A 72,089-nucleotide genomic window follows, 5' to 3' on the forward strand; every position below is an offset into this window, starting at 1 on the left:
CTCTTTTGGTGTTGGCTTGGAGTGGTAAGGATAGAAGCCAGGACATATGCTTAATGCACACTCACCCCTGAGCCACACTCCCAACAAAATGTAAACTCTTGTTTTAACAATGTTAAAGGAACCTGAAGATGAACTGCTGTGTGTAATCAGCATTTAAAAGCCATATTCAAATGTTGTAAAGTTGCATCATACCCCTACCACTAGATCTTGGCCAGAGAAGCATCCTTTCGCCACAGGTAGTAGCTAATGCAGACTGCTCAAAGTGCTAAAAATGATAGGCTGTCAGTGCTCGGCCCTAAATGAAAGGTCTTCACCAGCCTCCCATCCTGCTCTGAAGCCCAGGAAACATAAGAAGAGATGGAGAGAAAGAGGGAGAGGGAGGAGCAATGTGACAGTCTTCTGGACATAACATGGGGATCCATCTCATGAACTCAGAATAGCCATGGTTTTCTGTGCAAGCCCTGCCGAAGAGCGAGGCAGCTGAAATTCTGGGTTAGATGGAAGGGGTGCTCTCCAAGCCACAGCCTTCACTGAAGAGTTATTGGCAGTAGATAGTTGTCCGGGAGCGACAGCCATTCATTTTGATGGTGTAGATACTGGTAGGATCCCCATGCTCCAGATGTCCCTTATCTAGACACATATAGGGAGTACTAACTGGTCTTAGTAGGATCTCAAAACAAGACATGAAGTTGGTGGGCAGGGCATGTTGGTGAGACAGGAGTTGGAGTGGGAAAACACAGGTAGATATAATTATATTTCATTTCATATATGAAATTTTGATAATTTCATCCAGGACTCCTGCATGCTACGCAGTGAATCTTAGTCTCCATGCTGAGGCAGGAAGATTGCTAATGGTTTGAGGCCAGTCTGGTCTACAAGTGAACTAGGCTGTCCTGAGATACATAGCAAGACTGCAACAAAATCAAAACAATCCAAACCAAACAATATAAATAAAAGAACCAGCTACAATGCACTTGCATTATGATTTTACCATGTCAAGCCTAGAAGGGCAAAAATTATTAAGAAATACAGTTAGTGGTTGGGGCGAGAGGAGGAAACTGATGGCTGTAGGCAATGAACTTGGGAGGCTCAAAAAATATTCAATGCAATTATGCTAGTAAGTTTATCAGACTTGTCAAAGCACCCTGAACTGTCTGGTAACGGTAGCACATACCTAGAATCCTAGCACTTGGGAGGCTGAGGCAGGAGGAACAAGGTCATTCTCTGCTCTAAAGTGAGTTCAAAGCTAGCTTGGGCTACATGAGCCCATCTTAAAAAACATATCAAAATCAAAATTCATTCAACACTGACAGATCTTGCTTTAAAATACATTTAACAAGACTTGTACAGAAGCAAACTGTATTTGTGTATGCTAATGAAAAAATAAAATCTTAAATGTCATTCATAACGATATCAATAACCAACAAAGGACTAGGGAGATCTGCTAATCATTGTCCATAGCTTTGTGTGGAAAACTAAGACACATCACTCTGAGTAAAGATCTAAATGAAGGAAAATGAAGTGACTAAAATGTATAAGCAATTCAGTTAATGAAAGCCCATTCATGGAATCAGTATCTGAAACAAAAACCAGAATTTTTAACATTACATTTGTGTGTGTGTGTGTGTGTGTGTGCGTGTATAAAACAATTCACACATATGGCAGTCAAGATCATTGTGGGAGGTGCGAGCTTTTCCTCCTTCCTCCATGTGAGATCTAGAGTTGACCTCAGGCTTGACAGTAAGTAGCTTTATTCTTTGAACCAGCTTGCCAGCCCTACAAACAGGAATTTTGACAGTCAATGCTTAAGCCTCTCTAAGGTTCTTATGGAAACACACTACACCAATAGAAATTAAGCTTCAAGAAGAGGATGCAAGGACTCTCAATATCCTATAAAAACTTATGAACTATGAATGGTGGTAACTCCCATCAAAGGATGCTGGTTAAATGTTGGGAGCCGCAGTCAGCATTCACCATTCCAAGATGGCGCAGGCATCCCGTGTCTCCACTAGTAAACAATTAACTGCGCAGCTGCAAGGGCAGAAAGCCCGCCAAAGTCACTGGCCAATCCCGAGGCGTAATATTGGGTGATGAGTGAACAGCCGATCAGAAGTGAACACGTCACTCTAGGGTGTATTTAAGCTGTGCCTCTTCCTGTCTTTGGCCCTTCCAAGTCTTTTCACATCTGTGATACAGAGTAAAGCCTCGCTGTGGTGATACCCGAATTCCATCTCTCGTGTCTCTCTTCCACGGGCGAGGGGGGACACGGGAGGTGCGCACAACAGTTAAAAGCTGCAGATTAAAACACAGTGAGGAAAATGGTCACTCTGGTCAATAATGCTAGTTATATCGCTGATTCAGTGCATCCAAAATATTAAAGAAAACAGGACATCAGCATCAGACCCTTCAGATGGGAAAAAAACAAATGAGTCTCTTCTTGTTAACATATGCTACTTAGAGCAAGAGAACAGAGTCTGAGAAGATACGTGTATACATTTGCATATATCACCCAAAGGACATATTGAAAAGAGCCTTTGGGGGACTATGGGTAAGTTTTCTCCAAGTTAGAATATCCTAATAATTTTATGTAATGTTTAATATCACCAGTTACCTGACAGAAAGAGACTCAAATATCAATGCACAATAATACACAACCAAACAAAGGAGGCAGGCGTGGGGGTGGGGTAAAGACATCAAACAGATTCCTGTACAGAGTTGGTGGGGACAGAAATGGATAAAACCACTTCAGAAGACTGGCACTCATTAGTAAAAATGTTAGTGGACATATGGCCTAAGACCTAGTATGTCCATCTTAGGAAAAAGAAATACATCCACCCACAACACATGCTGCATCTTTAGAGGCTCCAAACAGAAATGAGTAGCCAATCAAAAGTGGATTTTAAAGTGTTGTTCATCCAATGAACAGTGGACTACTAGTATAACATCTACAAAAAGACAAACAGGGCTGACGACATGGCTCAGTAGATAAAGCACCTGCTGCTGAAGTGTGAGGGCCAGTTCAAATCCCCAGAAGCCACATGAATGCTGTGCGGACATTGCTTCCTGCATTGAACCTGTAGTTCTAGCAGTCGGAAGGCAGATAGGATCCCCTGGGGCAAGCTTGCTAGCATTGGTGAGCTCTGGGATCAGTTCAGGAGACCTAGCCTAAAGAATAAAGTGAAGAGCAATGAAGACTCCTGACACTAACCATGAGCCTCCACAGACATACAAGATCACACATGCAAACACAACTGCATAGACAGAGGCAAATATGTACAAATCCCCACACATAAAAAAATTGAAAAAAAATTGGAAATCTAAACACAGTCCAAATTTCAAATTACCTTTTTACATTTTTATTTTTACTTTTTATTCTTCTCTCATATATAGGTCCCGACTGCAGCCTCTCCTCCCTCCACTCCTCCCAGTCCTCCACTCCCTCCTCCCCTCTTTCTCAGATCCATTCTTCTTCAGTTTCCTTTCAGAAAAGAGCAGGCCTCCCAGGGATATCAACTGAAATTGGCATAAGATGCAGTAAGATTAGGCACGATCCTTCACAGCAAGGCTGAACGAGGCAACCCAGTAGGAGGAAAAGGGTTCCAAGAGCAGACAAAGGAGTCAAAGACATCTCACTCCCACTGTGAGGAGTCCCACAGAAACCCCAACTAACTAACATGTATGCACAGGACCTAGTGTGGATCCAGGCAGGCTGTGATTGCTGCTTCAGTCTCTGTGTGCCCTATGAACCCTACTTAGTTGATGTTTGTGGGTCGAATGTGTTCTGGTGTACTCAACCCCTTTGGCTCCTACAGTCCTTCATCTTCCTCTTCTGTGGGGTACCCTGAGCTTCCCCTAATGTTTGGCTGTGGGTCTCTGTGTCTGCTCCCCTTCCCCAAATTATCTCATTTTAATATTGGCTTTTATTTATATTGTAATGGAGTGACTGGCAGTCAAATGTATCTTCATAGTAACTTTAGTGCACACACTACATGACAATAAAATTTGTAAGTATCTCACTAGAAACTGGCATCTATCAAACTGCTGACCAAGCCTCTGAAGTCGTTGCCTCTTTTGCACAGCAGTTGAACTCTACTTGGCTAAGTGTTTTTGAAATCCTTTAAGTATCACTTCTCTCTGCTCAAACACTTCTTACATTAAAATTGCTTAGAATAAGTTTGTTTTTAATTAACCCATCAAGAATATAAAAATATGAGTAAGTGAATGACTGCAGGAAATTATGAGCTCTAGGGAATTGCATTAAATTATAAAGTCATGAAGGAAAAATAACTGCTGGTCTTCTTAGAAACTTCCCCTGGGAGGAACAGAATATACAGATATATATAGGATGAATGGTATATATGTACACATGCATGGGCTTGACATTCTGGTCAATGCTGGGTTCTTCTGAGGAAAACAAATATCCAGAGAAGGGACTCAGGCTTACCAAAGGAGCCCACTTTTATTTAGAAAACAATTCATTTTTCCAGAAAATTAAAAAATACTCAGGGTAAGACTGTGTGTAGTAAAACCAAGAGGCATGTGTGTACACAGGTCACAGGGTCACAGTAAAAAGCTGACAGTGAGATACAATAAGAATTCTGTCAGAGGAGAGGGAGGGATAACAGAAAAGCAACTATTTATCAAAGCTTCGCAAAGATAAAGGCTAAGTCTTGGCCTCTTAGCTTCCTTTGGACAGTGTCGTATCTCATTCCCTTCTCCTACAGTGTTCTTTAAAATTATAAACTTAAAAGAAAATCTTACTGTAAGCATATCATGCACATGCTACTAAAGGATGAAATTAAACCACGGCATCTTCTGTAAAGCAAATAGATTTATTATGCACTTCATGTACAACGGGATGTTTTTGCATAATATAATACAAGGAATAAAATAAAACTTTACACTGTGAAATTCAATGTACATTTTAGGTTATTTACACACCCCACACAGAGCGAACAACAGAAAAAAAAGCATTTGTCTGAAACTACATTTGCAGAAAGCGTTGACAGAGGGCATTAAGCAAACCAAACAGCTGCATAGCCAAACAGCGGGAGGACTTGTTCCAGTCTCTGAAGTACTGGACTGGTTTTGGTTGAGGGTATGGTAGAGGTGGGAAAGGATGGAACAAAAGGTATTCGCTGTATACCACAGGGCGCTGGTTTCCGGTCCTCTTCCTCCTCCCCCCCTCCCCCCAACTTTCCTGGAGCCCTTTAGATGCTTACTTCTCTGATGTTTCACCACTTACCATACCATACTGACTTTTGGGAAGGAGCTTAAAGGGACACTACAAGAAAACGTTATAAACACACTGATGCTCTAAACAGTTGATTTACAAAATTTAAATACTGGAATTTCAAAAAGAGCCATTTGTTATTTTTTTTATTTGTGGGACCATTTCTTATCTTTGTAATAGAGCAGAAGTCATTGTTTTTCCCAGTTGTGGTCCTATCCTCTCCCCTACTCCAAAACGAACAAGTACAGCAAGCAGGCTGGCTGCAGCACCCTGGTCAACCTGGTCCCCATCAGAAGCCATTTTTGTTATACTTTGAGTCATAATTAATAATAAAAACAAAAACAAAAAAAGAAAGAAAAAAACACCCCAAGGAATACTTATGAGAACCCTCTTTTTCCAACAGGTTCTTCCCTACCGTCTGTCCCACACACATACAGATGGACACGAGACACTTGGAAAACACAAATCCATAATGCGTTGTCTTTGCCCTTTGGTCACAAGGTGCAACTTTGTAAAAGTAATAAAATTAAATAAATATGATCGTAATAATTCAAGGTGAATAGAAAACCTGGCAGCTTTTGGGTTATCTTTCGTTAAAAAAAAAAAATACACCTAATAAGAAATCAGAGGCTCCTCTTCTATGGTAAATGTGTGTAAATGTGTGAGGAGTCACACTGGTTCCAGTAATGGGGTGTGATCACACTTATCAACAGATTCAGAAACACTTTTAAGGCTGCCTTCCAAGAGTCCTGTTAAGTGTCACTAATCAATGTCCCATAGGGACAAGAATTCAATCCTTGAAACATTCACATTTGACTTGTCAGTATTAACCGTCTCGTCACCTTAAATCTGAATGAGTTCATCAGCTGTCCCTCATCCTGGTTATGACTGACAGATGACACACAGGAAATGAGTTTGGCTGACACTGAAAAACACAAGGCAAGGGAAAACTTCCACAAAGACTCAAGCGAGAAACACTCATGGCAAGCAATTACACATCTGAGCGTCCACAAGCAACACTCCTTGTGCCCCTCCACACGCTATGACCATCACTGGCCTCTCACTAAAACATTCCAAGGTTCTCAGTAGTAGCAATGGTTTTGTGCTCAATTTCCAAATTCTCTTTCCCCATTTCCCCTTAGAAACTGCACATGGAGAGCACAGAGTCCCCAAGGCTGGGGAGATGAACAGGACTCGCCGAGGATCAAATAGTCCTTGGCTTCCGAACCATCCTGCCAAATGCTTGCACGATCCCTCTAAGCTGCTCCATCCTATGTGCAATTGTGCAAAGAAGAAAACAGGAAAGAGTATGTGGCTAGAAAAGTGCAGGCCCATCACTTCCATCAAATAATAAAACATGTGCTGTGACTGATGGTTGGTGGTATCACTTGTGATAGACAGCACATCCGTACATTCAAGAACATCCATCCCACCGAGCCATTCACATGTACCCAACTGGTTCTGACTGGGGCTAATTTGATCATGCAGTAACTGGCAAGTGGAAACAGCTCAGAGCAGTGGGTATTCAATTACAATGAGAGATTACATTTCATTTAGCTGGAGGAGTTGAAGGCAGCCGGTGAATGATTCAGGGAACAGGGTGCCATCCTTAGCTGGACCTGGAGCCTCTGTCTGACATGCCCCCAGGCACTGACTGCTCTGTCCCTGAGAATGTCCAAGCTTCAGGAACGATGGTCCATCTACTTGCAGGTGAGATGACAGGCAGGTGGAAGATGGCTCAGAGCCACTGTGAATGCGCAGAGTGGCTGCAGTTGGAGTGGCTGGCGTGTGCCTGCACTGTCACATTCAGCCTGACACAGACGGTCCTTGATTGGGAAAAGGGAGAGTGTAAACTACCCGAGTGACTCTCTACACTACCAGAAGTGATCCCTGTGGAAAATTCATCTCAAAGTCATTTTTCACCTCCATGTGGCATCAACCCAGATGCTCGACTTTATCCAATGCTGAAGGTTAGCGGACAGAAAACAGTTGCAAGAATTGCTTTATTGAGGAACATCTCTTAAATACACAAGAACCAGGCACACCAGACAATGCGATCGATGGGACTAAGTACACACCACGATGCAGAAAACAATAAATACGGAACACTGCCTTTGCGGACACCTGACTGTGGCACATGCACGTTTACCGAATGGGAAAATACTCAAAACCGGGTTTGGTTGTATGGAGGAGCTGCAGGTTACATCTGCATTTACCCACTGTGGGGGAGACTGCTTCAGCATGGGGGCTGTGCTGAGAAGGGCAGCCTTGCTGGGTAGGCACATGACAGTAAGTCAGGACACAGTACTGCAGGAGTCACAGTCTCGGCAGCATGGCCGCGGGCGTCTGGCTTCCATCTGGCAGCTGAACGGCTATTCCAACCACAATGCCTTCTGTTTCATACAACTAGAAACTGGAAAAAATAAAAAAATAAAATAATTCCTACACTTTTCTTATGACAGTTTTAAGACCTTATAAAAGAATGTATTATCCACTTACTATTCATGCATTTTGGTATGTAAAGAACAATTTCAATACATACACAAATATTCATTATTCTCCCAACATTGACCTTATATCCTATTTTTAGTATCTGACACAGATGCAATCTTTTGCTTTTACAAGAGCTCTTGGGAGTTTAGGAGTCACACCACCAGAATTAAGAATTTGGAGAAGTATTCTTGAATGACCTTGGATTGGCCATCCATCCGTTCTTACAGAAGGGTGTTTAGTTTTAGAAGATATATTTAATGATATTTCATCTATCAATTTTTAAAACTGTATCAGCAAAGACAAGAGGAACAAGAGATGTAGATGCTAGCTTGCCTGAGTGAGACTGTCACCAGAAATCAGCTGTCTACAAAGTCACTGTACTTCAGACAAGATGCTTAATGAAATCTTCAGTTTATTCCTAACATGGAAAAGTGCCTCTCAGGGAGCATCCAGAGTGCAGAAGTGCACACCTGCTACTCCCCACCCACTTCTACCTATGCAGTGAAGCCTCCTTTGAGGTGAGGATAAAAACATTATTTAATATGAAATATTAATGACCTGAACATAATATATGCTATCTTTATCTTGCCCCTAAGTATGTAAATAAGTAAATATGATAAACCCACACCATGTGTATATTACATGCCAACATTACTAGATTTTTGGAAGAGTCATCATATTTAAATCCATGATCTGTTTCTGGGAGAAACATGGAATTAATATGTAGCAATTACCCACTAGGTACAGCTCAGTGCTTCAAAACCAAACTCTGAATACTTAGAAAACCACCTTGTTTTCCATCAGAAATCTGATACAAGGGAATGATAATACGGGATAACACTCTTAATTTAGAATTAATAAATGATATATTGATCTGTTCATCTACTTATCCAATACATTTTTACTGAAAGAGTGCCACAGGTTTGGACCATGATCCAAGCACATGAACGCAGCATCAGATACAAACACATCCCATTCAGTCTAACACTTTGAGGGGGAAAAGGGAGAGGAGAGAAAGAACAGATTAGGCCCCTATGTATATATGTCTCATCTACTGCACATCATCTGTCACCCATTGTCTCTGTCTCTATTACCTAATCTTCTCACCATCCATGTACCTAACATCTATTACCAATCTATCATCTATGTCTATTAGTTATCGGCATATCAGCATATCTCTCAGTCATCTGCTGTCTATTACCTATTAGAGATCTTATCATTGATTTGTGCGTCTGTATATAGATCTGTTGATCCTGTGTCACATAGTGCTTTGGATAGATGCTGGGATTTGGAGAACTCACACTGAACCGAGCGCTGGGATGAGCTCCGTGATTACACACTGAGGGAGGTGACTGAAGGGCCCTGAGAGCACCAGGCAGGGGGCATTTTAAGGAAGAGGAGTAACAGTCTGGTTCCTTTATGCTTTGCCCTGCATTCTTACCTCTCACAAGGGTGTTTCCTTCTTGTAGTTGAAGCTGGGGTCAGAGCCTTCAATCTGAAGCTTCAGGGCTTGTTTAAGGTTCAGCTCTGTCTCCGAGGGGGGGAAGCCCTCCAGCACCTCCTGATGCCCTCGTTCCTGCACGGTTCGAGGGACGGAGACCCTGCCCAGGAAGACCTGGTTGCTCTGCAGATGGTAATTGGGGTTGGTCATTATCCCATTCCTCCTCTTCTGCTCGCCGCTCTGCTGGTGGATAAGAAACTGTGGCTGGGCACGGTTGCTGTCCTGAGATGAAGGGACTACGATTTTACACTGAGATTCAGCTGGAGTCTGTTTAGGTGGGCTACTCCCAGACTTGCCGACAGGTCCTCTTTTGTCAAACTGAGTCATTTCATATTCTAGAACCTTTGGCTGTGAGGAATTATTTTGCTTGGCTTTCTTCCCAGCGGACCCAGACTTGCTGGAGTTTTCTGACTTGCCTCCTTTACTTGATTTTGTTGACTTCAAACTTGGTTTCACCTGGCTCCATTCAAACTCACTACTGGGAGAATTATGGCTGTGTCCTAAGGACTGGGTTGTGGAAGAGGGGGACACGACTGACTGCCTGCTCCTGCTGCGAGGCAGCGAGTGCTGCTGGATTTGCTCCGTGAACGACAGGCTATGGAAACTGTCAATGGGCACTGTCTGGGCCGTGGCTGTGGAGGACGTCGTTCTCAGAGATGAATTTTTTGAGCTTTTCAGAGAATTGTTGGACAGAGACGACTTCTGCCGATCCACAGTCGAGTCTGGAGACTCTGACGGAGAGCTGAAGGCATGCGCCGGCCCATTGGGCAGGCCTCGGAGGGAAGGCTGCAGATCTCCTCCGCCAGTACCACCAGAGCTGCTGGACCTGAGGGTCAGAGACTGCATCTTGGACGGTGCCGACTGTGGAGGTTTCTGCTCCATCGTGTGCACAGGGGAAGGGGAGCAGCCATTCAGACTGGAAGCACCGTATTTTTCTAACAGCTTAATGATCTGAGAATGCCCGTTTTTGGCTGCCACCCTCATGGCAGTGCGTCCAAATTGGTCGGCATGATTGGGATCAGCACCGTGCTCCAGCAAAGCCTGCACTACGTCCACATGCCCCTCCTGGGCTGCGATGCAGAGGGCCGTGGCTCCTTGGTTGCACGTGTGGTCCACCACGGCGCCATGCTCTATCAGGAGCTGGACCACTTTGACATGGCCCTGCCAGGCTGCAGACTGCAGGGCCGAGCGCTTCTCATTATCTGCCGCATTGACATCGGCATGGCAGGCAATAAGTACCCGCACCATCTCCACGTGACCCTGCCAGCAGGAGACGTGCAGCGCTGTCCTCCCCTCTGCGTCACTGGCCTCCACGTTTGCACCGTTTTCCAAGAAATACTCGGCCATTGTAAGCTGGTTTTCTAAGGCCAATATGTAAAGCGTGGGCCGCCCATCGGCGTCTTTGTAGTTCACATCAGCCCCATGACTGAAGAGTAACTCCACGATGTCCCGGTGTCCTTCCAGGGCAGCAACACGTAATGCATTTCTCCCATCATAGCCTCTCTGATCAATGTTGGACTTGTTCTCCAGCAGGATCTGGACACAATCATAATGGCCCTCTTGGGAGGCCAAAATGAAGGGGATGCGCCCATCATTGTCAATCTCATTTGTTCTAGCACCTTGTTCAATGAGAGCTTCACATATTAACCTGTGACCCTCAAAAGCTGCCATATGTAGAGGCGTCCAGCCAGCATCATCTCGGTGGCTCTCGTCCAGGCCTCTGTCCAGGAGGGTGCGCACCACCTCCACGTTCCCCTGTGCTGAAGCTATGCTGAGAACTGTCCGGCCTTCGCTGTCGATGCTGTCCACGGCTGCGCCCCAGAACAGAAGTGTGTTGACCACAGAAGCATGCCCCATGGAAGCTGCAGCCAGAAGGGGTGTCCGCCCGTTGTTGTCAGTGTGATCGACATCTGCTCCTCCTTCTAGAAGCAGGTCTACCACGTCCACATGACCCTCGTAGGCAGCCACCAGAAGAGGGGTCATGCCATCTTTGTCACAGTGATCTACCTCAGCCCCTCGATCAATGAGGAGGCTCACGACGGATGCGTGCCCTTTGCTTGCAGGCACACAGAGCGCAGCCACGGAGAGAGCGGTTCTGCCATCCACGTCCTCGTGGTTTACCTCTGCGCCGTGGTCCAGCAGGTGCTCGACGATCTCTCTGTGGCCCATATACGCTGCGGCTATGAGTGCAGTCCTCCCTTCATTGTCGGCTTTGTTGACCTCGGCACCGTGTTGTAGAAGGTTCAGGACAATGTCCTCGTGGCCACCCCAGGCTGCCGCACGCAGAGCAGTCCGGCTGTCTGCATCTGCACAGTCTACCTTTACGCCAGCGTAAAGCAGGGCTGACACCACCTCGGTGTGGCCCCCCCAAGCAGCAGACCTCAGTGCCGTCCAACCGTCCTGATCTGTGTGATTAATGTTGGCTCCACACCCAATTAGACAGTTAACCACCTTTGTGTGCCCTTGTCTAGCAGCTAGAGTGAGTGGCGTGTGTCCATGGGCGTCTTCGATCTCTAAATCAGCTCCCCTGGAGACAAGCAAATTCACAACATCCAGACTGCCACTGTACGCGGCATTGGCCAGCAGAGTTCTCCCATTGGAATCACACTGATTGACAGAAGCTCCATTATCCAGTAAAGTCCGAATGGAGTCCTCTCTCTCCAGGGCTTGTCGGACAATGCAGGACGTGCGGTCATCCTCGCTGTTGACATGAGCCCCAGCTCGGATGAGCAGCTGCAGCACCTCTTGCTCCTTGGGTATCAAGGTGGACAGGGAGTCTTTGACTGGGGTACCATTCCATATCATCCACAAAGCCAGTTCAGCTGGCTCCAGCTGCAAGTTTGAATTAATCAAGTGCAAGGCAAATTCTTGTGCTTCCAGTGGGGTCAGGTTCCGGGCCTGGCAGGTATAGCTCATGGCCAGCATCCTGTGCCCTTCTGCAGCGTTACACAGGTATTTCTGGGTGCAGTGCTTCACATCCAAGAGCCACTCGGCAAAGCTGTGGTGAAACAGGATCTTGGTGCTGCCCAACCCATCCACCAAGAGCTTGGAGAGGACATCTAGCTTGCGCTGAAAGTCTTCCAAGGTTAGAGACATATTTTTGGTCCACACAGCATGGTATAATTCTGTCATGGTCAGGGGCCGGCAGGCAGCAAGGATCACGTTCAGAATTGGCTGAACTTTGGCAAACTGTTTTCGGACAAAAAGTCTCTGACAGAGCCAGAGGTAGAGACCGTTCAGGGTTCCTGGGATGTCACGGATCTCCCGAAGCATGATGAAATTCTCCACAACTCCATCCAGCACACGCTCCAGGTACAAGAAGCACCCGCTGCTCTTGATGTGCAGCTGGTTCAGCGTCTCGGCCGTCTCCTTGGTGAGGTGCTGCCGCAGTGCCTCCTCTTGATCCAGGCGGTGCAGGATGTACTGCTGTACGTCCTTGACAATATACGCCTTCCGAAGGTCATCCAAACTGATCTTCCGGAACCCTGCAGAAGACAACCCAGTTGAGTAAGTAGGGCAGAGATGGGCATATGTATGAAGAAAGTGAGCCGATACAAATAACCTGACTCATGGGTTAATACGAACTAGAAAATCTACCAAGACCTGCTAGTATGCAAAGCAGTTTGCATATAAAAACACAAATGGCAAAGCAATGATTTCGTTTTCCTACCAACAAATGTGGCTACTATCTGCTCTTGCAGTGTGGTACCCATTTCAACTCCTTTGCAAGAAGCACTAAGTGGAAACAGACAGACCTATCCAGCTATAGAAGTATCCCGTGAAGACATATATATCTGAGCATCACATTTGTGAGAGACAAACAGGACTGTTTTTTACACAAGCACTGGCTCTTCCCACCCATCCACTTGACCATGCCTTAGGTTTAATGTGAGTGGTTTATATCCAAACAGAATACCAGTCACACTATAATACACTGCTTTATGATATCAAATTAAAATAATTAAATCTCAGACTGTCAAGAAATAACTGGAACTAATTAAGATGCAAATTGCCAAATTATGTTCGTAAAACTCTAGCACTGTAAAAATAAAGCCATTTACTAAAAATGTCAACCAAAGCTAAAGAATTTACCAGTGGTGGCTACTCTTAAGTTCTTCAAAGCAGACTATGCCAGCATCTTCCAGAGGAACATAGTATATAGAGCTGGATTTGTTAGGTAACTGTTTGCCTCATGGAAGAAGCAGCTACAGATAAACTTGTCAAGGCTGGTGTGTGTGCGGAATATGATCCAGAATCAGTCATGAGCAGGGCAAAGCATGACTGTAGGCAAAGCTTTTGGAGAAAAAACACTCCAGAAGGAACCATGGGGCTATGACAACAGCAGGCACAAAAATCTACACTTGATGGGGATGATGAGCAAAAGGTAGGTCACATAGGGCTTACTGAGAGTGGATATGTTGAAGGTGACCCCAACACCTGCCTGATATCACTGAAAAACAAACATCTGAACCCAAGCTTCAAATACTGGAAGGAAATTTTTGAAAAGCACAATCTGCCAACAAAAGCAAAATAATCTAACACATATGCAAAGCTATGTTTATATTGTGGGAACATAGCCGTTACACTGCATGCACACATGCACTCACAATACCGAAATCCTCCACTTCAGAAGATAAATGTTGAAAAAGGCTCTGCCCTCCAAGGAGGGTATGGAACTGAGTTTGTCAGCCATGTTAGAACACACATCACAGCACAGCCTTGGCCATGTTCTGCCTTGTGTGCATTTGCTCAGTGGGACTTTTCTTCCATAAGGTGAATACCCAGCTTAATCAACCCATGTGTGTGCCCCTTTAGAGAATACTTTTAGCTTTAATTTAGCAGCTGCACTTTAACGGTGTTGGAGTTTTGTAAGCATAATTTGGTCAGTGGCATCTTCTTGGTTTGGGCTCTTTACTGACAACTGGAGATTTAATTATTTTAATTTGATAACATAAAACAAACCAGGAATGCCCCCCCTCCCCCATATGTGAGGCTGAAGAGGTGACTGGCCTCCAAGCCTCTTCCTATATGTTCACTTCCTTATTGTGTTACAAGTCACTCAAACAGTTTAAGGTACAAAGGAATCTACCTGGTGAAGTAGTGCATGATAGTAATTCCAGTATTGGGAAGCTGAGGCAGGAGGATTGTGAGTTTGAGGTCAGCCTTTGCTACACAGCAAGTTCCAGGCCTGTGGCTAATAAAGAGTACTGAAGTGGTGTGTAGTGGTGTTTTAAAGTCTCCAAGGTGATGTGCACACAGACTGATCATGTGAACGATTATACAACCCATTATGCAGAAATATCTATAATTTAAGCTAATTAACTAAAGTCATCTGATGAAAACTTGAGATAACAAAAACAGAATTGGGCTAGGCCTCCACAGTGCCTGGCCTGATGCCTCCAAAGCGGGCTAAAGAAAATGCTAGTGAGACAGCTTTCCTGTGTGTGTACAATACCGGGGACTGAACCCAGGGCCTCTGAATGTTGGGAAAGGGCTACCCCTGGGCTATATGCACTGTAAATTTTCATACACATACCTTGCATATGCACTGTGAAGGAGGTTTTTCTACCTTATAAGTGAGTTAAGTGCAGGCTCAAAGGCTGCTTGAGTCATCCACCATGACTAATGACTAATGGGGTCAGAGTCAGGGCTTTGTGTGATGCTGAAGTATTTCCTTTCCTGGCAAAGCTGAGAAAGAAAATGATGCTGACAGAGATGGGAGGAGGAAGTCCAAGGGCATGGAATTGATGCTGTGCAGAAGGGTGCAAAATATTTACAACTCGAAAACAAATCCTTCCCAAATCGAAAGAGTGATGTTGATTTAATAAGAATTTCTATTTAACACCAGTAAGAGTTATTTGTTTACTACGGGGTGGACAGCTTGTGCCAACAACCCTGGCTCCATGGAAGCAGAAACAGGAAGACTGTCACAGGATCAGGATCCACAGAGTGAGGTTCATCCCAGTCAAGGCAAGACTGAGTGGCAGAAACAGGACAGAAATAAGAACCTAAGGTTCCATTTAGCTCAGTTGGGCCAGCATGTGTAAAGCTCTGACTGAGCTGCAGTCCTGAGGTTCTAAGAAACTGAACTAACACACAGAACCAAGACCACCCACTGACCAACAAGGTGAACATCCTGACCTCTGAGAATGACCTTATTTATTCACTGGGTACGGGGGATGGAACTTCTCACCACACTCACGCCTGGGACTTGCCCACAGGAGCCTTTTGAGTCAGGGTCTTTCACTGGCCTAGAGTTCACTATGTCGCCTGGGCTGCCTCTCGGGTAGGGAGGCTATCACACCCAGCTTTTTATGTGGGCTCTGGAGCAGGTGCTTTGACAAACAAACCATCTTCCCAGGCCCCACTAAACCTCTTTTCTATTTTTGGTAAAATATTTCAGTGGCCATGACACTCCTTGGCGCTGGCTAAACAAATGGGTTTGAGTCTCTGCTTACAAATGAGTGCAAACATGGTCAGTGCCTTGACAGGGCCCTGAGCCCATGCTTACAAACAGGTGTTCACATAGTCAGACTCCTGACAGGACCAAAGTCTGGGCCCACACAGTTAGGACCCTTTTTCATGGAGTCTGTATCCTAGATGAAAGGATAATTAGTTAAATACAGACATGAAATCCAGACAGATTTAAGTGGTATTAGATCTACGAAGAAAATAAAAGCAGACAGAGTGGGTGTACAGAAGGTGACTATGTAGAAGGAAGGCACAAATTAACAAGAATGGAAAACATAGTCTTTGTGTGAATGTTCTATCTGAGCTGTGATGGAAGTGGGAAGATGGCGAGAAGCTCAAGGGATGGACATTCTAGTATTGTGTGCAAGCCGGCAAAGCAGATGAGGCAATGTGGATGAAAAGGCAGGCATGGACATCACTGCGTGCATGAAAGCCTGTAATAGAACAGAAGTGACCCACGTCCAAAGGACACGTGGCCGTGGCGTTAGCCAGTGACTACAAGTAGCCTGGAGGACAAAGGGTCATTGACCAGGCCAGTCTGGCAATTGAAGTTGGCTATCCCATCCAAAATGCCAGGGGCAGGAAGCACTTTGGGACATTTCAGATTTTAGAATATCTGAATATACATAAGAATGGAAACCATCTCCAAGTACAAAACCCATCTGTCTCACATGCACGTTTATCCACATAGCTTGAAGGCTTGGGTAATATTTTAAATAACACACAAAACAGAATCCTGCCCTGGAGTTCTCCTTGGATACACTCAAGCAGATTGACGATGATGGCCCTGCAGTGAGAACACTCCAACCTGCATGCCAAAGGATAGGGGAAAGAAAGCACAAAGAGGAGGTCTGTCCTCTTCCTTTGGATTTCTACTGCTTTGATGAGATACCAGGACCAAAAGCAACTGGAGAAGGAAAGGTTTTCTTTCATCTTCTAGCTTGTACTCCATCATGCAGGGAACTCACGGCAGGATCTGAAGGCAGGAGCTGACTCAAGGGACCATGGAGCAACACTGCGTACTGGTTCTCCAACCCTGCCTCTTCCCTCCTGGGCCCCACGCTTGCTCAGCCTGCTTTCTTTATACTTCCTAAGACCACCTGCCCAGAGATGGCACCGCCCACAGTGGTCTGGGCCCTCCCACATTATCAATCAATGCCCCACAGATCAATCTTGTTCTCAACTGAGGTTTCTTCTCAAATGCCTCTAGCCAAAACACTTGTTCACAATAAAGAACACCTGGCAGGTGAAGCCAAGCACCCAGGCTTATAAGCAATAATAAAAATTCAGGCTAAAACGGATTTGTATTAACAAATGAGAATGAGATGACTAGAATATTGCCTTGGGTATATCTAGCACCTCACAGGACCCCACTTTACAGACAGGAAGCAGGAGCTTAGGCAAGCTGCCTGAGGTCACACAGACAGTATGAGCACTATTGTGGACATGCTATAGTAACTCACTTATGCAAACGGATGACACACTCAGGGGTTAGAAGATGTGCTGCTTTTGAAGAAGACCCATTAGATTCTCAAGATCTCCACTGGGCCACTCACAGCTGCCTGTAACTCCAGTTAGACCGGATGAGGAACTCAAGTGCACATGCCCCCTCACATGTATGAGATTTAAAAGTTCATAATGTGTACAGAACATAAACTGAGCTGATGCGACCAGGTGACTTGGAGAGGGAGACCACCTTTACCCTCACCCATCAGAGGAGCTGCCTCACAGCACTGGCTACCGTCATGCTCATCCAAGCTTTCACCCAAATACTGCTGTGGCTGCCCTAAGAGCTCTACTCAGCCCTGTCACGAAGAAAGGATAAGAGACCCTCTACAGGACTGAATTCCGGAGCCACTCAAGAGACGCTGACTTAATGACTAACGAGCTGTGAAGAGCATACAACTACTAAAAAAAGGCACAGCTAATCGATCGCCAAGTTGGGTCTTACTATAGGGAGTAGAGAGAGACCGTTTTTGTATGTGCACACATTCATGTGTGTGTGCATGCATGTAGAGGCCAAGGAACAACCTTAGGGTTCACTCCTGATTGGCTAGGCTGTCTCTGTCTCCCCAGCACTGGATTAAAGGTTTGTGTTCCCCTGCCTGGCTGGGCTTTGCTGTTGTTTTATGTATGGGGGTTCTCATGTCTGCACAGCAAGCACTTTATTCACTGAATTATCCCCTCAGCTCAGGGAAAGAATTTTCGGAAAAAGCCAATGTAAGCGGTTTTAAAGCACACCACACCTTATTTTAAATATGATCTTAAGGTGGTGGTAGTAAGAGACTGAAGAGGCTTATGTAGCACTCAGACCTCTGTCCAAATACTTTGCTACCTACAAGAACTCCTCCTGGGTCCAGTCGTGAAGAACACAACACTCACCAGTAAACATTTTAGTGACAGCTCTGCTCTGCTTCCGGGCAGAGCAGAGAAGCAGGAGCCATGGGGGAAAGAACTCGTGGTGACCAGCCAAGAGCTCTGCCACAGTCCCAGAGAGGCTGGGTGATGTCTGCTCCCCTTCCACCGCATTGCAGCCTTCGTCCACGGAGTCAACCAATAGGTAGAGGCTCTGCGGGGGTGGCTTCATCCCCAGGAGTGGGAGTAGCACACACCTGTAAGACAGTCACAGAACAGGTCAATGTCACAGAAAGGGCACTGGAATTCATAGTTCAAATGATTAGTTATAATGTTATAAAAGCAAAGAGATTTCAGATAAAAATGTATCTTCTATGTAACTCATTTCCTAAAAGCATCAGCCTCCATAGTACAGCGTGTATTGTATTACACACTTGCCTGTGTATGCGCTGTGACTCAGCATAATTAAGGATGTTAGGAACTGGATCAAACTGGATTTCAACACCCTTCTTGGTGTTCTGAGTCAGTAATAAAATGCTTAGATGGTTCTGAATGTGCTAAATACAGAAAGACAGATAAGCTCTGCAGACACCATAGCAGGAAGAAACCTACTGTCCTTGTTTGATTTTTTGGTCAACTTGACACAAGCTAGGCTCATCTTGGAAAAAGGAGCCTCAACTGAGAAAATGACTCCATTAGACTTGTGTGTGGGCAAGTCTATACTGCATTTTCTTGATAATCAGTAAAGTAGGAGGATGCGACCCACTGTGGATGGTGCCAGCTGGGCAGGTGGTCCTGGGAAGTATAGGAAAACGGGCTGAGAAAGCCACAAGGAGCAAGTGAATAAGCAGCACCCCTCCATGGTCTTTGAGTCAGTTCCTGCCTGAGTTCCAGCCCTGATTCCACTCAGTGATGCTATATGGAATCGTAAGATGAAATAAACCCTTTCTTCCTCAAGTTGCTTTTGGTCATGGTCTTTATCACAGTGATACCAACCTACTAGGACAGAAATTGGTACCAAGAGACCAGAACTAACATGAAACCTTCCCTTTGCTAATCAATTTGACAATACTGGTTAGCTGAAACTGAAGAATCAGCATAATAAAGAAGAGAGCAGAATCACTGAATTCAGTGAAGTCTTCGGAGAAGTGTTTCCTCAGGGTCAGCACACAGAAGCCATGGTGCAGAGAAGGCTAAGTCTGTACCTAAGTGCTAGCAGTTGAACTTGGCAATGTGTAAGAGTTTCCCAAGTGGTACTGGTTTTGAAGGCATAAAAAGGTCATAGAAAACAGCTGAGGCTTGGCACTGTGAGAGGCCAGAAGAGGTCATTGATGAAGGGACAACCTCGGTTGCCTTAAAAAGCCCCAGGATTAAAGGGGGTCACGTAGAGATGAAGCCTAGTACCATGTGGCAGGTTCATAGCCCCTGACAACAGCTCAGGAGAGACTATCGTAAAGGTATGGTCCAGTTGCACTGGAGACCTCAGCATTTTGGATTTTGGAGATGCCGGTATCATGAGATGACCACCAAGGACAGCAGCAGCTGTGGAAGGGCACAAGCCTGAGACTGAGACAAGCTCTTTGGAGCCCAGAAAATTGTGAGTCCCAGATGAACGTTAAGCTATTTGCACTGCTGGAGTTTGGTTTTGCTTTTGACTCTGATTCCCTCTTGGAGTTTTGGGCATTTGTTCGTTTGATTTGATTTGTTTTGTTTTTTACAGGTACTCACAGTTATGAGACTGTCTTAGGTAGAGTTACTATTGCTGTGATAAAACACCATGACCAAAAGCAATTTGGGGAGGAAAGGGTTTATTTCACTCACAGTTCCATATCATCATCAAAAGCAGTGGAGGCAGGAACTCGAGCAGGGTGGGAACCTCAGGGCAGGAGCTGATGCAGAGGTGATGGAGCAGTGTTGCTTACTGGCTTGATTTTTCCCAGGCTTGATCAGCTTGCTTTCCTATAAAACCCAGGACCACCAGCCTAGAAATGGCCTCACCTAGGATGGGTTGGGCCCTATCACTCGAATTACAAATTAAGAAAACGACCTATAGGCTTGCCTATAGCCCAATTTTATGGAGGCACACTCTCAGTTGAGGCACCCTCCCCTCTGATGATACTAGCTTGTGTCAAGTTGACATAAAACTTGCCAGCACATGCAATCTCTTTAAAATATCCAAGTCTCCTTAAAAATCTGAAGTCTCTGGGCTGGTTAGTTTTATATGAACTTGATACAGCTAGAGTTATCTGAAAGGTAAGAACCTCACTTGAGAAAATGCCTTCAAAAGATCCAGCTGTAGGGAATTTTCTTAATTAGTGATTGATGAGGACAGGGTCCATTTTGGGTGGGGCCATCCCTAGGCTGGTAGTCCTGGCAAGCCATGATGGCAAGCCAGGAAACAGCACTCTTCCATAGCCTCTGCATCAGCTCCTGCCTCCAAGTTTCTGACCTGTTTGCATTCCTGTCCTGATTCCCTTCGATGATGAACTATGATGTGGAAATGTAAGCCAAATAAACCATTTTGTCCCCTAGTTGCTACTTTGGTCACAGTGTTTCATCATAGCAACAGAAACCCTACCTTAGACACTGAATTTTGCAAAGTGCTTTAAAACAAAAAAGACTAGGATATTTAGTTACATTGGTTCACGTCACAAATATCAGTAAAGAATGACATCATGGAGACAAACAGAAATGAAAAGGTAATGGTTTAATAGATGTTTGTGTGTCAAGTTAACAAGGGCTAATAGTATTTATTGGTTAATTTCTCAATTTAACACAAACTAGTCATTCTTGGAGATGGAACCTCAACTGAAAAAGTGCCTGTATGAGACAGGCCCGGAGGCAATTCTGTGGAGGCGTTTCCTTGATCTGTGATTGAGCTAAAAGAGTCTACCACTATGAGATGTGTGGGTAACAAGCCAGCAAGAAGCACTATTCCATGGTTCTGCTTCAGTTCCTGCCCTGACTTCATGATAGACTACAATTGTAAGCTGAAATAACCCTTCTTTCTTTCTCAGGTTGCCTTTGCTCATGGTGTTTTAGCACAGCAACAGAAGAGCAGCTAATACATTTATCACACGATCAACAGACTTAAAAAGTGTTCCGTGAACATTTCTCACAGGGGATCTATGCATGGACAAAGTCTAACCCATACTCACTCTGAGAGACACTACAGTAGTAATTTTATCACCTTTCCTTGCAGCAGCGCACACTACAATGAAGCCACCGGTTTTCCAGTCTACACTATACTTTAGATATGCTGAGATCACCTGCAAGGCTCTGGGGGACCTTAAGGAACAAAGACCCCATTCTCTGGATGCCTACAGTCCACAGAGAAAACAAAATAATGACATCTAACAAGCTGACCACTGCATCTTACCCTATCTAGTACTCTGTCTGCTGTGAACACAAAGGTTGGTTAAAAAACCAAAAACAAAGAGACAGTAGCACAGGTTAGTTCAGCAGTTCCTCAAACACACATCTATCACATGAACCAAAGATCTCTGTTCTCAGTCCCGTGAGTGTCTGAACGAACCTCAGTGCTTCCACAGCTTCACTAATAACCCACCCCACAGTAGAAACACACGGATGCATGCAACCTGGGAAAATTACAGACTGCACACATCACACAAGAGGGTGCCACTCTAGCCAAAAAGGAAACAGAAACAGGCTAATGGATTCAGATAGCCTCCCTTCCAAGAAAATGGACCAAGATCTGTGTCTCAGTGCCTCAAAATGGCTTCTCCAAAAAGATCGTGGGGATGTGATCTAGAACCTGGCTGTGGGAAAGAGTCCAAAGAGTGCACAGGGGACTCTGGAAGTGACAAGATTGCTTTATACCATCACTGACTCTACATTCATCAAAATCATACAACTGTACAAGTTTGTACAGTTGCAATATTATTGCATGCAAACTAAAAAATTTAACATGATATACAATAAAATATGCAAAAAAAAAAAAAAAATCTCTCCTGGTAATGTGTCCCTGGTGTGGGAGTCTGAGTTCTTGGTAACAGCTGACTCTGCTCTTCACACACTAACACTAAGCAAGTTGTTATACAGAAAGCCCTTTGTTCATGGGCTGGCCTGGCCAGGGCCTTCAATCCCATCATTACCCCTCAAGCTACCAAGGTCCACACTGCCCTGGCAGCATGCTGAGTCCAACCACAGGTTTCTGCTTCCAGGCCCTGACCAATAATTACTGCTTACCCATTCGCTCCAACTCCACAGGCCTGCTTGTGGGCCTTTGAACAGACCCCCTCTCCCTGCCAGAAGCCTCCTCATATGCCTGCTCCATGCTCACTCTCCTCTCTATCCTCAGAGCTCAGCTCAAGTTCACACACAGAGGGCTTCGGTTAGCACTGCTCACTCTGCAACCTGGCACAGGGAGGGTGCTGCTAACACACACTGCTCAAAAGCCCTCAACAACTGGGACTAATCAAGTCATCAAGGTCTGGTAGTGCGGCATCTACCTCCCTGATCTCTAGGTAAGAGAAAGGATGGTTAGGTGAACTGACCTTTGCCTTCCCAATAGCCCACCCAGGACCCTGAGGAAGGATTACCTATAAATGTTTGCTGGGTGAGTGACTGAGGGGCCTAATATATTTATAAAGCATTTATTTATAAAGATTTCTATCCCAAATGTATAAAAACCTCATAACACTCAACAATAAGATACCTACAACTCCAGAACAGTGTTCTTCATTCCCAAATGTGAACATAAACGACTCACTTCTGCCTTCCACTCAGCTCCTGTGGGTTTGTGGTGGTTGGGTTTATGTGTCCAACTTGGCTGGACCACAGGATGCCCACACATGATCTTCTGTTCTTCTGGATGTTTCTGAGGTTAAGGTCCCAAAGGTCAGCTCTCCCCCAGTCAGCTGAAGGCTAACTGCATGACTGCCTTAGTAGAGGTATCAGTTTACTCCTCTCTTCAGGTTCAAAAACTCATCTGTTTGGGTCTTAAGGAAGCAAGCTTTGCAATGAGAACTTGCACAATCCACTGCCCTGACTCAGGTCAGCTTTCCTAGGTCTCCAGCCTGTTAGCTGCACATCTTGCAGGTTCTCAGCATCCATCACCATGGAAGTGAATTCCTTAGAATTAATCCATTTATTACAACTTATATGGAGCACTCCAACACAGGGCTTACTCTAAGGCCACTTGCATGTGACTTTTTTATGTACTTTGAAGGTTTCTATGTAGATTCCATACTTGGACCTACACAACATGTTTCTACCAGCTGTCTCTCTCTACAGGGTACTGTGAGATCACTACGCTCCACAACACTGGAAAACAGCTCATTTTGTGATTTCTTTTAGGGTTAGGTTCTCGGACTAAACAAATGAAAATGTTTCCAGAGAGCACTCTGGGCCTACAAAGATGAGCACTGTCATGTATTATAAAAAGGCAACCCAGCTGCAGTTCCACAGGGTTGTTACATGACACTGTGGCAGTCCATGCCACAGTGGGGACCTGACCTTCTTCTCAGACATGAGGAATGTCCTAAGAAGTACCAATGCCAACTGTGGGAGTCCAGTTTCAATAAAGCAGAAGCAGAGTGACCTGATTCCTCCATTTCTGACAATCATTTATGCTCAATGTTAGGCCATGGCTGAGGTATAAACCTCAACTGGCATGACCCTGAGTGGTGCTGCTGCCCCAATGCTGAGGAGAAAAATCCAAATTCTGAAAAACATTAAGAGTGGTGTGTGTGTGTGTGTGTGTGTGTGTGTGTGTGTGAACATTTAGTTTAAAAGGCATTTACAAAAACACATACTCAGGAGAGTGGAGGGGTGGGGGGGTGGGGGGCGGTTGGCAGCAGCTAAAAAACAGTAGCTGAAAATAGGACAAGCCAAACACAAAAGTCAAATGACTACAATTACTTCATGAAGGTTGCATTAACTTTGCATTTAAAAAAGGCTACATCCTTCAGTGATCTGCCATAGGCTCCCTGTGCTGGCTAGTTTTACGTCAAGTTGATACAAGCTAAAGTCATCTGAAAGGAAGTAACCTCAATTGAAAAAACTACCTCCATAAGATGGCTATAGGCAAGCCTTCAGGGCATTTTCTTACTGCTTGATGAGGAAGGGACTTAGTCCATTATGGGTAGTGCCATCCCAGGGCTGCTGATCCTTAGTTCTATAAGAAAACAGGCTGAGCAACCGATGATGAGCAAGCCAATGAACAGCACTCCTTCATAGCCTCAGCATCAGCTCCTGCCTCTAGGGTCCTGCTCTGCCTTTCCTCAGCAATCACTAGACTTACCTGGAAGTGTGAGCTGAAATAAACCCTTTCCTTCCCAAGCAGCTTTGGCCATGGTGTTATATCATGGCAACAGTAATCCTAACTAGGACAATCCCCATTCCCTCAGCACTGGTGCTGTTAAACAATTCCTGGTATTTTTATACACAGTAGGATACCAGAACCTTCTACTAAACTGGGGTGTGCAGACATTAAAGTCACTGATCTCTGTCTATGAGAGAGAGTGGAAAGTGGAGCAGACACAAAACTTTGGAGCCCACGCATCTAAAGCACACTGTGTGTCAGCATTAACTCTGCTTCCTACATAATAGGATTATTGTATTCTACTCCATAAATACTTATTTCTCTTCAGGCTAGGGACTGTGGAGAGAACCTGAGCAGGAGAAGGGATGAAGATGAGGAAGCAGTGAGGTCCTGTAGATGCAGAACATGAGTGGCTCTGCTCTCTCACTTGGTTACCTGCTAGACTTACACTGTGGATATGTACACCTCTCTAAACTCATATGTGAGCCTTTTTTCTCTGGGCTTCAGTGAAGTACTGCTTCAGTGATGAGTGGCCCATGATGAGGTTTTACAGGAAGGTTTTTCTATTTCTGTTTTAAAATGTGTGGTCAAAAATCTGAATTATAGGGCTGAAGGGGTGGCTCAGTGGGTATAGCACTTACTGCACAGGCATGAGAACCAGAGTTAGAAACCCCAGAAATCACGTAAAATGTGTATCTCGAAACACAAAATTTCTAAAGAAAAACTGGACTTGGAGTTAGGAGAATCCTCAGAAATTGGAAGGCTAGCTAGTCTGGAGTACACCGTGGCAAACAAAAAGAAACTGAAGACAGACACTAAGAGTGCCCACCAGTTTCCACACATGTGCCATGATGAATGACTTGCAATGACAGGTATAAACTAAGCTGTTGTGATTCCAGGGGAGCATAAAGAACCAAGATCTTCAAGTATTTAATATTCAAAATCCACACAAGATGCTAAAATTCCAGGGCTGAAAGGTTTTCAGGTTACTAGGGCATGCCCTTAAAGAAGTCACTGGGATATTGGCCTTGTCTCCTCTTTCAATACCCAGCCATAGGCCAGCGGCTGTGCTTTGAACATGCTCCACCACTACTGGATAGCAGCACCACCACCAGCAGAGACCTAAGCATAATGGGCTCCCTTGCTCAGTGACAAGAACTTCGAAGCCTGTGAGCCTAACCAGCCTTCGTCTTTGAACTGGTTTTCTCACAGGCTTGCCAGTGTCACGTTACCATTTATAGAGTGTGAGACCACACACTTCCAATGCTAGAGTCTCAAGTCTCCTCCCTGCCAAAAAGTCAGTGTCCAAGGATTATCCATACAAGAGCTGAGGGGAGAGCTCCCCAACCCAGCATGTGAGGTCATTTACCTAGCAGGTTAATGCTAGATCTAGCATGTTCTAAATGATCTTGGACTACATACTGATATATCTGTCGGTCATTTTATTAATAAATTATTCAATTCTTTAAAAAAAAAATTCCAGGCTTTAATAAAATGTTTTTCTTTTCCTGAGAGGTTTTGCTTTTTACAGAAAATAAAATTACCAATAATTTTTATCTTGTCTTTTCTTCGGACAACAAAGGATCTAAGGATTGTGTTTTCTTTTCTTAAAAAGAAAATCATCTATCCAATAAATTAGGGCATTTGTAAGAGGAGGAAGAGGATGATGGTGGTAGCTGCTATTTCCAATCAGTCGAGGATAAAATTCTATCTACTCATTCACCGAACCAACAGTAACAACAACCAGCTGATAATTAAAGCAAGTTCAGACCTGTTTCTGAAATCTTAACCAAGGCAAATATGGAATATGAAAGATCAAAGAACATACAGCAGTCAAAGACACACAAGCATCAGAAGCTTAGCTCTGAGTGAACAGAGCCCAACCTCTCCCAAAGGTATGCAATGACAACCAGAGACTCACGGACTTGCAGAGAGCACACAAAGCTAGTCTCATGAAGGTAGGAACTGAATGTAAAAACATCTGTTTCGATGCTGAACAGAGAAAAACTGATAACAACTTGGGGTAGGACTTTACCTTTCAAATTGCTACTCTCATTCAAACATGACACTGAGGCTTAAGATAGTAAGGACCAGGGGCCAGCAAGCAGAATAGGGAGTCTGGAGATCCAAGAAGAAGATGAGTATAAGAGGCAAGATGGCTAGATAGTGGCCACTCCAATCCAGACCTCCTACTGATGTCTAAAGAGAAGTAATTTACAACACCACCCAAGGACTTAGAAAAGTTATATTATTGTTTACAGGTACAGACCAAAACCGTGCTTGGCCCAACAAGAAACTCTGCTAGGAACCAAACCCACAGGGCTGGTAGAGGTCAGTCAGGGCTGGTAGAGGTCTGGTTTAAAGAGCAAAGTGCAAATCCGAAGAGTTCAGCACACAAGATTAGTTTTCCCCAAGGTGTGTTTGCTAAGTTCTGGACGGTGTTTAAAAGGCCGAGGGAAGTAGGCCAAGTGTGTCTGCAGGCCAGCGGGAGAGCTCAGTCCACATGCTGGAAAAAGAATTCTGCTTACTTTAAATACAAACAACACTCAAGAGAGCTGGAGGAATCCGAGGCTGGAAAGGGCAGGAGGCTACAAGAGCTAATCTAAGCATCACTGAGGAAGAACACAACCTCTGAGTCTCAGGGAGCTGAGATGCCTTCAGGACCTGGTCAAAAGTGAGACAAACTATACCAAAGAAGACAAGTGCACCAGAGGTTTGGCAAAGATCACAAAGAAACCCAGAGCAGCCAAGTCTCAACAGCACTGCTGTCCTGAGGAAGGAAAGGCCCTCACTGATGAGAGGCACTATCAGGACACTGCTATGCTCATCCAACACACTGACAAATTTAAATAATGTATTATGGGGTCAGGGGTAGGAGGGGTGGCTTAGTGTTGAATAGTGCTTGCTATTCTTGCAGAGGACAGGACATATCACTGTGTTGGTGTCTGTAACTCTCGCTCCAGGGAATCCAACACCATCTTCTGATTTCTGCATGCAACTGCACAAACCCACTTCAGACACATAATCAAAAGGTAAAAACAAACCTCTTTTTCCCATTTTATGTACATGAATGTTTAGCCAGTACATGTATATATACCATGTGTGGGCCTAAAAGACCAGGAAAGTGTTGGATCCCCTACAACTAGCATTATATATGGTTGTGAACTACCATGTGGATGCTAGGAATAGAGCCAGGGTCCTACAGAAGAGCAGACAGTGCTCTCAACTGCTGAGCATTTCTTTAGTTCAATAAAATCTTTAAAGTAATTATTATGGAGCTAGCAAGATGGCTTCATGGGTAAATGCATTTGCTGCCAAATCTGAAGACCTGATTTCAATCCCTGTTGCCCCGTTGATGGAAGAATTGACTTTCACACAGGTGTCATGGCATGGGCATGCCCACAGATATACACACATGTGTACATAAATATATGTTTAAAAAATAGGAATGTGGATTAGTAACCTACTGGCAAAAGAAACAATAGATAGCCAGACCAGATAATCCAGGTACTTTCAACATTCCAGCTTCTGGACCCATTCCATACCATCCGACACAGTGTACCATATAAACATGGACATGTGTCAGAAGACAACCTCACTAGAGTGCTCTAAACTAGCCCACTCTGGCTCACAGCTCTACAGCTTTTCTCTAACCATGGCCATGGGGGACAAATTCACACCCTAGCTGGAAATATTCCCTCTGCTCATCTGTTCTTCAGATTCTACCAACTGCACCTACTCAACAATTCCTAACATTCCACCATCTCCCACGAATCAGACAACACATCTCCATAACTTCTCTCCTTCCACCCTTTTTCTCTGTCTTCTGCAAGCAATCCATGAACCCATAGCTTCTCCAGCTTCTGCTAGATGTCAGCCCTGCATCACAGTAAAGGCATCCGTCAGTCTCCCAGGTACTTAGCCCTAACATTCATTCACAATGCCAGCAGCTGGAGCTGTCTCATGCTACAGAGATGACCTGCCTGTCACTCACTCCCACATGCGACCCTCAACTCACAGGAATACTTTACCACTGACACCTTGTGCAAGGTCCTATCCTCCTGTTGCAGTATTTCTTTTTTCATGCTTTAACAACCCCTAATCGGATATCCCACCAAGTTCTGAGTCTCATGTTATTATTCGGCCTGCTCATTTGTGGCCTTAGATGTCAGCAACATCCCAGGCAAGCTTTAGCTGAATCTGAACTGCTTGCTTGCCTTCTGTGCTGAGATGCTGGAGTTGAGCTTTTTCAGAACTGCACCCTCCAGCTTCCAGCACTCACTGGGCTCCTCCCTTCAGCCTCTATTTTGCAGTAACTCAAAATTCCAGCCCGCCAGCTTCCAAGCCAAGATCCCAAGAGGCAGATCTTGCTTTATTTCTGCCATAACTCACATCCAACAAGCTCTCAGGTCAATCTGAAACCAATACCCGTGTGCTGGGTTCCCCATTCTACCAAACCCAAGCACGAGCACCTGCACATGGATGGTCACACTGGCCACTTACTGCCTTGTCTTAGCTCACCTACCCTCTTCTCGGGACATCAGTCAGTGTGACCTTATGAAACCTTAAGTCAGATTATTTTTGTCTAAAGAGCTTCCATGACTTCCAATCTATGCAAAGAAAACAAACATATAAGCAAGTCTAATGTCCTTGCAACTATCTAAAGCTCTCTCAGGGTCCTAGCTGTTTCTGCCTCCCACTGTCTGACCCTGTGAGCTCTCTTGCAGAAGAAATATTCCTTTCTTCTCAGTTTCGAAGTCTCTATGTTCCTAGACATTAAACCAACTCCAACCGAGGCTACGACCTTGTACTTTGGTATCTCTGGTCTGAAGCTCTTGTCAAATTTCCTTCTAAACATCCTAAGTAGCCAACAGCCCTCCACTTTCCCAGCCCTAGCTCCTTCCTGCCCTGGGTTGGTTTTCTATAAAACGCTGTTACTGATTGCCTTAACTTCTGCTCTAATCACCTCTGCTAGCTAGCAAAGATAAGGCAATAAACAGAATATTTGCCACCTCTGCTAACTGCATGCCCTAGGACAGGACCTGGTGCATTCCTCTCGCCCAATCTGAATTAAAAGAAATGAATGAACCAAAGTACAACAGCAGCCTCAGCAACACTGCATAACTACAGTGCCCTTCAGAGGACTAGTGTTCAGTTCCCAGCACCCATATCAACTGGCTCACAACCGCAATTCCAGCTCCTCGGGATCTTACTCCCTCTTCTAGTCTCTTCTGATATCTACACTCATGTGGCATATGCTCACACAGACACAAACACATATGCATAAAAAGTAAAATAAATCTTTCAAAAGAAATCACACATGAAGACTTTGCCCAATGCTTCTAGTTGTACAACACAATCCACACTGTGCCTCTCTGGGACCCCAGACATCCCAGGCCTCGCACCTCTCAGAGAGGCACAGTGAGGTGAAGAAGGACCTCCTTAGCTCTTCTTTCATTCTCCCAGAATATGGGACTATTCTGGCTACAGCAGTGGGATGGTATAAAAGAGATTTGATCAACAACTCTATAATACGTATAGCTATAGGTATAAACTGTTTCTCACACAAAAATGAAGTATTTCAGAATTGAATGTGGCTCAAACAAAAAAAATTAGAATGTCTTCTGTTAAAACAAGTAGTTGACTATTAGTGTAATAGTGGTTGGCTCTTACTATACTCTGATTCTAGCAACCACTACTACTTCCTCAAAAAGGCAGTCAGAGAGTCAAAGCTAAGACAGAGTAACCCCGATCTCATGGGGTCATTAAGGGATAAAGAGCAGAGTGGGACAGTGGGACGTGGGGCCACTGAGGGAGGGAGCATATCTCAGCTGGCGGGAGAGGCTAACTGGTGCTCTGCCCTAAGCACGAGCCCTGGCACTACAGGAAAACAGGACAAGGACTGAGGAGGAAGGCTGCAGAGGTAAAGTTACAAAGAAGTGATTCCAGGGACAGCCATGCAAAAATGTGTTGGCTGTAACATCACCTGATGGGATAAAGACACTGTGACTCAAGAGCAAGGAAAAGGGTCAAAGGATTACAGGGCAAGGTCAAAAGCCATGGCTAGCAGGAGGCCCTGGAGAGCTCTGGTTCTCCTCTACACGTGGTAAGGAGGGCAGCAGGTCTAAGTGAGATGGTAACATGACCTGACTTCATCTCTGACGGTCCAGGGAGGCTGCTGTAGTTCTGGCAACATAGGATTTAGCTATGGTGGGAAGTGGAAATGGGAGGTGTTGGATTAATCCTGGAGGTGGAACAAGTTGCTGACAGACTGGGTGAATGGATGAGTGACACTGACTAATCTATGACTCCTGGGTTTCTAATGCAAACAACGACTTCCATTTGAAATATTCCTTTCTTCTGAGTTTTGCAGTTATTTTCATAATCATGGCCTATACCTCCCCATAACAATTATGCACACTCTCTCTGTGTCTATGTGTGTATGTGTGACTCCAGTTGTGGAGTCAGGTTACAGCTGGGATCCTGTTTCTCCATAACTGTCATCATCTCTGGGCCAGCAGGGCAACCAGAGCACATTCACCCATGTGTTCTGTTACCATGGTGATGGCAAGAAGCACCAGAGAAAAAGCCAAACTGAAGTCCTGTTAAGGCAATGTCTGCCACCATGGCACAGGCCTTAATCCTGAGAAAACCAGAGACAGACCTGGCTCTAGAACTCAGTTGCTTCAACTGTGGATTGAAACTCCCTATGGGGTTCCATAACTTTTATAACATAACTTAGATCTTTGAATATACAATAATCCAAAACTAGTTCAACATAAAATTCAGACTGAATCCAGGCTATGTCTGGCAGCTTGCCTGTGCTGTGTCACAGGGCTTCATGGAACATGGGACATGGAAACTCCACACTGTGCACACTGGTAGGTCCAAGGCCTGAAACACTTCAGCTTGGATTAATAGCTTGCATTATGAATCACCTTACTTTACCTCCACAGATAAAGGCTTCTGCTCTTATAGAAACATGGCAGCTTAATTATGGAAAATAGTCTTCCCATGCTTTTCTACTTCATTGGCATGTATCAAATTAGGGTATCTCTGGATCGTATTTGCAACATTTGTTGGGTTTTTTTTTCATTTATTTATTAAATGTGTGTGTTATTTGTTGAGTATGTCTCTCTCACACACACACACACAGACACAGTGTTAAAAAGAGAAAAATGAAAGAAACCTTGGAAGAAAAGTGAGCAGAACACACAGCTTGGAGCAAGAGGACAGACATGAAGAAAAGGAAGTGGAAAGCCGTCCTGGAGGAAGATGATCAAGTGGGGCTGCGGAAAGGGCTCAGGAACTAAGGATACTCACTGATCTTCCGGCTGAGTTCAGTTCCCAGAACTCACATGACAGCTCACAATCAGTTGTCGCTGTAGCTCTAGAGGAGCCAATTCCCTCTTCTGACCTCTGCGGACACACACCTCATGTGCACAGAGCCACTCACAAACATACTATATATAACTAAAAATGCTTTTATAAATAAATAAACACAACATACATAGACAGATATTTTAAATGATAGTGCAAAAGGTGAAAATGGTCTTGGTCTGAAAGACACCTGCAAAGTTTTGTAAATGAAATTATGGTTTTGCTGTGTTTAAACAGTAGATAAAAAAGACATTTTAACAGAGATCTTCAGTTTAAAAACACTTGAGAATGGAATATGAAGAGGGGGGTAGCCATTAAGAAAAGGGACCATTCCTGCAGAGGACCTGAGCTTGACTCCCAACACTCACATCTAGTGGCTCACAACCACCTGATCCTATAGCTCCTGGGGACCTCATGACTTACTCTGATGCACATATACATGCACAGGTTTTTAATTTTCAAAATACTTTTAAAAGAGGAAAAAAAGTGACAATTATCCTACACAGTATTAGTTATAAAAGACAAGTGACGGAAACAAATTTTTTGCCATGAGCACACACAAGAGAATAAGAAATTGGGCCTTCTGCTCTGAGCCCTCTATTGAAGAGACGGGGAGGTGGGTATCTTGGCACCAAATTATCTGGATTAATGCCAATTTGCACAGCAGGTTAATAAATTAAAAATCACTACACTTGTCTGTTCTGCATTTAAAATTAGTCTTAACAATAAAACATTTCATTTTTCTTCCTCATTCAAAGGCTTCATCCTTTCAGTTATGTTAGGGACTATTTTAGATAGGCAAGCAGCATTCCGCATTCATTAAATGATAATTACTTAGCAGCTGTTGACATCATGCAAAGTGCTAACTAAGCATTACAGTAGGCAGGAAAAGTTCCTCAGGCATGGATGATGTCATGGAGATGGGGAAGAGAGGGGAACAAAGGACGCCTGAACACGGAGTTAAGAGATCTCAGGTAAGAAGCTGGAGGTGACAGATGAAAGCACCAGGAAGACTGGTGGAAGATCCTCCAGGACTCCAGTTCTGTTGGCTGGGGGTAGAAACTGATCTCTCAGCTTGAGATCTTCTTTGGCAAGTCCATAGTCCTTCATGTAAATTCTAAGTACCTACAGCCATTCATCCATCTTTAATATTTCTTCACAATTCTAATCCACTTACACTTAGTCTGTAATACCAGGGGAAAGGGACACTTACAGAGTGTCATCCAGAAATAAAGGCAGGGATAGAGAAGAGGGCTTCTAGGCTCTGTGTCCACCTAAATCTGAAAGACCTGGAAGGCCTAGCTGGGAGTTTATTGCCTAGTGAAATGACAGCTTCTGTTCTGCTTCTAAAGCACACAGGAGACATGAAAACCTGTCTTACTTCCTACAGAGATAGTTAGCATTTGGTCAGAAATAACTGAAATTTGCTAATGGTTACAGGACTGACAGGAAGCCCTGACTTACTTGTTCTAACACTAGAGAAGAAGCCATGTTGGAGGCAAAACACACAGCTTTGTACTGAAAACCTGGGGTTGGGGGAGAACAGAATGAAAGAAACCAGACATCAGTTCTCAGCACAAATAAAAATGAAAGCATTATAAACTTAGTTCCTTTGAGTAACACAAATAGACTTAAAGAAAAAAATGTAAATATATACAATTAACTTCAAACTAAGTAGAATGAAAAGAAACAAGCAACCGTGCGTTTCTGTGTCTCTTCAATAATCCTATGAACAGCACAGTGTATCACATGAACACTAACAGGTTTTCAAACGTAATTTCTCTTCATAGATGCAGAATGGGTATTAGAATCTAGTCTCTTGGAAGGCAGGCCTGCAACTGTACCACATACTGCTTTATCTCCAGCTCGCCTCAACCCAGAGCTCAGTACAGCTCTCACTGTCTGCTTATGAACGGGAGAACGAATGAATGAGAAGGGAACCTTAGCCTACCACATCTGAGAAGCAGCACACCATGTCTGAGGGGAAAGGAGCTGCCATGTGCAACTAGATTAAAAGTCACTCCAATAGAATCAGCCATACACCATCTCATGTAAGATTTAACCAGAAGCCCTGCAGTCTAGTCACAGACTGAGAGGAAAATACGAGGAAAAAGTTAAAAAGTAAAACCGAGGGGGGAAAAGTCAAGTAGATGAAAAAGCTCATGACAGAGCCTCTCCTCAGCCAGTTCCCCACTTTTCTTCATCAAGTGTAGATTGCTGCCCTGCTTCCTGTGTATTCACAAAGCCACTGATATTACCAAGATTTATATGTTATGTAATATTCCAAAATGCTGGCTTTGATTTTATCAAAAGGAAAAAATGATGACTCTATTTCTTTAGGCTTACATTTCTGTTTCATTTAACTCTTTGTCAATTATCTGCTTTCACCCCGTGCTGGCTAGTCTTATGTCAACCTGACACAAGCCAGTCATTTGAGAAGAGCAAACCTCAGCTGAGAAAATGCCTCCATAAGACGGCGGCTATAGGCATGTGTGGAGTGCATTTTCTTAATTAGTGATGTATGGGGAGGGCCCAGGCAATTACAGGTGGTGCCATCCTTGGGCTGGTGGTCCTGGGCTCTATAAAAAAGCAGACTGGGCAGGCCACGATGAGCAAGCTAGTAAGCAGCACTCCTCTGTGGCCTCTGCAGCAGCTCCTGCCTCAGGTTCCTGCCCTGTCTGAGTTCCTGTCCTGACTTCCTATGATAAGTAGTGATATGGAAGCATAATCAAATAAACCCTTTCCTCCTCAAGTTGCCTTTGGTCATCATGGTGTTTCATCACAGAAGTCCTAACTAGTAACCTTAAATAGGGCATACCCCTTAATGATCTACTTTTAATTCTCCCCAAATAAAGTAACTGCTTAGAAACAGCAGCCCTCTCCTGGGTGACCCGTTGAATGATGTCTACTCTCGTTCAAATCTAACACATGTTCTAATACATTTTTCTGAAGAGTTCACTTAAAGTGGGTTGTCCTAAGTCCACTTTGTACTGATGCAACAAAATACCAGAGTGGGAAGAGTATAAACAATGGCTTACTGGGCTTACAGTTCTAAAGGGTGGGAAACCCAAGACAGGGGCCTTAGCTCATGGGGTACTTCTTGCTAGATGACTGGGTAGAAAGTCAAGCAAGCATACACACAGGAAGCATAGATGGCACCACCAAGGGACTGGCACCCCTGTCAATCAGAAGGGCAGTATGGGTGTGGTTTTCATCCAAGGCCCTAACTTGGCTTCCTTCCATCAATTAGTTAATAACTTCAAATCAGGCAGAAAAATAGCCACAGACTGATGTCTGAATGAGAGAAAATTTCCCAAACGTTTTCAGGAAAATCAATGATATTATGAAGAAAGCGTTGTTTGGGATGAGAGTACATAAAAATAAGCACACAGTTACCCAACAAGAGTTTGAACTTTTAATTATCAGACTCTATACTCTAGAAGTGATTGTTTATGATGTCACCCAGACGGCTTATGAAACTATCTAAAACATATTACATTAATTATTAATAGTTACCTTCAGAAAAGGCAGTAAGGGCTCCCCCTTATTTATGTACAGCCTATAAGCTGTGCTTCAGGTGACAGCACTGATCACGCAAAGCCTCCACCTAGGGTGCCCTTTACCATGCCTACAACCTGGCTGAGTCTGTCACAGACTTGTCCTGATTGCCTCAGCAGCTTACAGGCAGTAGCCCTGAATCTGATGGCTAACAGAAGACTTGTCCAGTGTCTTACTGGACTCATTTAAAGGTCTAGAAGAATGTCACACCTCTCATACCCGACCCCCAAGCTGACTTTTGTATTTAAACTACTCACCTTCAACTCTCCTGGCCACACTACCTGTACTGACTACTTTCTATTACTGTGATCAAATACCTAACAAGAAGCAACTCAAGGGGAGAAGGGCACAGCAGCAGTAAAACTTGAGGTAGACGGTCACATTATGTCCACAGTCAAAAAGCAAAGAGCAGAGAGGAAATGGGGTGGGGCTACAAAATTCAAGGCCTGCCCCTAGTCACCCACTTCCTCCAGTTGGGCCCCACCTCTAGGGCTGTGGATCAAGCTTTCAAACTCCTGAGCCTATGGGGGTATCTCCCATTCAAACTCCACTCTTCCTGTTAACTCTATGGGCTATCTCAACATGGTACTAAACTCACACCTCCAGGCTCTCCACCTTCTCCACTCACAACTTCTGCTACCCATCAAGTTCATCAAACAACTCTAGTTACACTTGTGTGTGTGTGTGATAGATACATATATTTGTATGTATACGTATACAGATATATCATATAAATATATATAAATATCATATATATGTATATATATCAAATATCAGTATGCAACTTCCCAACCTGTATAACCTTAGGTAATTTCCTTCTGCTTTCTCTTTCTGTTTCCTCATCAAGAAAATAGAATAAAGGTTCCCACATCACAGAATTCCTAAGAAAATTACATGGCTTAATATTTGTAACACGCATCACAGCAACCTCCACAGTGTTTACTATCATTATCAAATACTTTCAGTATCACCTGCACAAGTTTTAGATTTCAGGACATAAAAACAAACATTGGTTCAGGAGAGACTTTGCAAATCCCTCTTCCAGACACACAAACCTCTCAGGCACCAGAGCACAGAGTACGGAACATACACCTGGCTCTGGAGGAACTAGGCAGTGTGAAGAAACAGGTACATAGGGAGATGAAGAGATTCAAGCAGAAGTGAGGCAGAGAGGACAATATGCCTGCTTCTAAATGAGCAGAGACAGACAAGCAAAACTTATCTTCAAGGACTGGCATTTCCTGGAATGCAGTTCTGCATCTGAAACCATTTTCAAAAGCAACACGCTCACTTCCACCCACCCGTCTATTACAGAGATTCCTGAACGAATGAAACAATGTTGTCTTCGTCACTCAAAACACTAACATGGTTCAACTATTTTATAAATATCACAAGTCACTCCACTTTTCTAGTAGTTAATAAGAGAACACATCCCACAACATGAGCAAATTTCCTGAGGACCGCTAGACAAAGTACATTTCTTATTTAAAGAAACTATAAATACTATGATGACAAAAGCTAGCCTCGCTGAAGTCCCACCCAGAATCCCAGAGGCTAATTGCTGCATCTTATTACAAATATCCCTTACCATTGGTAAGTTGGTACTGTAGAAGAAAGCAGCTTTCTGTTATCAAGCCTCACTTTTAAGCCACACACTTTGCAATGATACAAAGCTTAAGTTTGGTTCTCTTTTACATAACTAAGGAGGTGCACTGACAAACATGATGTGAGTCCAACAACTGAGTAGTATAGTGTAGTCAAGGTATCTCAGACTGGGATGGATACAAATGCAAGCATGGCTACCTTCCCAGTTACCTTTTAAATGCTTCCGCTGGGTTCCTCTCACACTCTCCAGGCTCTAGGAGACTTTGGACGGCTGGATCCCTCAGCTTGTCCTCATAACCTTGGAGGAGTCCGCTTTGGCAGATCTGGGCCACCAGACCTCTGATAAACCCTCCAACACACAAAGTGTCCGAGTCCTGGGCTTTGCAGAAGTGGAAAGCCAAAGCCTGGCGATGCAGACCTCTCTGCAGGCTGGCAGGTGAACTTGGCCACAGGAGCTCAGTGCACAGGGCTGTCTTCCCACTGCCAGGCCCTCCTACCAGCAACACACCCCAGGAGGCCCCCTTTCCAGAGATGGCACTAGCATTATTCCCAGCATTCCCAACAAGGGACTGTGCATTGGCTGCACTGGAACAGCAGCTTGATTTCTCCTGGAGGCAGTGCTGAAGTTTGTGGAAAACCCATTCCCGACAGTAAAACTGCTTCCCTTGCAGGAGACTCGTTTGGGCCATTTTGCAGACTTTCTCTTCCCAAGGATTAGTCATAATAGGTTTTGCTTTGCTTTGTTTTGTTTAAATCTTCAGTGTGGGCTAGGATGCTGATACATTACCACAGGCTTCACGTCCATTTGGGCATAACTTATATGAGTTAACTGGGAATGACCAGTCACAGTGAAATGCAACAGTCTCAGAGTTCATTTGGCAAAGGAATGTGCACGTCTTTATTTGGTTCCATAGCCTTAATTAGCAAAGGATATATTTACTTAATTGTCAAGCAGGATGTAAAAGTGGCTTGTCCTGAAGCTGGGCAACACCATTCCTGGATCTTTTGGGGTCACAGAACTCTATGGCTCAATCTGGAGTTCATGTGATGGTAGATGCTTCAAGTACGCAAATGAGAAAGCACATCTGGAAAACAGAAGAGAAGAGCCAGTGCTTGGATCTGTAGAAAACGCCCCCACAGCACTACAAGCCTCAGTTCTCTATCTGAAAACGAGATGCAGAAAAGCCATCCATTACATTAAGTGGCACCAGAGAGATTGCATTTAGACAGGATGTAGGTAGCGCTGTGTCTCTCTCGCTGAAGGATGAGCATTCCGAGCCCAGAGCCTAGTTCTTGCCAGTTTCAGACATCTGACTGCAACCAGGGAACTGTTTCAAATTAGAGTCTCTTATGTGGCAAAAATCACAAACCTCTGTTGACACCTTCTTAATGGAAAACATTCATAAAATAAAATTTTCGAGATGACAGATTCCTAATAGACCTGTTTCCAGGTTCCTCGGTGTTCCTGTGCCCAGGTAGTCAACAATTCCCCAAACTAAAATGAAGCAAACAAAAATGTCTTTAGTCCAAAACACCGCGTTAAAACCCATTCGTTACAACTCACCCCAGAAAGCACTTTTAAAAAGTTACATGGTTACCCCTTAAATAAACTCATTTTCCTTTTTCTACTTTTTTTCTTCCTCCATGAGTATACTTCTAAGACAGATTTATTTTTACAGAATTAGCACAGATTTTGAAAGCCTCAACTGTCGAAACGGAAACAAAATGGTACTTTATGCCACCTACAGCAACACCCTGGATTTCAGCCTGAAAGCCCTCGCAGTGTAGCTGTGCAAGAGCGCCACTGAGGCAGCTCAGGCACCCCGTCCGTCCGGCGGGGCTTCTTTGTTGATAGTTTACAGACCCTAGGGGAAGCAAGGGGATGCGGCTGCACCGGACCTGCTCCCGCAGAAGGCCGGCTGAACCCGGGCAGGCAGTGCCCACTCAGGCCCAGGAGGACGTCTGCTTCCCCGAGTGCTCGCTGCCGCCGCTCCAGCCCCGGCTCAGCTGACAGACAAAGGCTCGGAACGAGGTGCTGCCCGGTGTGGCGCGAGCAGGGCGCGGCCCAGGTCCCGCCGCGGGCGCCGCCTCAAGCCCCGGGAATCCAGAGAGGGTCTGAGCCGCCCGACCCGAGCTCCGCTCCAGAGGCCGCTCCACCCGGCCCGCTGCCCGCGGTTACCTCAGTCCTTCCAGCTCCACGCTCCCGGGATCCTCGCAGCCGTTCCGCCGCCCCGGCCCCCGGTGCGCTCCGCCTCGCACCCGCCTGCGGCTCCCGGCCGCCGCCAGCCCGGCCGCCCCGCACAGCGGCGCTCCGCCCAGCCCCCACAGCCGCCACCGCCGCCGGCGCAAAGACTGTCTCAGCCAGCCCCACAGCCCCGCCCTCCGCGCAATCCCCGCCCACACCGGGCCCGCCCCGCGCAGGCCACGCCCAATACCGCCCCGCTGCACGCAGGCCACGCCTCTCAATGACCACGCCCCTCCTATAGGTCACGTCCCTCATAGACCCCGCCCCTCCCGGTTAAGCCCCAGTCTATTCGCTCGCCTCTCGCAGGTCTTGCCCAATCGTTCTTTTTTTCTACAGGCCCCGCCCAGATTATAGCCCCGCCTCATCTGCCCAGCCATTCCTATCAGGCCCCACGCGCTGCGACTCCGCCCCGCTCCGCCCCCTGTCCTCAGCACCCGCATAGAGCCTGGTCGTTGTACAGCGGGTGACTGACTCTGTGCGGGGTGGCGTCCTATCCCAACAATCTCGGCTTCGTGGCCGCTTTGTGTGGCTGGTCCCTGGGCTTTCCGGAGAAAGCTAAACTGCATCGGGCTCCGTGCATGGCTAGGAAGGCGGCTCAGTTAGGCCGGCTCAGGCTGAGGGGCGGGGCGTTATTTCGTGTACACTTCACTCACTGCACCTGAAGTACTTAGCACCTTGTTCGGGTTGCAAGTGAACCTAAAGAAGAGTACATTCTCCAGAGCTGCATGAAGATTGATTTTTATAAAGCTAAATTTGGGTTGATTTCTGCTTAAACTGCTTTAGTCATTACTTTGCCTGTATCTCTAACAGCATAGGGCAAGTCGGTAAGTGGAAAGATTAAATAGATGTTTTAATTTATTCTGTATATATAATTTCCATTAAACTACTTGCTAAGTTAATTAACGTAATAATTTTGGCCTGGACCAGAAGGTAGAGAAACCTGGTTTAGTAGGCCGTTCCCATTGACATGGAACAGTTCTTGAGAGACAGAGTTTGTATGTAGCTTAGGCTAGCCTTGAACCTGACTGTCCTGCTTCTACCTCACAAGTGCTAAAATTACAAGGCATGGATCGTGCCTGCTGAAAACTATCATTAGCTATAACTGTCACTAATCTTCGGGCCTATTTGAATATCTTTTTATTTATGTATAGTTCACAATTCACCTATCATTTTGTTTTTCCTAATAGAAAAACTAACAATAGCTTACATACAATTTTATCAAGTTTATCTTTATTAATCGCCTAAATACTAGAAATAACATTATTTACTCTTGGTAATATACAGCATATTATTTACTCTTGGTATATACATTAGTTTTGCTTTGAGACAGGGTTTCACTGTGCAGCCCTGGACGTCCTGGACTTTCTGTGTAGACCAAGATGGCCTCAGATTTATAGAAATTTCTTAACCATATTTTCTCTAACAGAAGAAACTGGCATCTTTCTTGGAAAAGGCATTTTAAAAATACTTTTCCTTATTATTACTTTGTTAGTAAAATGTTCTTAAATCTTCAGAGTTGCATAAATCTGAAATTATTCATACCTTCAAACATATTTGACACCTGTAGACTAATTTGTTCTTTTTTAATTTATGTTTTATTGATTTCTTTTTGTTTCCCTATTAGAGGTTATGTCCCTATTTAGCTCAAAGCAAAGTGGCTGAATAAAGTAGTCTCCATTTCAAATTTCTTATTTGAAAACTACAATTTTTTTATTCCCAATATTTTTATAGATTATTTCTTATCCATATTCACAGTTATATCCTTCAACAACTATGGTTGAAAAACAAATTCATACTTTTAAATTTTATGTTTATATTAATGTTTAAGCATATATACATGATGCAAAGTTGTATTTCTTCACATTTTAATCATTTATATATAAAATAAGTTTTCATCCAGTTAGGATCAGCACCTCCAACCCAAAGTTTCACCCCACAAACTAAAGTATTAAAAAGCACAAATAAAATCTCAAACATGTGCTTTTGTATTTATACTCTTACAATAAAGGATGTTTCCTCCTTTCTGTGGCAGAGAAAAATATCCATTTTTATCTAAGCCTCAATTTCAGTCATTTCAGCAGGCAGAGGCCACAAACATCAAAGCCGAGATTTTAGAGATTTTAAGTATGCTGTTTTGAAAATGCAGAGTACTTCTGCTGGTGTCTGACATAAATCTGGGGTTTACTCACAAAGTCAAGCTTTAAGGAGTTGGGCATCTTCTGATTATGCCACAGATTTGAAATACCCTGCCTCATGTGTGCTTACTTACCAGATGACATGGTCTTTACTGCATATATTCTGGAGAGCTTACACTTGATTCCCACTGAGTCTCAGGAAAACACACATTGCATGGGTCCAAGTGTGGGAGACAGTGGCTGACCACAGCATAGAACAAGTTTACAAATCTACAGCTGTGTGTGTGTGTGTGTGTGTGTGTGTGTGTGTGTGTGTGTGTGTGTAAGAGAGCACTAGCCATTCCTGTAAAGTTGTATTTTATGTTTTAAGGTAGCTCACCATTCTAGAAAGAAAAGTGATTTTCTTATGGAAGGGCTTGGGAAGAAATTACCCCAAGAGGCATTACCTGTTTCCCCACAAATTTAAAGAATTCTCCACAGATTATGCCACATGCCGCTCTACAGGTCAGAGGCTGGAAAAAAAGAAAGGTGCCACACCCATCCCACATGACTTTTAGTGTTGCTATTAGTACAGGTATTATTTGCACAAGCCTGCAACATACTGGTTATGCTGAGTGAACTTAACAGAGATGGAACCCATAGGAACGATTTTACTTTGTAAGAATATAATAGCTCATGCCTAGAATTCCAGCACTCCAGTGCTTGAGGCAGGAGGATTACTGAGAATTCTAGGACAGTCTGGGCTGTTTAGTAAGACACTGCCTCAAAAGATCAAGACAGAGGGACCTGAGCTTAATAATGGAACGTCCTGTTGTTGCCGTCCTCCTGAGTACCTTTGGGAGGAGTCTATACATAAGCTTTACATGTGGAAAGTACTTTATTGCCTGCCCTGTTCTAGAAAACATACTGAAAATAGCTTTTGCTTGTAAAACATAAGAGGTCCAGGTGTTTTTCCCTCAAAGGATAGGGGAAACTCCAGATAAGTTGTGTTTTGTAGAATGCTGGGCCAGCAGGGTGAAGACCTTCGAAGTACAGTTAAGCAGCTGATTGCAAAGCTAGACAGAGCATCAACTGTCAGAAGACCCTAGTGTTACACCCACAATAGGCTTAGTGGTGCGAATTTAGAACTTACCCTGGTTCACCTCTCAGGGGCAGAAAGGAATTTGTAAACTTCAAGTTAGGGTCCTCTAAGCATATATCAAGCACTGGCCTTGCATAGAGCTTTAGTGACCTTCTAACTTCAACCTCAAAGTCATCCTCTACCTTTCACGAGGAGGTTCTGTTCATAAGCATCCTCTGAGCCACATGTCAAATACCTGAGAACCTTGGAAAGCAACTTAGTAGCAAGTGACCTTCATGAGTCCTATGTGGCCCGTGCCATATGGTCATCGAGAGACATAGCAATAATCACACAGAATGACACCAATTTGAGACTAATGTTAAGTGCCATCTGTTAAGGTAAACTTCTGTAACTTTATTATGTCTGCTACACATCCTCCAGTGAGACGGCGAGGAAACTGGCTAAATTAATCACTTCATTAGCTTGCATATAATTTGTTAACGTGAAGGTTCCCAGGGAAATGAAAGACACCGTTTAATCACTTGTCCTCAGGCGTCTGTGATCCCGGCCGCTCACCTCACTTTCTCTTGTTCCAATCCACTGCTATCTGCTGAGCCACATTGGTAACTTCAGATGGCAGCTTGCCTTCATGAGAAAGACCCGACATGACACGCTAGAAAGCACAAGGTTAAATAAACTGAAGCTAGCGTCTATGAGAGTCACAAATCTAGTAGGATATTCTCCTCAAGGGCTGGCGAGAAGATGGCTCTGAAGTTGAGAGCTGAGTGCTTGCAGAGAACTGGAGTTCAGTTCCCAGCACTCACCATGGTTGGCTCATAACCTCCAGTTCCAAGGGGATCTTACCTCTCTGGCTTCTGGGGACAACTGCAGTGACATGCACATACCTACATGCACACACACACACACATACACACACACACACACACACACACACTATTACATAATGATAATAATAATGATGATAATAATAAAGACAAGAAAGCAGACATTTTCCTAAGGTCTCTAGAGGCTCCCATGAGCCCTTCAGGTCCTGTTCTATACAGCACCCACTGAGGTGCACTGTGATGCTCATACACATGACAGAAACAGCCTGCAACACAGCAGGAGGCCTGCTCCTGCTGCAGTGTCTGGGCAGTGTGTTTCTGTTTGTTTAAAGTTAGGCTGGCTGTTTGCTAGCCACCAAGATGTAATTCATAATTTTCTTAAGTCAACTGCAGTAGGTGCCTATATTTTTGATTAGCCTGACATACCATCCTTCTTTTAGGGGGTGTTAAAATCCTTCTGGCAGAAAAATGTAATTGAGATTCCAAGTCAGCACTAAGTTGATTAAAAGAGCAGCCCCTGACCAGTGAGGCTGTGAAACACTGTCCTGTCAGTGGTGGCTTCGATGGCAGAACATGGAAAATGTCCTACAAGTGCAAAGATTTCCGTTCTTCAAAAGAGAGGCAAAAATGGTAATCCCCTGCCCCAACCCCAGCTACCTGCTTCTCCTAGGCACCCTGTTCCCCTGCTCTTCTCAGTGGGTGTCCTTAGACAGTCTTCTCCATGTATCCTGTGGCCACATTAGAATGTGACAAACATAAGAATACACCAGCTCCAGGCCTGGATCTCTCACCTAGGAAGGCTGACATTTAAGAACCATCATGAAGAAAGTCATTACCTAATCTGAGAGGCTGAGCAACCAACCCCTCAGGGGGCCAGCGAGGACAGTCCCAGCCAGCCCAACATCCTAGGAAACACTGATGTTCCAACTTCACCACCTCCAGTACCTTAAACTACACTGCAGCCAGCGCCAGGATTGTCCAACTGAGCTTGTGAAGCTTCAGGAACTCCAGGGCTAACAAAGTGACTGTAGTGTCAGAGCTGTACCCTGCTGGGTGATGAGAGAAGTCACAGAGTGACCCTCAAACACAGGTGGAACGTAATAACTCAGAATCTGGAATAGAAAATGCTCGCCTGTGCCTTCACAGGCTGGGTTAACAAGTTTCCAGTCAATGTGCAGGAGAGTCAGCTGGAAGGTGAGCCTCTGAGAGCAAGTGTGGGGGGATGATTATGTTAGTTGGGGTGGGAAGAAGTGCCCACTGTGGGTGGCAAGCATGGCCTGATTGGGATCGTGAACTATACACATGGAGAGCATGAGCTGAACACATGTTATGTCTTCTACAAGTCAACACCCAACAAAATAGCCATATATCCTCAGCTAATTCTAGAAAGTGGGTCTTATTTCAGAAATTTGGCACTTTCGAAGATGAGATTATTTTAAACTAAGAAAGTTAAAGTCAACTAATTTTTAAACATTGGTACTGGTTGGCAGGTATTCCATCAAACAAGAAAGTCAAATTTTTATTTAATTTAAATTGTTAAAAATTAAACAATATGTACCGAAACCCATTAAGATAAATGTTTTTTCAAAGGTAATTTACTATATGACATAATAGTTGGCACTGGCTGTATCTTCCCCAGATAAGTTTGTTATTTGATATGATCTTGGTACTGTGAGCATGTATTATAACACATGGTAGTTTAATTTGGCTGAGTGTCAAGTAAAATGAATGGAGAGTATTCTATCCCTTATGTTCTTATATGCATTCATTATTTGCTTCCGGAAGATCTTAGAAAAGTCACACGCACGCACAAGCAACTGGTACTTTTCTGTGACTGATAAGATACAAGCTGTGCTTTGCGTGTGCCCACACGGCGCAGACTAGAAACTCTCACACAGTTCCTGAATGTCCAGAAGAACAAGGTGCTACCACTTGATAAGGCAACCCAGGGTTGCAAGAAAACACTGCAATCAGAGTATGCCCTGAGGACAAGGCAGAAACCAAAAGTTCATTGCAGGGAACTGCCCTAATTTGCTTTCAAATGTTGCTAAAAGCAATTTAGGGAAGGGTTTATGTGGCTTACATCTTATAGTCCATCTTGAAAGGAAGCCAGGGAAACCTGAAGGCAGAAACTGAAGCAGAAACCATGGAGGAATGCTGCTTACTGACTTGCTTCTCAGTTTTGTTCAGTTCCCTCCCCCTCTCTTTCAATTAAATTTTTTTTTTTTAAAAAGTATGATGAGCTGCCCGCATTAATGTCTGTGCACCAAGTACAGGTAGAGCTCCGGTGGGAAGCCAGCAGAGGGCATTGGATCCCCTGGGACTGTGGGTGCTAAGGATTGAACCTGGGTCCTCTATTAGAGCAACCAATGTTCCTCTGAACCACCTCTCCGGCCCTCTGTTAATTTCCTTCTACAGCCCAGGTCCATCTGCCTGGGAATGGTACTGCACACGTGTGAGCTGGACCCTTGTGTATCAGTTAGAAATCAAGAAATATCTCACAGTTATGGCCAAGGGCCAGGCTGATAGAAACAGTTCTTTAGTTGAGTTCCCTCTTCCCAGTTGTGTCAAGTGGATGACCACAATTAGCCAACACAGGAGGCATCAGAAGGAGTGCCCATCAGAAGGGGACACTGCATACAAAGGAAACTTCCCAGTTTCAATCACAGAAGCCTGACCAGTTTTAGGAAGTCTCTCTGTAGTGTTCTGAGTACGAGGTGATTGGCAGCAGGAGGGTTTAGTGTACCCCTGCTGGCTTAGAAACAGCAATGGCCATTGGCAAGGATGGGACAATGACCCAGGGAGCTAGGGCGGAAGCCTGGCTAACTGCCAACAGGAAATGGAATCTGAAGACAACATCTTAAGGATACTAAAATCTCCCGATCACAGAAAGATGTCTGGAACAGAAGTTGGAGTCCCACAGCCAGCACCTTGACTTAGACTTCATAAACCTAGAGTCACCTGAGTCTGGCTGAAACTGTGGGATGATAAGCAGGTGTTATTTTAAGATGCTGAGTCTTTGATAGCTTGTTTACCCACCATAGGAAACCAATAGAACACAGTACCACAAGGGCATCAGAGCAAATTCTTAGATATGTGAGAAGGATTGGCTGGGGGTAGGGGGTGGGGAGGTCTAGGGTGTGAACCAAAGCCACTGAATAATAGATAAACCTTAGACCCTTAGAGTGGTGGTTACTAGAAACACAGACTTATTAAAAAAAAAAATCACAAACCAAAACCAATAAAAACAAAACAAACAAACAAAAGCATTGTCAGAGAAGGGGTGGAAAGGCCTTAAGGAAGAACGTTATCAGAACAGGAAGAAGGGACATTCTTGATTCATTGTGGGGGCAGGCTTAGGGACAATAGTCCCTGTGGCTGCACACAGGACAAGCATTGACTTGGTAAGCTTGGTCACAGAGCAGTGGAGACTGCCAAGTGTCAAAGGTGAAGCCCTGCCCTTTGTTGCCCTTTGCGTTAGTATCAAGAGCAGCTCAGGAAAGGACTGTGAAAGGCTATCGGAGACTTGATGCTCGAGAATGCCCCAGTTTCAGAACTGGGGTTCAAACAAAGACTGAACGTGTAGCTGACAGTTTTCTGAAACCCCAGAAAGAGTAAAAACCCTGAGGATTCAACAGGACTGAAGGAAGGTAGCCTCGAGGATGTCAGTCAAACCCATGCACCCCTAGGTAGCTTTGCCACTGTCCCTCCGGGTCCCAGCAAAAAACACAAAGGGCACAGCTGTCTCAGAACACAACTTTGTGTCTCAAGGACGTAAACCTAGAAACAATCGTAGAAGCCCCCAGATATGATTGAGAACATGTCATCCCCAGGAGATTGTCCAGGCTTATAATGTAGTGTAGACTCAGAACCTTCCATCCCATCAGGAAGCTGAGGCTGGCAGAACCACTCAGCTGACACAAACCACCTTTCATGGAAGAGGAAAAGGGTTCAGAGTGAAAATCCCTGAGGCCTAAGACCTAAACCACAAAGGATGTTCCCAGGCCTCACCCAGATTGGCTTTAAACTATTTTCTAAGTTTCCCATTTCTGGATGAGAATGTTTATAATTCTATCATCCTGCTACTCCCCCTCTTTCTCTTCCTCTTCTTCCTCCTCCTCTTCATCCTTATGGTCTCTATCACCTCCCTCTCTTCCTCTCTTTTGTTACTCTTTGTTTTCTTTTTTATTGCTGTTTGATTTTCTTTTTTTTTTTTTTTTCCTGAAATAAGGTCTCACTATGTAGCCCAGGTTGGCCTCTAACTCACCAAGTTCCTTTAGCCTTAGCGGTTGGGATTTTAGGTGTGTGCTACCACACCCAGCTTGAATCAGTTTCCAATTGCCCTGTAACAACCTGCCACACCTTCAGTGCTTTAGAGCAGGTGGTGAGTGTCCTGTAGCTCCAGGGGATTCAGCACCTTCTTATGGCCTCCAAGGGCATCTGCAGACACAGAGCTTACACTCACCCAGGCATATACACAAACATAAGAAAAATAATCTTAAAAGGAAAAAGAGGCATTAGCCTCTCCACTTGAATTGGAGAGCACAGGCATTGTCTCTGTGTGAATGCCATCCTCATTCCGAGGATTCACATCCATTTACTTCACCACAATTGGATATTTTATGAATATGTGAAATACAATGAAATTCAGAAAGTAGAACTTTTGAGACCCAATACTAAAAATATATGCATATGCAAAAAGGGGCATCTTATTAATTCACGCATGCATGCATATGCAAATACGGACCTCTTATTAACTCTGTAACTGTCCCTGCTGCAGCAGTCCCTCTACAACGGGTTTCGCCAGTATTTGCCTTGTGACTTCTGTGCTTTGTTCTACTGTGTGTATTCTTTGCCTGAGCCACACTCTACATACACAGCCTCTGGCCCTTGAACACTAGTTCTGGAGTTCATCTTTCCTCTGACTTAAGCTGTGACTTTCACTGAGGGCTTTCTCATCCGCACTTCCCTGGTTAGAAAGCAGAAGGTTGCATGTCTGCCACTCCAGTTGATTCCGGGTGTCCTTTTGAATGGCACCTCTCCTTCACTCCCAACTGCATGCATCTGGTCCCTGATGCCCAGCTGTGTTTGGAGATAAGGCTGTAGGTGTCCAATTAAGTTAAATGTGTTTGAAAGCTCTAACCCAGTAAGAATGGAGCCTCAAAAGAAGAGGCAGGGACAGATGTTCACATAGAGGATGGGTAAGTGAAGGCACAGTGCCAACATGGCCACTATCAAACCAAAGTCAGAGGCCTGGCCAGACGCCAAGCTTGCTGGTGTCTAAATCTTAGGCTTCTGGTTTCCAGAGCCACAAGATGCATTTCTGTAGGTCATATCAGTGTCCACTGCTTTCTCTGGTGGCAATCCTAGCAAAGGAATCCAGGGACTGCCCAGCTCTTCATATGGGACTCATCTGTTGTCTCTCAATAACAGAACAAAATCCAAACATAAAAAAGCACTCAGGAGCTCAGGTGGATGAGTGAAGGCAAGAACGAACGATATTTTCAGTAACTTAAAATCTTGGGAAATATTTACGCCAAGCTCAATATTTCTAACTTCCAAGTTCTGCCAAGTTTCTCATCTAGCTTGCCCCTCCACACTTCTGACAAAAACTACTGTCACAATGTCACTAATGACCCTCAGATGTGCTAATTCTCAGCCCCTCCCCCTTTGTCTTGGTGCTTCAAACAATGACTTTCTATCAGCTCTTTTCCTGGTTGTAACAATATACCTCACCAAAGCAACTTAGGGAAGGAAGGGTTTGTGTTGGCTCACAGAGTCCATCATGGTGGGGAAAGCCTGACAACAGAAGCATCAGTCAGGAAGCAGATGAATGTGGGTATTCAGCTTGCTTTCCCCTTTTTATTTGGTCCAGGACCTCAAGCCACAGAACAGTGCTCCCCGCTATTAAAGTCTTCCCACTTTAGAGGACCCAATCAGAATCACCCTCACAGGCGTGCCCAGGCTTGTCTCCTGCATTATTCCAGAGCTTGTCAGGTTGACATTCAATGTTAGCATTACACGTTTTCTGAGACAGAGCCCTGCTAGTTGAGCTGACTTCTTCTGCGTTCTTCTTTTGGTCCATCTCATTCATCACCCCTTCAGGGTGATGGCTTCCTGGGTTCCACATCCCATTTCTCATCTCTGGACAGGGTCACCTTCAAATGTCTCCCCTCTGCTCTTGTCTGTAGCGAAGGCTCCCTTGAACGAGCCTGCCTGGCCCAACTCTCTTCTGCACCCTGACCTCTGACAGTAACTTTTTCCCTGCTTTCACAAAGATTTGAAAGTCAATGTGTTTAGCATTGAATGCCAATGATAACTTTGAAATAGGGGAAAATATAGAACGGAGATAGTGAAGATCGTAGAGTATGGTATGGTGAATAGTTTTGCAGTGCAAACTTTCTAGAGATAAAGGAAACCAAAACAAAATCTGAATCTCTAAGGAAGAAACAGGAGGACTGGATGGCTGCCAGTACAAGAAGCCCCCAAGTTTGTTATGCTCTTGGCTGGAAGCCACTGGGGCAGGACTTAAGACATGAATTCTCTAACAGGGAGGCCGGTCAAAAGAACACCTGTGGACATTTAGAAGTTACCTCTAACGAGTAAGTTGTTAAGGCCAGCCACTTGGTTTTCTTTTTTCATTCTTTATGTTGGGTCATCAAGTTTTTATTTTTTGCCTCAGCACACATTTATAGTTTAACATAATTGAATAATCATGTTTATGTAGCTTCTAAACTGTGCTCATGTGGGAATGTACTTGCCCTATTTAAACAAAGAGTATAAATATCTTATGTTTAAATAATCATAAGCCAATTACATGTTGATACAAATAATGTAATTTTATAAAAGTTTTTTTTTTCAGAGCAATAATAGGAAAGACCATGAGAAGACTTCAGTATTCCCTCTTAACAAATCTCTTTAATGGCAGATGTAATAAAAGACAGCTGGGATCTTTGCCTGCTGGGAAATACATTCTTGTGTATTTACATACAACAGCCAAGCTGAGTGCAACATGTAGTTTACAAAGACACACAGAGTTATAACAGTTTTTCATATGATAATTAATGTTTGGCTTCATATTGCACCAGAATTTGGCAAACAAAGACATCTTAAACATTAAGTTTTAAAATGGGATCTGAGTTCATGGCGATTCATTTAGTTGACTGATTCAATTCAATCTGGTTGGTCTGTCTTGCACTATCACAGTATATTTTATTGGCATATTAAAATAGATTCAGTTGCTCTATCTTAAACTTCAGATGGGCATTTTTTTTCAGACGTGCATAACATTGAATTTTTATGATCTGGCAAATACTCACTGAGGTTGGTAGACACATTCTCTTATAGAATGTGCAGAATGACAAGAATCAACACCCAAATCTTGGGATCCCCACAAATCTCATTCAAAAGAGAGAGAAAGGGGACTGCCTGAGTAGGGAAGGAAGAATTAGGACCAGGCTTAATGGCATGCACATATGAAAATGCCAGAAAGAAACCTTTGCATCGTACACTTCTTTGTACGTCGGCTTTTGTTAAAAAAAAAAAAAAATTAAAAATATTGGCCACTTTGACAAAGATGGCCACTAGCACCCTATGATAAATATAACGTTTATGGGTGCTTTACCTGTTCGTGCACTAAGTTCATGCCTGGTGACTGAAAAGGGCATCTGATCTCCCAGGACTGACTTCAGATGCTTGTGAGCTTCCTTGTGTGTGTGTGGGGGGGGGGGGAGGGGATGTGGGGGGAATTAAAGTCAAATCCTTGGGAAGAGCAGCAAGTGCTCTTACCCACAACTTATCTCTCCAGTTCTATTCCAAGATTTTTATTGCAGTTTGAAAGCCTATATTTTGCCATCAGCAATAAATATTGCCACTTGTCTTCCTGTAGATGACAGACATATGTCTTTCACTGTTGAGAAAACCTACATTACACTCGGTAGACTAACTCCCTGACACAAAGTATGACTGTTGTGTTAGTCATCCTGACAGTTCAGGATGGTGTTCATGAAAACTGTATAGTTCAACTGACCGCTCAGAGCATGCTGAGTGGTTACCAAGGCAACGAGTTCATGCAGATATGTAGCAGGAAATACACCCAGCTGTGAGATTTTTAGTAAAAATAACCTCTGTACTTTCCTTGGCAGTGACATTAAGTCAAGCTGGCTTTGTTTCTACACTCTGTCCGTGGAGTGATGAACTGCAGTGACTTATGGCCCTACTCAGTGCACCTGCCAGCTGGATCTGGAGAGGTACCAGCCCCTTAGCCTTCAGTTAAACATCAGCATAGAGAATAAGCAAATAGCTTTTTATTATTTTCATGAAGATTCCTTTAGCCTCATGGATCCCTGACTAATGTCTCAGAGCCCTTTAATATGGTTTAAAGACATGTGTGCATGTGCCTGCACACACACACACACACACACACACACACACACACACACACACACACACACACAACCATGATCACCATTTAGCAATTAAGGCCATGGCAGGAGAGCAGCAACTTCAATTAGCTGCTGAAAGGGGTTGGTTGGATTTTATATTAAGACAGAATCTCTATGTGTAGCCCTGGCTGGCCTCAAATTCACCGAGACTCACCTACCTCTGCCTTCCTTGGGATGAAAGGTGTGTACCTCCACAGTCAGCCAGGTCACTTGGTTAAGCATTATTTCTGAGTGTCTGTGAAGGGATGTCCAGAGGAGACGGGTGCCTGAGTCGGCAGACTGTTAGGAGAACATCAACCTCAGTGCATCTGGCACCATTTAAAGAATTGGAGTCAGACAGAACAAGAGGACAAAAAGGATAACTTGTCTGTTTGTCCCTGCCATGAAAAGTATAATATTTCTTTCCAAAATTCCTGGCCTTGGATCTGTGAGGCTTACAACCCTCTGCAACTATTCTACACCATTTGTTCTTGGACTTAGAATTCCAGCATCAGGTCCTTTAGCTCACGTGGTTCGGAGGCCTTTAGACTGGGCCCAAATAGCATCAGCTCGCCCCACTCCCAGATTCTGGGCCTCCCTGTTCTCTCGAGCACACCCTAAGCGTTTATCCCTGCCATGTTTCATCCTAATTTCTTTAAGCATGTCCACATTTGATTCCTTATCACCACAGTTAGGATCTGTTTGGTGTTTCTGTTTTTATCAGGGAACCACAACTTCTTCTTTCTTATCCGTCTTTCTCCAATGCATCCGCCATATTGCTACAAGGGTGTTCATTGGAAATCATGTCACACAGCACTTTCAAAAGTTTCGTGGTTTTATCAAATCCCTGTCACCAGGAGGGTGAAGTCAGCCATTCTTTCGAGAGAACAAAAAAGCCCGTGTGATTCTAATCCTGCCATTGAGATGAATGACAGGTCTGACCCCACCCCACCCCACCCCACCCCACCTCATCCCCATAGTTTCATCATAGGCTCCCAAACCCACAACATGTGTATATTCATCCACCGCTGAGAACTGGAGCCAGCAGGTATAATGCCAGCTCTTTCCTACCTGGTCTCACACTGTAACTAGGGCACCTTCTGTAATAATCAACCCTAATTATTTGGGTGACTTTTCGTATACTCTGTGAGCTCCTTCAGGGCAGACCCCCTCCTCCACCCTCCCCGCCGCTACTCTTCTGTCAGGCATTCTCATTCCTCTGTAACTCCTGTTGAATAAAGACATGTGCTCTGCCGAGCCCAGAGAGCCTCAGAGTTGCCTTTATAAAAACACTCTCATGTAACATAGCGGCGCCTCGTTGTTTTCATTGTAATCTCGATGAACATATCTCCTCATCCCACACAAATCTGTTCTTCCTCTTGGATTGCTGTCACTGTTTGGGTACACTCTCCCTTTGGCTGCTCAAATCACAAGACTAGGCATTACCCTACACCTCTCCCTTCTTCTCTTTATTATTTATATGAAATCTCCTTATTCACCAAAATACCTTTTATTTGATTTGTTTTTTTTCTTAGTGGAATTTTTTTTTTTATTCATACAATGTATTTTGGCATTACTCATTCCAGCCTATTCCTTGCTTTTTGAGACAGGCTCTCATTGCATAGCTCAGGCTGATCTGGAACTCCCAATCTTCCAGCTTCCTTCTTCTGAGGGCTGAGATTAAAGGCAAGTGTGGCCTTCCCGGACCAAGCATCTTTACGGCCACACTTTTATAACCACCTTCTCCTCATTGCCCATTGTTAGCACCAGACTGGATCGCCACTTCCAGTCTTCACTGTAGCCTACACTACTGCAGAGCAATCTGTCTTCTAACGGATCTCCATCTCCGTTGTGTTCTATGAGGTTTTATCATTGGCCACCTTTACTGTATGTAATGCTCATTGAGTAGCCCCCTGGCGAGGCACCGCCCAGGAAGCACTTTCTCTTGCCTTCTCCCGCCATGCATTGCGCATTATGCTAACCCACTTAGCACTTCAGACCTCACACTTTGGAAGCCACACAAGCAGTATTTTCTTCAGCGGTTCCTCTCTCGGGATCTAGTTGTTCCGAATGGCCATTCAATACCTTGATGAATGAATATGAATTACAGGAAAGACAGGCGTTGAAGCTGCCAAGTACCAACTCATTCTTTATTCTACTTTCAGTGATTATCAAATCACCTTTAGAGGAGGAAAAGGGGTAATAACCATTGCCTTAATTCATGCAGAGGGAGGGCCATGAATGAAAATTATGGCCCACAAGCCAGCAGCTGCAGCCAGGGTTTTCTTTTAGAATTAAAAGGTAAGGAGAACTGAGATGTAGATTTCTAGATTGTGATTAAAAGGATGACTTCACGACACTTAAAAGTATATGGGACATTTTGTACTTTTTTTTTTATCAGTATAAAACATACTGATAGCCTGTTTCAGTGACAGGAATAATTGAGTAATGGTTATTGTTCTAATGCCCTTGAAATCTCTGCTCTAAAGAAAAACAAGTTTCTCTCTCTTTCTCTATCTATCTCTTTCCCTCTCTCTTTCTCTCAGAATGCACAATTCTGTATATAGTAAATATATCATACTATCAGTAAATGTGATACTTTATATATTATATGCCTCAGGAAAAATTGAATGGGCAACATGCAGTGTGCAACTCTCCCACTATAGATGAAAGGCACTAAAGAAATCTCAGGGAATTCTAAACTTCCATTATCTCCAAGTTATTATCGTCATTTCTCTATTAGGACTGAGGTTATGCCCCACTGTATGTTCTGCTTTGCAGACGTAAAAATTTTGGATGTAATTAACATAATTAACTCCTTGGGGGCACTTTGGTGGCCTCTGAGGTGTCCGTCCATCATGGGGAAAGAGGAAGACTGAGTCCATGCTCTGAGAGGACCTGGAGACTGTTTACCATTGCACTCCCTGGGACTGGCTTTCTCCAGCTAGGCCTGAGCTCCTGAAGTTTCCATGACTTCTTAGAACATACCAGAGCACATGTTCAACCTAAGCCACTGCGGGAGACACTTCATGCTTTAACTGTGGCTCCAGGGAGGGGAGTAAAACTATTAAATGCCATCTAAACTGCACAAACTGAGCGATCAGAGCAGATGCTGGCGAGGTCCCTGAGGACGCGTGGCTTCGAGAGCGCTGTGTCCTTGCTGGTTGCTAGTCTGTTGGCTCTCTCTCACATTGTCTTTCTGACTCTGGAGTTCTTTGTTTAATGCACAGTAAATACACATTGTGTTGAACATTGCCCTAAGTTTGGTTTGAAATAAAAACAAATGAATTTTCCCCTCCCTGAAGGCTATAGTTGTCAGTATAGTGGGTGTAGCCTGGCACCTGGGCCTGGCTGTCTACCTAGAGAACACTCTAATCCTTCCTGGGTTCTTTTCCATCCACAAGACTGCTAAAAGCTAGTTTTGGAGATGCAACCCCTCTCCTCTCTCCTTTCCTCCTCTTCCCTCCTCTCCTCTTCATCCTCTCTTCCCCTCCCCTTCGCTCCTCTTTCCTCCCCTCCTCTCCTCTCCATCCTCTCCTCCCCTCCCTCCTCTCCCCTCCTCTCCTCTCTCCTTTCCTCCTTTCCCCTCCATCCTCTCCTTCCCTCCCCTTCTCTCCCCTCCCCTCCTCTCCTCTCCATCTTCTCTTCCTCTCCCCTTCCCTCCTCTTCCCTCCTCTCCCCTCCATCCTCTCCTTTCCTTCCCTCCTCTTCCCTCCCCTTCTCTCTCCTCCCCTCCTCTCCCCTCCATCCTCTCCTCCCCCTCCCTCCTCTCCTCTCTCCTTCCCTCCTCTCCCCTCCATCCTCTCCTTTCCTTCCCTCCTCTTCCCTCCCCTTCTCTCCCCTCCCCTCCCCTCCTCTCCATCCTCTCTTCCCCTCCCCTTCCCTTCTCTTCCCTCCTCTCCCCTCCATCCTCTCCTTTCCTTCCCTCCCCTCCCCTCCCCTCCCCTCTCTGTCTTCTTGCTATACTGCTCACTCTCTCTAGATTTTTTTCTCAAGCTCTGACTCTCTTCACTCAAGCACATTTCCTGTCTCGAATGAATTAAGAAATGCCCTGCATGCAGATCTCTGTGAATTTAAGGCCAGCATGGTCTATGTAGTAAGACACTGTCTCAGAAAAGAATGAATGAAAGAAGAAAAGGAAAGGGAAAAATAGAAAATAGCAAGCCCTTCAAGACAGTCCATCATTTTAAAATTTCAACATGATCTTGTCAGCTACAAAGCTCACACACACTCAAGAGAATCTTGCAGTCAAGTTATGAAAACATTATAAAAAGAAAAACTGTAATATTTTCAAATGAGTTTATTCTTTTGTGTTATACTGAAATCATAGCTATCCTGGGCTGCATGTGGCCTGTGGGGCATTCCGTTGAATAGCTCTAGGCCGTGTGCTAATGAGGCACAGGTTAAGTATGTCTGCAACTTGTAAAGGAAGGCTGTTCCACAGAGGGAAACAGTGGGAAAGACCCACCCATGGATGTGAGCAGCTCCATGCGGGGGCCTGGGATAGCTGACAGAGTGTAAAGGATGGAAAGGACACCCCACCCCACCGCTGTCTCTGCTTCCTGAATTCCCAAATGTGAGCAAGCAGCCTTCCACCAGAATCAGCAAGAGCTAGTCTCACCACCAAGCCTTCCCACTGTGACAGACTGTATGTCTGGAACCATGAGCTAAAATAAGCCACCGTGACAAAAAAAGTAAGTAGCACACTGAATCACTGTGAAGCGTGTATGTCCTAGAATGAACATTTACAGTGCAGCTAGGGATATCTCTCTCTCTCTCTCTCTCTCTCTCTCTCTCTCTCTCTCTCTCTCTCTCTCTTTCTCCACAGTCAACAGGCTCCCCTGTTGAGATTGTACTAAGCACTTGCATGCTGGCAATCTAGTCTTGCTTTGTGTATCTATGACATCACATTTCTAGTTCCTTTGCTATCTCCTTGGTGAGTCCAATTATCCTTAGATATCTGTGGGGGATTGGCTCCTGGATCAATTGCAGCTATTAAAGTTTATGGATGGGCCTGGGAATGTAGCTTAAGGGTAGAGTGTGTGCTTAACCTACACAGGCCCTGGGTTCACTCTGGGTCGGGTGTGTGTGTGTGTGTGTGTGTGTGTGTGTGTGTGTGTGTGTGAAAGTGCCACAGTGCTTGCATATAACCTGCTGGTGACTGCATGCTGTAAGCATCTTCACCATCACAGATTGTCGCTGTAGCTTCTATGCACTGCCCATTGACTTTTGACAAGGAATGAAGCCCAGTGTTGGGCACAGATGCGATTGTTCTTAGATGTTTTCCATCCATGGGTGGTTAAATCTGTGGGTTTATCTGACTATAAGCTCAAAACTTGCAAAGGAGGTTGAGTGAGGCAAGTCCCGAGAGACTTGAGTTATGACTCGAAAGAGTAGAAATGGCGGTGGGGGTGGGTGAAGGCATTGGGGGCACAGTTCCTGAACACCTCTCTGCACCTTGGCTCCCTCCACTCCATAACTCTTTATTTGATTAGCACTTGCCTTTCACCCATACCGAAACAGTCCTCATTAATACTTTGAATAAGGTTTTAATTACAAAGCCAACAGCTGATATGTCAGGTCTCCAGTGAGGAGAGGTGACTGTAAGTTATTCACCGGTTTCTGCTGTTACTCATGACCCTTCTCAATTAGGCCCTGACCCACTTTTCGTCTGTTTAAAAACCTTTTTCCACTCTTGGGATACTTTATTACTTCCCTCTCCATTACTGATAGAGTGAGTTCATTTTATGCTTTTCAGGAAAAAAATTTACATACGTGACAAAAATCACCTCTCCTGTGACTTTCTCTAACATCCCCTAGCCTCTTCTGCTACTGATTCATGGGACTAGTCTCTACTCTCACACAGCAAAGAGCGATGCTCTTTCTCTCTCTCTCTCTCTCTGTCTCTCTCTCTCTCTCTCTCTCTCTCTCTCTGTGTGTGTGTGTGTGTGCTTATTTATAAACATGTATAATAGGTCAGAGGACATCCACGTTATTGTTTCTCTGACAATGTCCTGTAGTGAGAGTTTTGTTTTCTTTAAAAACCCAGTTGTTATGTGAATATGTTTTTGTTTTAATCCTGGGTGTGAGATAAAAGGCTGTAGGGGAATTCCCCTAATTAATTGATTGGCTAATAAAGATGACAAGAAGCTAATCATTGGGAGAAAAGGAAGAGGCAGGCCTTCTGGGTCCAAGAGAGGAAGAGAGGACGCAGGAGGAAGGAATTGCCATTTTTACTGTAAGGCGGGAGCAAGAGGAGGCTAGGAACTGTCAGACCTGGTGGTGACCGCTGCCGCTGGAAGATTTCTAGCTAGAATAGTTGATGAGTCTAAGATCATAGATTCTGCGCCCATCAGTTGTGTCATCTGTTAATGTTAAACTAAGATTGTCTGGTGTTTTTCATTTGAAACAACTCAGGTGGGCTGAAGGGGAAGAACATAGCCTGGGCAGAATTCAGCCAGGCTTTGGAATGCGAAGATTGGGCAAAGGACCAAGCTCCAGAAGAGAGGTAACCACAGTGGAGTGGGGGCTGGCAAGAGAGCACCCATAGCTGGCCATGGAGTTGGGGACTGGCAAGAGTGTGATCTCGGAGCTCTGAAGAGGCAGAGCTGGCATTTGTGGGAGAGGTATTGGCTAGGAAAAACACATGGTCTTAGTCTCAGCCTATGCACTAGGCTGGGAACAGAGACCAGCGATGTAGGCACATAGCTGATTTAGCATGGACCATTTTGTAAAACTATACTCTACAAAAGACTGCTGCACAGTTGATGACTATGATTTGCATCGTGCACTAGCAGGGGTGTGATCACTGCCAGCTGCAGATTCTGGGGACTCTGGTGTGGGTATAAACATCAGAGACCCAAGAGAGCCTGGAGCACATGGGAAAGGCTGTTGCTCCTGCTTGCTGTTGCTGCTGTTTGACCAGAAGTTGGAGGTACCCTGACTCTGAAGATTGGACTTGCTCCTAGGGACACAATGACCCTAGTTAGCAGGAAGTAATCTAAAGATGCCTATGCCCCCTTTCTCAATCTAACCCTCTTTCTCTTCTACTTAGTATTGTGGGTTAGAAGGGATCAAGGTGGAATAAAGTTTGGAAAGGTAAGAGATATAAGAACCCAATAAAATGGTTAGAAAAGATACTGCCAACACTGTCCATCTTGCTTATTTGTGAGGCAGGGTCTCTCACTGGCCGGAAACTAACCAAGTGAACTATAATGGCTGACCATCCAGCCACAGAGGTCTGTCTGTCTCCACCTCTTCAGCACAGTTGTGCTGTGGCCCACCACTTCCAACTCTTTCTTACAGATTCCAGATGTGGAAGTCAGGTCCTGGAAAGCAAGTGTCTTAGTGATGGGGGTCCTCTCCCAGCCCCTCAATCTTCCTGCTTCATGTAGTTCATAAGCATCCTTTTGTTTCCTAAAGAAACAATTTAAGTAGAGTACACGCTATAAAACATCTGCAATTCAAAGCATGTTTCAAATGGTGCCATCCACAAATGCTTGGAAAACCAAACCCACTGAGAAATTAAGTGTGATGTAATCCACTCAGTCATTTTACTGTCCGTCCTCTGGGCCCCAGCAGGATCCCGAGGGCTCTGAGAGCTAGCCTCCTGCCCTCACATTCAAGGCTAGACATACTTTCAGCTGGTGTTGTAATCTCTTTGATTTGTAACTCTGCTCTTTAAGGCTTTAATGCCAACTGTAAAATAGTCATTTAAATTCCTAATTCCATGGCTGCTAGTGTATTAAGAACCAGCCAGAAACTCCCAGTAACATCCATTCATTTCAAATGAGGCTTTGGGAGAGATAGGGGAGAGAAAAATGAGCTAAACACTTAATTTGAGGTTCTATGCTAGACTGTTCAAATAGATCAACACCCAGTAAAACTATCCAGCTAGCAAGGCAGTTAGAGGAGGGAGGAAGACCAGAGAACAGTAGGTAAATCACTTCCGGGTGGGAGGAAATCACAGGAGCCCAGGGAAGGTTGCTAGTTACATTTTCATGGGAACGACTGGCTCACTGTTGTTAATGTGTAGTAGCAGATGCTTTACAAAAATGCTGTTCTTTGTTGAAGACAAATGAAGCTTATTACATATGGATTTCGTGTGGGCAAGTGTGTGTGTGTGTGTGCATTAGTATGTGCATGAATGTGTGTGTTGAGGAATGAGTGCATAGAGGGGTGCATGTGGTGAGGTGTGTGTATGTAAGTGTGTGTGTAGGGGTAAGGGGTACATGTGTGAATATGTGTATGTAAATGTATGCTCTGTGTGTGTGTGTGAATGTGTATGTAAGTGCATGAAATATGTGTGTGAGTGTGTTTGTGTGTGTGTGTAGTGTGCATGTGTGGTATGGTGTGTGTGTGTGTCCAATCTAGACTACAACCTTGAGTATTTGTGCCTCAGATTTCATCACCCTATTTTTTGAGACAGGATCTCTCCTTGCCTGGAGCTCATTCATTCACCTGGATTGGCTAGCCATTGAGTCCTGAGATCCCTCCTAACATGGCCTCCCCAGTGTGCCTTTTATTCTCATGGCCTTTTTAGTAGTAATTAACAATATAATTAATATTTTGATATAGTGTTAATAGTGTCACTGTGGGCTCAATTTTTGTCTCAGAACCTAATTTGCTTATTTGTAAAGGCCTTCACCTCCTTGTCCTCTTGTTTTTAGTTGATTCAGTTAGAATACTGGGAAAGGCAAAAGAGACAAACAGAAAGAGATCTGATCTTTCCTGCTATTCCATACATTGTTCTCATATCTCCAGAGAAGTTTGTTAACTTGAGATGGACCAAAAGGAATAGTGTGTCCACCCCTAACTAACTCCAGCTCTTGGGAGACTGAGGCAAGAAGAGTCTCAAGTTCAAGGTCAACTTCAGCTGCATTGCCACAAGACCCAGTTTCAAAAGGACAACAACCTCCCTCCCCAGGAGAAAAATGCTTAAGTATAAACATTGCTTTGATTAATTTCACTCAGTATCAGAATTAAATTGAAAATATTTTAGTTATGTCACTACTGAAGATTGTTCATCTCTAGAGTGGATGCATGAAGCCAAATACTTTACCCTTTATGAAGAGAACGATTTAACTAGAAGTCAGAACTGGCATATGTGGGTGAAGCTTCATGGTTCAGGGAGGAAAATATGAGTCCCAACATGGTCTCCATTGATACCCCACTAACTTTTGGGATCAAACAGTGCACATATGACTGGATTAACTACTCCGTTTTCTTTTGCAAGCCCATTTTCGTTAGTAAATATAAAGTTAAACAAAGAAAGAAAATCAGTAGTTCAAATTATTCTTCTTGTATAAGAAATAATAGACCTGTGAAAGCACCTTAAAGAGAAGACAGAATGAAGTAGATTCTGGGAAATTGGATTTCACAGGGATCCACTTTGTGGATTCATGCTTATGCTTATCTAAGTATCAGGTAGATTTAACCCACAGCTGCTGAAACTCCCTAAGCAGCAAGGTCTCTTATTTGCTCAACCCTGTTCAACGTCAATGCCATTGATGTTATATATCTCTCTGAAGAGAGTTAGGATGTTGAAGACATGGCTTGCACTAGGGGAATCCTTCCCTCCCCGCTACATCTTCATCCCTATTTTTTTTTAATTTCTATCACAGACTGCTCCCACAAATACTATTTCCTCTCTTATTTCACAGAAGTCACTATCATTGGTGATTGTGTATTTTTACTTTAAGTACTCAATTAGGGTCTGATTTGGATATGGTGAGAGCTTTCTGCCACACTCCATCACACCAGATCAACATATGAACCCACCACGCAATCACAACAGGTCACAGTCCTCACTAGTCTAATCACAAAAGGTTGTTGCCATCACAGTAGAGCTCAGCCCTGCCCCTTTGTGTGTAGTAATTCTGTGACTCTGGCAGGGGCTACTCTAATTTCTGTGTATATTCACATCAACCCCAGAATGTGGAAAACTCTAAAGGAAGGTCACCTGCTGATTTAGATGAGCTGAATGGGGAAGGTACAGTTGAAAGAGACAGTTCATAAATAGTGATATCAAATATTTATTATGGTAATGTATTTGAATTTTTGTAATGCATTTTAGTGGTTTCAATAGGTTTGGCCCCCATTGAATGCTTGGCCCATTGGGAGCAGCACTATGAAGAGGTGTGTCTTTGTTAGAATAGATGTGGCCTTGTTGGAGGAAATGTGTCACTATGGGGGTAGGCTTTGTGGTCCTATGCTCAAGCTCCACCCAGCCTGGAAGAGAAAGCCCCTCCTGGCTGCCTTTGGAACTTTTGGTTCTTCTAGCACCAAGTCTTCTGCCTGGATGATGCCATGCTTCCCACCATGATGACAATGGACTGAAGCTCTGAAAATGTAAGGCAGCTCCAATTAAATATTTGCCTTTATAACAGTTGCCTTGGATATAGTGTCTCTTCACAGCAATAAGACCCTAATTAAAATAAACATGTACTTTTGCTATTTTAATTGTGTATGTGTGTGTGTGTGTTTGTGTTGTTTGTATGGATATGTGTACTTGAGAAGGCAGCTGAGGAGGCCAAAGGTGTCATATGCCTCTAGAATTGGAATGACAGGCATTTCAGAGTCACCCCACAGGTGCAGGAACTTGAACTTGGGTCCTTTGCAGTATCTGATACTAACTGCTGAGCCATTTCTTCAGGTCCAACAGTGATAGATTTCATACACTTCATTAACATTACTCAAGCCACGAATATGTGTTAGGTTTTATACCTTTTATTGTATGATTCTTGTACATAATTTTTAAATTCATTATTTCTCTTAATATGCTGTCTGAAACACCTTTAAAATGTTTATTTTTGTTTTTTGAGACATCCCTACATGAATACACTCTGCATCACTTCCCTTTGTCTCTTCCTTTCGGCCCCTTTCACATTTTCACATTCCCTCCAAAGGTCATGATTTTTCCTCCTACCACCATTACATACACATTACACATATGCACAAACACAACACACACACACACACACACACAATTTACCTTAGAAACACATGTTAACATTCTCTTAGTGTTGCCTGTGACTTGTAGCCTTTTTATCTGAATACACGACACATTTAAAATATATTTGTAAACCAAGCTCTCCATCCTCTCAGTGTCCAGGGGGACATTTCTATAGAAGTATTCCTGACTATGGTGTGTGATTTAGACCAATATGCTCTTCAACTATCTTGCAAAGATGTCCTGAGTTCTTCCTACTTCCCTCTGGTGACAGAACGGCTCCCAGATCACTGCCTCTGGAGACTGGAAGCAGGCGACAGACCTTAAGTTAATTAATTTTAGCATCCACTATATTCTATTCACATCCGTTAAGCATCAAGCTGAGTATCTAGGCAACCTGGACCTAGCTCCAGGGAACACTGTCTTCCTCAGCACTCTACCTGTGTTCCCTGTGACTCTTAGCTGAATATTGAGGCAGCTTCTTCTTTTATTTTCCCTTCCTCAAGGAGCCAGCTCCTGTTTGCTTCTTCATTTCTGGACTTCGCTGAAACCTGCCCTTCTGGAAGAAGAGTTGCTGATTTCTGGCTTTTCTACACATGCACCTGTCTATTTCATTACCCACTAATGCAAGCTCCCTCTTCCGTGCTCTAGGGTCTTCATCTTTGCTAAAGTTTCTATATATGCATGTATATAATTAAAACTCAACCCTGCCCCCATATATTGATGTGTTCCACTTAAAATAGCCTTTCTGTGGCAGGAGCTACAGATGGCTATTTACACCTGCTAGATATCTAGTTCTCCATTATTGCTACCAAGTAACAATTTACCTGACTTTTAAATCAGTTTTCCCTACAACAACAAAGCACCAAGGAATTGGTGGTTTACAAAAACAGGAGGAAAATATCTGAGATGAAGGGGCTAGCATGTGAGGCTCAGACGAAGGTCTTTTATTTCATTGTGTCTCTCAGAGGCAGTAAAGGGACAGGAGCACTCACCTGGCTTCTAGTTATGGGAACACCAATGCCATCTGTGAGAGCCCCACTCTTATGACCTCATGATCTTATAAAGGTCCTGTATCTAATTCTGTGATAGGGGCTATATTTTCAACATAAGACCTGTGGAGAACATGTTCATAACAACATTTTTGAAAGACTCATTAACGTTATTTACTTTCCCTCAAGTTATTCTTTATGAGCTGTTTTGAATGTTAGCTTTTTATTCTTTAAGTGTCTTTTTAACTTTTTATTTTATGGGTATGAGTGTTTTGCTTGCATGTGTGTCTGTGTAGACATACTTACTTTTTGCACACAGAGTCCGGAAGAAGGTGTTGGATGCCCTATAACTAGAGGGATAGATATTGTGAGCTTCAATGTGGGTGCTGGGAATAGAACCCTGGTCCTTTGAAAGAATAGACAGTGCCCTAAACCACTAAGCCATATCTCTAGCAAGCCTGCCTCCATAGTACTAGTCAGAATTCTCCAGAGTAACAAAACTTACAGAATGAATATCTTCTATCTATCTATCTATCTATCTATCTATCTATCTATCTATCTATCTATCTGTGTATGTGTGTGTATAAAGGGGATTTATATGTATATATTATATATGTATACATATATATATATATATGGTATTTATTGAAATGAATTACAGACTGTGGTTCAGATAATCCAACAATGGGTAGCTGTGAACAGAAAGTCCAAGAAACTAATAGTTGCTCAGTCCACAAGGCTGGATGTCTCAGCCAGTCTTCAGTATATGCTGGAATCCTGAATAAATAGTCTGCAGTGCCAGTGGAGAAATGAACTTGCTAGCAAGCTGAGGGCAAGCAGACAAAGAAAGTTTCCTTCTTCCATGCCCTTATATGGGCTTTCAGCAGAAGTTATGGCCCACATTCAAGGTGTGTATCTTCCTGCCTCAAGATCTGGATTAAAGGCATATGTTTTCCTACCTCAAAGGTTTAGACTAGAAGTAAATCCATCCCTTCAAACTAAGCAAAAAAAGCTCACATGTGTGTTCTTGTTTTCTGGATTCTAATTCATTCCAGATGTAGTCAAGTTGACAACCAAGAATAGCCATCACAAGTCTACCCCTTATCAACTTTACGTATAATCATATCTCCTCGTGTAATGATGGATTTTCTTTAAAGATATGAAAACAATAACCAGGCCATAATAATACCTAAACATAATATTAATTATCCCACACATAATCACAAGCACATCATATACTTAACCAAGTGTAAATAGTCATTATACACTTAACTAATTATGTCTACTTACTATGATATAACTATCCCTCATACAACTGAAGATGCATTATAAATTTAGAATGGGTGGCAATGTCTCTTGGGGAACATTCTTTTAGTATTTCAAACTTAAATATGATGACAATTGATATTCTGATGTTACAATACATGACAAAGAAGTTGAAAGAAAACACAAATGCATTCTTAAGGTACATCAGAAGCACTCATGTCAATTGCAATGTTCCTTTCTGAAACGGGTCATGTACCCTTGGCTAATATTTATAATTCCCCTTGGCAAGAACCTACAGATCTTGGCTCTTTGTCTAGAAGAGTGATCCATACCTTCATTTCTGATGGTTACTATGCCCTTTGCCATCCTGCCTGGATTAAGCTGTTGTAGCTTCTCATTGACTATAATCACAGGATGTGTTAGTACCAAGAGAAGCCCTAAATGTTCTCCTGGATTCCAAACATAATCTTTCCTATGTTCTTTGTGGAGAAGAATTTCAATTTCCCCATGATAATCTGGATCAATAACCCCTTCTAACCCAGTTACTCCTTTCTTAGTCTGTTGGTTTAGGGGCATTAGAAACCCCAAGTAGCCAGTGGGAAGTCTGAGCTTCCCATTCAATGGAATGTTTGTTGTGGCTTGTGGCAAGAGTGTTCTCCCTCTGGAACAAAAACTTCTAGGCCAACCATGCTTAATTAAGGTTGTGGAAACAGAAAGAAAAATTTTTCCTTGTGCATAATTAGAGGTGATAGTAACAGAACTATTCCTTTTTCACCTCTTGATTTCTGGGCCTGTGGATCCTGGCTATGGGAAAAATCATGCCTTATATTCAAACCCTGTCCCAGCCCTCTATAGTGCTACCTCACTAGCACTATAACTTTGTATTTAAAAGGCCAGACCATCTATCAGGCAAGCTGCTTCAGGATGGTGGAGAACATGGTAAGACCAGTGGATTCCAAAATCATGGGAAACTGTCATACTTTCTCTGGCTGTGAAATGAGTTCCTTGATCAGAAGCAATACTGTGTGAAATATCATGATGGTGAAGAAGGCATTCTGTAAGTCCACAGATGTTGGTTTTGTACTCAACATTAGCTATAGCCAGGCTGGCCTTGGTGAGTAGTAGTCCATGTTGTTAAGGCCATACATAACCCCCATTTCTGCCATCATAGCAATGTTTTTCATGGGACAATTGGACAATGACAAGAATGGCTTGGGGGAAAGGCATATTTCCCACAGGATTAGTTGTCCTATTTACCTGATTACTGAGTTCCTCCTTAGCTGAAATCACCTTTTCATGAGGATTTACATAGGGCATAAGTATCTTCACATTCTTCATCCATTTGGGGGAGATCTAGCCACATACTTCTTCCCCAGATGTCTTTCTAACCAGTTTTCCAATTGTGCTCTTTTCAAGTGCCTGATCATCCAGCCAATCCATAGGCTACATCCCATGAATCAGTGAACAATCACACATCTGACCATTTCTTCTTTCAAACAAAATGTCATATCATGTTCTGTCCACTGTCCGAAGACATAAATGTCTGCCCGAAGTTCTGTCCACTGTGAAGATCACCCTTCACTGATGTAATTTAGGATTACCTCAGAAAAGGGTTATCATACTGCAGCTGTCCACTTCTGGGTGGTACCTACATAACTTGCAGAACCATCCATAAACCAGGTTGTAGTCTTCTTTTCCACAATCAACTAACTATAGGGGATACCCCATAAGGCTATAGGTGCATGTTATGCAGCAGTTGGGATTATAACAGAAGGAGAAACTATAAGTATTTCAACAACTTCTTCATGTAACTTACTTGCACCATCAGGGCCTGATTGGGCCCAATCATGTATATACCTTTGTTTAACTATAGATTGCTAAATTTCTTACTTATTAATTAACCCCCAGCTCATCATGGACAGCTCAGGTGACATGGTAATTTGGTAGCCCACTGTCAAAGGTTCAGTTTCCACTAAGACTCAATAGCAGGCAAAGAAATGTCTTTTGAATGGAAAATAGTTGTCTGTAGATGATAATAAAGCTTCACTCCAAAATCTCAAAGGTCTCTTCTGCTACTCACCTATAGGAGTCTGCCAAAAGCTCCCAACAGCCTATCTGGCAGTAACACCTCAAGTACCATCAGGTTTGCTGGATCACATGGTCCAAGTGATAGAGCAACCTTCACAGCAGCCTGGACCTGTTAAAGAGCCTTCTGTTCCAGGCCCCATAAAAAGTTAGCAGCTTTCTGAGTCACTTGGTATATGCACTGGAGTAATGCACAGAAGTGAGGAATGTGCTGTTCAAATAGGCCCACTAAACACTGTGCTTCTTTCTGTATGGTGAGAGAGAACAGATGCAATAATTTATCCTTCATGTTAGAAGGAATATTTCTGCATGCTTCACACCACTAGACTCCTGGGAAATTCACTGAGGTGGAAGACCCTTCAGTTTTGGTTGGATATGTTTTCCATCCTCTGATATACATATGTATTACAAGTGAGTCCAAAGTGGTTGCTACCTCCTGTTTGCTTGGTCCAATCAGAATAATGTCATCCACATAGTGCATAAATGTAATATTGTGTGGAAGAGACAGATAATCAAGAGCCCTTCTAAGTTACGACTCAGGACAGGAGAGTTAATATAACATTGAGATAAAACTGTAAAGGTATCCTTCTGACTTTGCCAACTGAAAGCAAATTGGATAACTATGTAGAAAAGGGCTTTTGCAAGATCAATAGTTACACACCATGTACCAGGGGATGTGTTAATTTTCTCAAGCTAAGGCATCACATCTAGTCTAGCAACTGTAATCAGAGTCACTACCTGAGTTTTTGATAGTGAACTGTCATTCTTCATGATCCATATATCTTCTGCAGTAGCCAAATAGAAGAGTTAAAGGGAGATGTGGTGGAAACCACCACCCCTGCAACTTTCAAGTCCTTGATGGTGGCACTAATTCCTGCAGTTCCTCCAGGGATTTTAATTTACTGTTTTCTTTGACAGAGGCAACTGTAAAGACTTCTATTTTGCCTTTTAAACCATAATAGCCCTCACCCCACAGTTCAGGGAACCAATGTGAAAATTCTGCCAACTTCTAAGTATATCTGGGAAAATAACCACAGGAAGAGTTTGATGACCCACTGAACCTACTGTGAGTTGGACTTTAGCCAAAACTCCTTTAATCACTTGACCTCCACAAGCTCCTACTTTAACTAGAGGGCCACAATATTTCTTGGTATCTCCCAAAATCAATGTCAATTCAGAACCATTATCCAATATAACCCAGAAAGTCTAATTATTTCCTTTCCTCTGGTGTTCAGTTAGCCTTGTAAAAAGCTGTAGGTCCCTCTGAAAAAGGTTCTACATGTGGTATCATGAAGGAAAATGGTTCCCATAAGCTTACAGGGAGTGGCATTATTTGAAAGGGTTAGGACATCTGGCCTTGTTGGAGTAGGTATCACTGAGGCAGGGGTGGTTTGGGGTTTCAGATGTCCATGTTGGGCCCAGGGGCTCAGTCTCTCTTCCTGCTGCCTACTGATCTGGATGTAAAACTCTCAGCTGCCTTTCCAGCACCATGACTGCCTGTGTGCCACCATGCTTCTCACCATGACTAATGGACTAAACCTCTGAAATAGTAAGCCAGCTCCAACTAAATGTTTTCTTTTATAAGAGTTGCTGCGGTCATTGTGTTTCTTTACAGCAATAGAAACCCTAAGATACCCCCCAAAAAAGCTTTTATTATTTTGAGTAGAACTGTTACTTGAGTAGTTACAGATAATTGATTCCACTCTTAGTAATACCCAGACTTGAAATGCTTAAGTCCATACAAACCAGCAGCACAGTGTTTGCATATAACTATAAACTTCCTCCCACATGAGTCAAATAATTTCCAGATAACTTATAATACCCACTGCAGTGTAAATGGCATGTGAATACTTGTTAGACCATCCTGTATTGGGAAGCATGCAATATAAAAAACAACCTGTCTGCCTTCAGACCAGATGCAGAATCTTGTCCCTGCAGTGACTCACTTCCTCCAAACTAACCCTACATCCTAAAAGTTGCCCAGTCTTCTTTCATTTTGGGAACCGGTGTTTAACCACATAAGCCTACATGGCTCATTTCACAGAATATCCCATAGTGTGTGTCAATATGCCCTGAGGAGGGCACAATTTTCTCTTGAGCCTCTTAGAATCCCATGTCAATTTGGAGAGGGTCGATTTAATAAATAATTCCAAATAATAATATCTTGGAGACATCATTTGAAATATCATGCACAAATTGATTCAATTTTGTCCTCAGATAACCACACTTAGTTGATGAGGAAGCAGATACATTAAGTTTAAATCACTTACACAATATCACTTAGATTCCAAGATCCCCAAGCTGCAAGGGAAACCGAGTCCTCCATGCTCCATATCATCATGTATAGCAGTGAATTGGTTAAACTGCTTTGGTTCCTGGCAGATGGGAGCATACTGCATGCACCTGCCCAAGAACCTTTCTGGATTCACAAATGAAAGACAAACAGACAGACAGACAGACAGACACACACACACACACACCAGCTAATTTTGAAATGGTTGGGTACTTCTAAACCTCCCCCAAGTCTGGCAAACACTCCCCTTTGGTATTCCTGAGTTAATATCTTTTAAAAATCTATACTTCATCTCTGCTACCCTAGACTCAATTGGGGAAGTGGCCTTTAAGTTTCTTCTTACATGCCTTTAAGTTTTATCTTTCTGCTTCCTTGTCATGGTGATTCTCTTGTCTCTCCTCTCTCTCCCCCAGTCTCTTGCCTGCTCAATCTAAAAGTCCAGAGTCTGTCTCCCTGGCCCAGCTAGCTATTGGCTGTTCAGCAGTTATCTATTACCAACCGAAGCCAGCTGGAGGCAGGGACCCTCAGGTGTGGAAGCTTGACTTTGGGAACTGAATTAGGACAAAGCATTAGAACCAGTTCCAAACAATTATGCTTTGTTCTTCAAGGGTTACAATAGAGGAGGTAGCATGGAGCTGGATCTTCATGCAGACAGTGCACATGCAAGATTTTAACTAAACCCTGGATCATTCTGTGCTAGATGAGCTCTTCCTATGTGGCTTCCACTAACTTATCAAGATTTGCCTCCTGGTGATAATACTCAACAGTGGTGATGGTTGTGACTTTTTAATGAGACTACTGGAACTTTGTGTTCAATAAAAACCACTTTTTTTTTAATCCTTTAGTATTCAAAACTTATTTATAATGGTCCTTGAAATTTCATAGACACTATAGGATACTTGTTGAGTTGTGGAAATGGAGACAGAGTATATTAGAGTACTTTAGAGGATCCAGTAAGTGGAAAACTTCCCTGCCCAAGTTCAGGGTAATGACAAAACACACACACACACACACACACACACACACACACACACACACACACACACACACACGAGATATAGCATTCGTAAGATGGAAGTTCACCTGGGGTACTTGAGGCTTATGATGCAACATGTACCAACAGGCATATCTTAGAAGCATTTAACATCTTGAAAGAAGTATCTATCCAAATGTAAATTACTTAAAGATTGGGCTTCAAGGGACAGTGTACACATAAGTCATATAGCTTCTCCAGGTCAGGCATCCAGGGGTTGTATAGTAGGATATTTGGGTTCAGGGTCTCCCATAGCGTCTGGCCTGGTTCCAGGTCTTCTGGGAGATATGACATGTGGATGTTTGGGTCAGGGTATCCTGGGGTGGATGATATAGTGAACACCATTTCAGATGTTCCAATAAGGCAATAGTAAATATGTTGGCCTGGGCTTCATCTGAAGCTGTGTTTAGAGGTTCTGTTTCCAAGAGTTCTATCATATTACTGACAAGTTCATGATAGTGGTTAGAGTTGCTCAAGTTTTCTTGCAAGTTTGTTGCAATTATTTTTAGGATGCAGGAATCTGGCTCCTCTTAGAGGGCATAAACCATGAAAGAACAGGGCAGAGTGATAATTCCACAATGGCTTTATTTTGCAAAGTAACACACTTTTTCTATGCTATTCAGTTGGTTTTGCCATTGAGGCCAAGTCACTGTGGCTGGAGGCAACACAAGAGAATATACAGGTGTATCACCAGTGGCCATGTTGAATACTGAGACCTTTGTCAGGCATTAAGATTGGCCTTTGGCAACAGAAGCTGGACCTACCACAGGGAGCTTGTTAAACCTAGTGTATGTATATCTGCTATGCTCACTGCCAAGGAAGAGCAGATGGAGGTTTGAGCTTTATGACCAAGGTTTTGTTGTAATCATTGTTGTTTGTCCAATGTCAACAATAAGACTGTTGGTCTCCAGTCTTCTGATGCAAAGAGAGAAGAGCAAGGGTCCAGGAGCACTGCAAGGAAACAAAGCTAGAGGTATGTTGTACAAGAAGGAAAATAAAGAGGACTAGTCCCTCTATCGACAGATTGCACAAAACATGCCTATAATTTATGTGTCTGATTTCAGGCTTGGGGAAGATAGTAACAGTGTATCTGCCTATTTTTCTGGAGTTCTTTGCAGTTAAAAGACTCTTTCATCCTCTCTTCTCATGCACTATCACCTTCACTTGTAGATGGATACACAGGCCCTATAGTAAAGTAACATATTCAAGTTCATACATTGTACTTCAAGGATAAAATCCAAGCCATTTAAGCTTTGTATAACACTGTATTTGTATGTGTCAGATTCCTTGAGGCATTTTATTTCCAACACAGATAAAACCTATCACTTATGGTAAATGCAAAGAAAAATGCCTTGACCTCAAGTGTAGGAGGAGCTAAGGTGGGAGGAATAAGGAGAGGAAGAGGAAAAGGGAAAGGAAAAGGAGGAGTTAAGCAGAGCAGAGATGTAGGAGGATGAAGAACCACGCAGGTATGGAGAGCAGTGATGGGTAACAACTTACATTTAGGTTAGCTAAATGGGAAAACAACTCTAATTGTATAGGCATGTTGTTATTGAGCATTACTAAATATATAAAGCCTTTGATTAATATTTAAGCATTAGAGTCTCATTTTTTCTACCGGGCCTGTATGGATGGCGGGATGGTCTTGGCAATGCCCAGCCTTGTGGAGACAGCGTGGATGATTGGCAGAGCCATCTCCCACACTGGCCTCTCATGGGTAGCAGGGCTGGTGTTTCTGGCTGGCCGTTTCTAGCTGCGGTGAGCACGTGGCCTCTGGTCACAGAACATGGCAGTTGAGCTAGGCAGAGCTGCCACAGCTTAGATAGTCGGCTTAACCAGAGGCCATTTTAAAATATCTCTGCAACACTCAAGGGTAGAA

The 72,089-nt window shown here is 43.8% G+C and overlaps 1 protein-coding gene across 3 annotated transcripts; it reads right to left on the bottom strand.

The window, feature by feature from the left end:
• Positions 1 to 4,813: 4,813 nt before the first annotated feature.
• On the bottom strand, positions 4,814 to 39,229 carry Ankrd50 (ankyrin repeat domain containing 50). 3 transcript variants are annotated; one of them, XM_076932320.1, is made up of 5 exons: positions 39,062 to 39,229; positions 37,093 to 37,967; positions 18,081 to 18,310; positions 9,168 to 12,712; positions 4,814 to 7,646 (listed from the first exon to the last, which is right to left on the bottom strand). In XM_076932320.1, exons 2-4 carry the CDS (start codon positions 37,602 to 37,604, stop codon positions 9,171 to 9,173), a joined length of 4,284 nt encoding a protein of 1,427 aa, XP_076788435.1. In that variant the 5' UTR covers positions 37,605 to 37,967; positions 39,062 to 39,229; the 3' UTR covers positions 4,814 to 7,646; positions 9,168 to 9,170. The 3 variants fall into 3 exon arrangements, with proteins under 3 accessions (XP_076788435.1, XP_076788436.1, XP_034356450.1); XM_076932321.1 differs by having other exon boundaries at positions 37,093 to 38,045; XM_034500559.2 differs by having other exon boundaries at positions 37,093 to 38,377.
• Positions 39,230 to 72,089: the final 32,860 nt, after the last annotated feature.

This window comes from Arvicanthis niloticus, chromosome 4, assembly GCF_011762505.2.
Source record: "Arvicanthis niloticus isolate mArvNil1 chromosome 4, mArvNil1.pat.X, whole genome shotgun sequence".
Classification (NCBI taxonomy): domain Eukaryota; kingdom Metazoa; phylum Chordata; class Mammalia; order Rodentia; family Muridae; genus Arvicanthis; species Arvicanthis niloticus.

Bases quoted from the DNA above. Each gene is read 5' to 3' on its own strand.
- Ankrd50 (XM_076932320.1), bottom strand. From the start codon at position 37,604: ATGACTAATCCTTGGGAAGAGAAAGTCTGCAAAATGGCCCAAACGAGT. The intron at 18,311-37,092 runs GTAACTGGGAAG...ACTGTCTTACAG, and splicing joins CCAGCGGAAGCATTTAAAAG to GTGTGTGCTACTCCCACTCC. The intron at 12,713-18,080 runs GTGAGTGTTGTG...TGTCTTCTGCAG, and splicing joins TGTCACTAAAATGTTTACTG to GGTTCCGGAAGATCAGTTTG.